This window comes from Zingiber officinale, chromosome 9B, assembly GCF_018446385.1.
Source record: "Zingiber officinale cultivar Zhangliang chromosome 9B, Zo_v1.1, whole genome shotgun sequence".
In the NCBI taxonomy this organism is placed as follows: Eukaryota; Viridiplantae; Streptophyta; class Magnoliopsida; order Zingiberales; family Zingiberaceae; genus Zingiber; species Zingiber officinale.
In genome coordinates, this window is record NC_056003.1 from 52,854,498 (window position 1) to 52,926,586 (window position 72,089).

General features: G+C 37.6%; 2 protein-coding genes across 3 annotated transcripts; both read left to right on the forward strand.

Annotated features, from left to right (window-relative positions):
• Nucleotides 1-17,942: 17,942 nt before the first annotated feature.
• On the forward strand, nucleotides 17,943-23,819 carry LOC122024486 (endonuclease 2-like). 2 transcript variants are annotated; one of them, XM_042583124.1, is made up of 9 exons: nucleotides 17,943-18,152; nucleotides 18,227-18,401; nucleotides 19,014-19,121; nucleotides 19,218-19,273; nucleotides 19,348-19,431; nucleotides 19,503-19,595; nucleotides 19,667-19,734; nucleotides 23,408-23,481; nucleotides 23,584-23,819. In XM_042583124.1, the coding sequence occupies exons 1-9, from the start codon at nucleotides 18,036-18,038 to the stop codon at nucleotides 23,676-23,678; spliced, it is 870 nt and encodes a 289-aa protein (XP_042439058.1). In that variant the 5' UTR covers nucleotides 17,943-18,035; the 3' UTR covers nucleotides 23,679-23,819. The 2 variants fall into 2 exon arrangements, with proteins under 2 accessions (XP_042439058.1, XP_042439059.1); XM_042583125.1 differs by lacking the exon at nucleotides 19,014-19,121.
• A 15,005-nt stretch (nucleotides 23,820-38,824) lies between these two features.
• On the forward strand, nucleotides 38,825-41,998 carry LOC122023011. The gene is made up of 6 exons (XM_042581112.1): nucleotides 38,825-40,163; nucleotides 40,304-40,455; nucleotides 40,545-41,176; nucleotides 41,242-41,523; nucleotides 41,612-41,876; nucleotides 41,993-41,998. The coding sequence occupies exons 1-6, from the start codon at nucleotides 38,825-38,827 to the stop codon at nucleotides 41,996-41,998; spliced, it is 2,676 nt and encodes an 891-aa protein (XP_042437046.1).
• The last annotated feature ends 30,091 nt before the right edge of the window (nucleotides 41,999-72,089 follow it).

The window sequence follows — 72,089 nt, forward strand, 5'->3', positions numbered from 1 at the left end:
TATACTAAAAGCCTAGCTTTTGGTATAAACATTTATCTAGAAATAAAAATCACATTCGTCAAATATCTACATTTATGATAAATGTAGTTGTTCAATTAATTTATATTGTAGATAACATGGTGTGTGGTGTCACACACAGAGGATCATGTTATCAGTACCTTATAAATTATAATCAGTAGCTCACGACCATAATGGAAAGGAACAAACCATTGGAAGGTCGTAGTGTAATTAGGTATTAGTTTATCTTAACTATATAATTACACTAGTACACTTAGAGTGTATTGAGTAGGACCATTAGAGGTCGTTTCTTTTATACTGACTTTATAAAGAAACAAAGACCTCAGTTATTATGGAAGTGTGTGCTCTTAATCCTAATATAATAACAAGCACATATATTTGATATTTATTTCTTTAATTTATCAATGGGTGAGATTTAGTTCGATGAATCAATAAACCCGATAAGTTGGGAAATGATACCACTTATAGTGTGTGTTGTTGACTATAGAAGGAAACTGTGTCCTAGTGATCTAGGTTGAGAATGTCCCCAAGAGGAGCTCATAAGGATTGTCATGTTAAACCCTGCAGGTGGACTTAGTCCGACATGACGATGAAGTTGAGTGGTACTACTCTTGGAGCTAGATATTAATTAAGTGAGTTGTCAGTAACTTACTTAATTAGTGGACATTCGTTATCTTAAACGCAGGGAGACTAACACACTCATAATAAGAAGGAGCCCAAAATGTAATTTGGGATTGGTGCGATAGTTCAATAATAGTTCTTTAGTGGAATGAATTATTATTGATGAAATTAAGTTGTGTGTTCGGGGCGAACACGGGATGCTTAATTTCATCGGGAGACCAAAACCAATTCCTCCTCTCGGTCCCTATCGTAGCCTCTAGTATATAGAGATTTATACCCACCGCATACCCACCTTCTTACCCATCCAATGGGGCCGGCCAAGCTAGCTTGGAACCCAAGCTAGGGCCGGCCAAGATCAAGTGGATGAGTCATGTAGGTGGCCGGCCACTAGAATATTAAAAAGGATTTTTATTAAAATTATTTCTTATGTGGATATCATGATTTCAAAGAGAGTTTAAAAATTAAAAATTTCCTTTTATAGCTTTCTACAAAAGATTAAGAGAAGAGATTAATCTCTTTCCTTATTTGTAGTTTAAAAGGATGGTTTTAATTTTTGGTAAAAACTTTCCTTATTTGTAAATCATCTACATGTTTAAAAGAGAGTTTAAAATTTGAAATCTTTCCTTATTTGTTGATTAAAGGAGGATTTTAAATTTTAAGAAAACTTTCCTTTTTAATTATGTTCATGATTTAAAAGAGAGTTTAAAATTAAATATTCTCTTTATAAGTTTCTACAAAAGATTAAGAAAAGATTTGATATCTTTCCTTATTTGTAGATTAAAAGAGATTTTAATTTATAGAGATAACTTTCTTTTTATCCACATGTTTAAAAGAAAGATTTTAATTTATTAAATTTCCTTTTTATAAACCAATCATGAAGGGATAAAATTATTGGAGAAATTTTTATAAATTTCCGGAAACAAATTAGGAAGTTTTAATTATTGTTTAATTAAAACTCTCCTTGATTTGGGGAAATAAAGTGGCCGGCCATGTTTCAATGAGAAGAAAAATTATTTTAATTAAAATAAATTTTTCCTTTTCATGGCAAAAGAATTAAGAAAATTTTTATTAAAATTTCCTTATTTGCCAAGACCAAGGATTATAAAAGAGGAGGTAGAGGAGCCTTCATGGGTGAACAACCTCTATTATTTTCTCCCTCTTTTCTTCCTTGGTGTGGCCGGCCTCCTTCCTTTCTCTTCTCTCCATCTTGTGGCCGGACCTCTCTTCCTCTTTGAAGATCAAGTGGTGGCCGGATTTTAGCTTGGAGAAGAAGGAGAGATAGCTTACATCTCTTGGAGCTTGATTGGTGGAAAAAGATCTTCATCTCTTGGAAGCATAGTGCTTGGCCGAAACTTGAAGAAAGGAGAAGAAGGTGCTTTGGTGGTTTCTCATCTCGGAAGATCGTTGCCCACACAACGTCCGAGGTTAGAAGAGGAATACGGTAGAAGATCAAGAGGTCTTTCTAAAAGATATAACTAGTAATTTTTCTTTCCGCATCATACTAGTTATTTTTGGAAATAATACCAAATACAAGAGGCATGCGATTCTAGTATTTCGAATATGTTTTTCGATGTTGTGTTCTTTTGTTTTCTTTTTCCTTGTGATTTGATTGTTCTTTTCGATTAACCTAAAGTTATTTTAGGAAATTAAATATTAGCTTTCCATAAAAGGTTTTGTCTAGTCGGTGGTGGTTGCTCCCATATCCAAGAAGGTCATGTGCCTCGCCACGTCAGTACTGGGAACCAATTATGGAAATTAATATTTAATGGAATTAATAACTTAAGGTGATTTGGGTCGAACGTGTTAAGTTCCGCAGGAGACCCAAGTCAAAACCTAAAAGAACGAATAGATTAAGTTTTGGATCAAACGTGTTAAGTTCCGCAGGCGATCCAAAATTTAATTTAAAAGAACACATGGTAGCTAGGAAAAGGTTCAGACCTTTGTACAAAATTTTTGTACAGTGGAACCTCTAGGCTTTCCGAGTAGCAACCAACAGACCTTGTATTCATCCTTGGCCGAAACCTAAGGTAAGACTCTAGGTTTTGTTTATACATCATGTAGCATGAAAACTTAACTAACAACATATAATAGATCATGTATCATGAAGGAGCATAAACAAGCATGTTTAGGTTTCAAAACTTTGCTCTAAACCTTATGTTCCATCTTGGCCGAAACCTAAAGTAAGGTTCTAGGTTTTGTTTATACAACATGTAGCATAAAAACTTAACTAACAACATGTAATAGATCATGTATCATGAAGGAGCATAAACAAGCATGTTTAGGTTTCAAAACTTTGCTATAAACCTTATGTTCCATCTTGGCCGAAACCTAAGGTAAGGTTCTAGGTTTTGTTTATACAACTTGTAGCATGAAAACTTAACTAACAACATGTAATAGATCATGTATCATGAAGGAGCATAAACAAGTATGTTTAGGTTTCAAAACTTTGCTCTAAACCTTATGTTCCATCTTGGCCGAAACCTAAGGTAAGGTTCTAGGTTTTTTTTATACAACACGTAGCATGAAAACTTAACTAACAACATGTAATAGATCATGTATCATGAAGGAGCATAAACAAGCATGTTTAGGTTTCAAAACATTGCTCTAAACCTTATGTTCCATCTTGGCCGAAACCTAAGGTAAGGTTCTAGGTTTTTGTTTATATAACATGTAGCATGAAAACTTAACTGACAACATGTAATAGATCATGTATCATGAAGGAGCATAAACAAGCATGTTTAGGTTTCAATACTTTTCTCTAAACCTTATGTTCCATCTTGGCCGAAACCTTAGGTAAGGTTCTAGGTTTTGTTTATACAACTTGTAGCATGAAAACTTAACTAACAACATGTAATAGATCATGTATCATGAAGGAACATAAACAAGCATGTTTAGGTTTCAAAACTTTGATCTAAACCTTATGTTCCATTTTGGCCGAAACCTCAAGAGTGAGGTTCTAGACTTTTTGTTACAACATGAAGCATAAATTGTAAACTTGACAACCATAAGTAACCACAACTCCTTATCTTGGCCAAAACTTGCAAGGAAATCCCTAAGTTTTTTTCAACAACCTTTAAACATAAAGCGTGCGAAAACTATTGTACTGCAGGTGAGGGGGTACTTACATCTCTCGCTTAATTCTCTAAGAGAAGTAACCTTGGTTGTGAAGCTTTTCCTAGAGAGAAGCTCCTTTGCTTGGTTCGACAATGGTGAGGAAGAAGGAGCTTGGTTTCGGTGGAGAGGAGGAGGGAGGAGGAAGAGAAGAAAATGAAATTTTCTCTTTCCTTTTCTCCTTTTATTCCAAATGAGAGGAAGAAGGAAAAATGAATTTTTCCTTCCCTTTTTCTTTTACTCATTATCTCTTTGGGGCTATGCTCTGGACACAGCAGCCTTCATACTCAACCGTGTTTCATCCAAGGCTGTGATAAAGAAATCATATAGGATATGGACTGGGAGAGATGCCCAGGTGTCTTTTATGAGGATTTGGGGTTGTGAGGCTTACATTCGACGTCAAGTCTCGGACAAACTATGACCCAAATCTAATAAGTGCTATTTTATAGGATATCCTAAGGAAACAAAGGGATATTACTTCTACATTCCCAGTCAGCACAAAATAGTTGTGGCAAAGACTGGGGTTTTTCTAGAAAGGGACTTTGTTTCTAGAAAAACTAGTGGGAGTACGTTCAATCTTGAAGAAGTTCAAGATATGGACCATAGCACTGAAACCTTGATGGAAGTTGAACTGGAACCACAAAGTGTTGTGGATGATGAGATTGTTCCACAAGGAGTTGAGGAATAACAACCAGTTCAAGTAGGCATACCTCTTCGCAGGTCTGATAGGATACGTCGTCAGCCTGAGAGATACTCATTTCTCTTGTCTGACCATGATGAAGCTATGCTCATTGAGAATGAGCCTACCTCTTATCAGGAAGCTGTGATGAGACCAGATTCTGAGAAATGGCTAGAGGCCATGAGATCCGAAATGGAATCCATGTACACCAACCAAGTATGGACTTTGGTTGATCCACCTGAAGGGATAAAATCCATTGGGTGTAAGTGGGTCTTTAAGAGAAAGACTGACATGGATGGACTGATATATAAGGGTCATCTAGTAGCTAAATTTTTCAAACTAATTCATGGTATTGACTATGATGAAACCTTTTCTCCAGTAGCGATGTTTAAGTCCATTCGGATCATGCTTGCTATTGCAGCATACCACGATTATGAGATCTGACAAATGGACGTCAAAACCACATTTCTGAATGGAAACTTGCTCGAGGATGTGTACATGACACAACCTGAGGGTTTTGTAGATCCACAGCATACTGACAGAGTATGCAAGTTGCATAAGTCCATTTATGGACTAAAGTAAGCTTCTCGGAGCTGGAATCTTTGATTCGATTATGCAATCAAACAGTTTGGTTTCATCAAGAATGAAGATGAACCCTGTGTCTACAAGAAGGTTGTAGGGAACACAGTTGTTTTCCTTGTGTTGTGTGTGGATGTCATACTACTCATTGGGAACGACATCCCTTTGCTTTAGTCTGTAAAGACTTGGCTAGGGAATTGTTTCTCAATGTAGGACTTAGGTGAAGCAACCTGTATTCTAGGCATACATATCTATAGAGATAGATCTAATAGATTGCTTGGCCTAAGTCAGAGTACATATATTGACAAGGTATTACTACGGTTTGCCATGCAGAACTCCAAGAAGGGATTTCTGCCGATGTCACATGGTGTGAGTCTTTCGAAAACTCAAAGTCCCTCTTCTAGAGAGGAGAGAGACCGCATGGATATGAACCCTTATGCCTCAGCCATAGGATCTATCATGTACGCCATGCTATGTACTCGTCCTGATGTTTCGTATGCTTTGAGCATGACGAGCAGATACTAGTCAGATACAGGTGAAAGTCACTGGATAGCAGTCAAGAATATTCTTAAGTACTTAAGAAGGACTAAAGAATATTTCTTGATATATGGAGGCGATGATGAGCTAGCTGTAAAGGGTTACAGTGATGCCAGCTTCCAAACTGACCATGATGATTATAGATCACAGTCTGGGTTCGTGTTTTGCATAAATGGTGGTGCTATGAGCTGGAAGAGTTCGAAGCAGGACACAGTTGCTGATTCTAAAACAAGGGCCGAGTATATTGCTGCATCAGAGGCAGCAAAGGAGGCAGTTTGGATCCGCAAGTTCACTACTGAGCTTGGCGTGGTTCCTAGCATAGCTGATCCGATAGAGCTCTATTGTGACAATAATGGAGCAATTACACAGGCTAAGGAACCTCGCTCACACCAGCGGACTAAACGCATACTACGGCGCTTCCATCTCATTCGAGAGATCATCGATAGAGGAGATATGAAGATTTGCAGAGTATCCACAGAGACTAACATCGCAGATCCCCTGACCAAGTCTTTGGCACAGAGAAAGCATGATGGTCACACTAGGTCATTGGGCCTTAGAGCCTACACTGATTGACACTAGTGCTAGTGGGAGATTGTTAGTTAGAGCCCTAAAGTCAGTCATATGATGATTGTTATATGAACTCATTGTATCATATTTCTATGTATATAAAGACATTTGTTTTGGTTATTATACTTACTTGTATTGGTGCCAAATAACTAAGTATAATAGCGTCCTTAAGTAGAAGGTTCTTATCTATATCAATCGATTGGTTGAATCGATAGTGAGATGATATAGAGAACACTACTCTTAATCATTCCTAGTCAAGTATTAACATTCAGGGACAATGTTAATGCGACGAGACTAGCATGTAGGTCAACTCGATGACTTGATCTCACAAGTCATGGATATAGAGATATCAAGTTGACACATGGGTATGCATTGGAGAATGTATACTGAATGATCCGCCATGAGAAAGTATCATGGATCATTATATGAGTGTCATATATTTTCTCATATGGCTATTAGTATGACTATTAGTCCTTGGACCTGAAGTCACCATGGTTCCCTATATAAGAAGTTTCATACTTTGGCTTCGTCAAACGTCACCAGTAACTGGGTGGACTATAAAGATGATTACTGGGTATGTAACAAATTATGCGGAGGGATGTGAGTGATGTAGATGGGATCTATCCCTCCTATATAACGGGAGTGACATCGTTATTCTTGATAGAGTGAGACCACTAAGTGCATGGTCATGCCCAAGTGAGTCAATATGAGATATTGAGCTCATTTGATTATAGTGAGTCTACTTGGAGTTCAAGATTTAGATTGATCAGAGGATGACACCGTCTATGCCTCAAATTGATCAACCTAGATGTCAAGGATAGAAGGACACTTGTCATATATTGTGAAGAGTCACAATTAGTAGTCACAAGGTGATGTTGGATCTCAACATTCTTGTAACTTGGGTAGTAATGATGTGTTGCTAGATACCGCTCATTACTTATGCTTCTAAATGGGTTTAGGAGCATTGCCAACGTTACAAGAACCTATAGGGTCACACACAAAGGACAATTAGATGGAGATTAGGTTCATTTGATATATCTAGTGGATTAGGTTCATGTGATGAACTAAATTGGATTAAGAGTAATCAAAATTAAACTAATTGAGTTGGACTCAATTTGATTCATGTGTTCAATGAATCTAATTTGGACTTGGATTCATTGAGTCAATTTAATTCAATGAATAGAGATTCATTAAATTAAAATTGACTTGAACTAATGGTTATATTTGATCAACCGTGGGAGAGAAGTGGTCAAGTTTGACTTGACTTGAGAGGGAAGATGAAAGGTCAAGTTTGACTTGACCATTGTCACCTCATTTGTGAGTTGGCATTAGGTGGGCCAATGATGATGTTCCACATCATCAAGGTTGGTTTATGTGTGTGTCACCTCATGAGGGAAATCAAGAGTTGTGACTCTTGGAATTCCATGGAGTGTAAAACTCCTCATGAAGTGGCCGGCCACCATTCAAGGGTTGTGAGTTTCATTTTTGTTTTGTAACTCCATCTTCTTCCTCATCTCATCTTCTTCGCTCCCTCTCCTCCTCCTTGGCCGAACACCTTTAGACTGCTATCACACTCTAAGGATGTGTTTGGTTCAAGTTATCATGTATAACTTTGGTTATGTGATTACTTGGTAATCACATAACCAAGGTTATGGGGAATAAAACATAACCAAATGTTGTTTGGTTCAACCTAGGTAATGCAACAAAAACTTGTTTGTTTGAAGGTTTTAATGAATACCTTAGTTTAATATTTTACCGTATTACCCTCAATTACAATATCAACTATACATAATCTTATTATTATTATTATTATTTATTTTTTATGTTTTTTTTTATTTTTCTTTTTCTTGTATATTTTTTTTACTTTTTATGTGTTTTTTTTATTTTTTTAATGTTTTTTATATTTTTTATATTTATATTTTTTATTTTTTTACATTTTTTTAAATTTTAATGTTTATTTTTTTATTTTAAAATTTTTATAATTTTTTTTTATTTTTTTATTTTAAAATTTTTAAAATTTTTTAAAAAATTTAAAATTTTTAAAATTTAAAATTTTTATTTTTAAATTTTTTATTTTTTTAAATTTTTTTTATTTTTTAAAATTTTTTATTTTTTTAAATTATTTATTTTTAAAAATTTAAAAATTTTAGAATTTTTTAAACATTTTTTATTTTTTTACATTTTTAAATATTTTTTTACATTTTTTTTCTCTTTTTTCCATGTTTTTTCTTATTGGAGAATATTTTTGGTAAAAAAAATTCGTTAACCCTGGAATCAAGAAAAACCTTAGTTTTCTGAAGTTTTCCGATTCTGGGCTGCATGACCCTTTTGCTGACGTGTCGGGCATGAAACATTACTCGGGAATCATCGAATACCTAAACCAAATAAGGTTTTTGTTGATAACAATGGATGGATAACCAAGGTTATCAAGAATAACCCCGAACCAAACGCACCCTAAGTGTTTTCTCCATCTCTATTGTTCGTGTGGATACACATAGAGGGGTGTCCACTTGACACCCTTGAGATCCGGCGAACCTTGGACGAGTGGGATAAGCGAAGGGCTTCGCATCAAAGGTATAAACTCCTAAACATGTAGATCTAAAGTAGATCTAGAATTAGAAAAATTTGTACATGTAAAATTTTAATATTCGCACGGATCCGGTGACATGGGATTTCGGGGTTTCCGCAACGCAAAAGCGATTTTTGCGGCTCAAAAATCCCAACAATAGAGGGGGGGGAATACTGCACTCTTAAAAAAACTTTTCTTTTCGTATTTTAAAGACAATCAGAATATGTAGTGGAAAGTAAAAGACTCAGTTCGGTTACTTGGTTCGAAGCTTAGGTTGACTCCTACTCTAAGGCCCGCGATCCTTGACCGCACCGATGGACAATCCACTCAAACCCTTCTTTCCGAAATCCTCGGAAAGAAGCAGGTCGTACAAATGCAAATCAAATATAATGCAAGCTTTAAATAATTATACTGACAAGAGTAGAAGATGAAGCTCGGTCAGACAGATGGAGTTGCTTTCTTGAAGATGTGCAGAAGACTTGTAGCACAAGTAGCTTGTGTAGAGATGAGATTTTTATCAATCAGAATTCGTATCTCAGCATCGGACCTCGAGCTCTCTTTTATAAGAATCGTTGATGTTCAGTCGACCGATCCCCAGGTTCGATCAACTGAACCAGCTCCCTTCCATCTTCGCTGAGGTATGATGCTGATTCGATCTTCGACATTTATTGTCATTAAAGTGTTCGGTCGATCGATCACCTTTTTTGATCGACCGAACAGATAATTTCCCTATTCATCGAGATTAGCACTTAATGCTACATTGATGAGGTATCATTCGGTCGATTGATCTGCTGGTTCAGTCGACTGATCAACTTAGCTTCCTTCTTTACTTCTGACCGAGCTGATCTGTGTCATATCATCAGGGTTCGGTGGATCGATCTTTTGGTTCGGTCGATCGATCAAGCTCTGATCAGATTCGCTCTGGTTTAGTCTGAACTTGTGTTTATTCTGAGTTAGTTTGGTTCGGTCGACCGATCCTCCTGTTCGGTCGACGAATCAGGTCAAACCTATAAAATAGTGTTAAATAGTATTTTCCTACAAAACAAAGATTATCACAGTAATATATAAAATGCATGAGTAATGATAATTGACAGTTCAACTGTCTTGATCTTAACTTGGAAACCGTCCCAATTTCTTCAGTTAGATCAGCAACCTTAGGTTGTTCCCTTAAGGAACACGACCTCACTGTCGCTCCTTGAGTTATTTACCTCAACGTACCTACCAAACATTGGTCTTCTAAACTTGTTTGGACTTTCTCTGGCCAGTGTCTGATCACCTGATCCACTAAGGCCTTTCATGCAATACTATATTAGCCAGCAACAATAATAGTAATACAGAATGCTATGGTAAAACAAAACTTAGAATCATCAAAATCCGCTGGTCCAGTCGACCGCACGCGATCGATCGGAAACCATCCGATCAACCTTGCTTGGATTTTACTCCTCCAAGATTTCCAAAACTTCTCGCTACCTAATGTTATCTCCACTTAGGATTTTCACCATCTGGCTTCACTTACCAGAACCTAAGGTTACCACCCCCTAGGGTTTTCTCCACCTAGCTTCACTCACCAAGACTCAGTATTCGGCTACCTAGGGATCAGGTACTCCAGACCTATCCACCTGACTTCTATGATCTACCGAGATTTCCCTTGCCTCAGTATTTGACTACCCAGGGATTAGGTCCTCCAGACCTATTGAATCCACCTGGCTTCCATGATATACCAAGATTTCTCTTGCATAGCCTACAACTAGGACTTCCCTTGACTAACCATAGTTAGGACTAGTCACTCGATTGACTTCCCACCCTTGTCTAGCCACGACTAGGACTTCCCATGATCAAACTCTATTAAACTTACTTAAACATATTTGTCAGACATTAAAACCTTGGAGGTCGATTACACCAACATCTAACTCTAAGGTCGAAAAGATATATGTCAAAATATGACAATAGGGCATGTGGACCTCAAGTCTAGTAACAAGACCGGATGCATGTATGATGTTATGAAATATATGCAATGCTATATCTATATCTAAATGATGACAAAGGGCATACAAAAAGAAGGAGTAAGAAGGATGCATCATCGAAACGTTCCGAGATGTGATCGGCAAAATGCAGGTAGTCAGGACCAGATACATGATATAGTCCTAGACCCTAAGAGAGAGTGACCTGAAGTCTGTCACCACAGGTGGTCTCTCCTCCCAAAAAAAATACATATAGATAGTATATAATGTAATATGGGAGTAGAGTTCACCAAATGCCAAGTCCCTACTAGGGTAACACAAAAATGAACATGTAGATGGCCTAAGTCCTAGGCTAGTACGTAAGAAGGTGGGAGAAAACTAAAAATCCTTTCCACTAACTCTGGTGGAGTAAGTCAGATCATCTATTTTATCTAGGTTGTTATAAAACTGAGCACACAAGTCGTGATTAACTGCATGGTTGTAGTAAACTAGTTTATCTAGCTGGTAATGCTAAATCATCTAGGTAATAGGAATACAATATTTAGCAAAAAAGGATCTGCTCAAATATCTACACTTTACTAGAGAAAAGGTATGCCTAATGAACTCTAGCCTATGCCGCTCAATAAGAAATCTAGAATCGGTGGATGGGGCACTACTAGGAGTAGGGACTATATTCCGTCTTTCCTATTTTTATACATGCACATAAAAAAATGCACAGAAAATACATATAAAAATAATATAATGAAATGGGGTATACCTAGGAGGCATCTTGAGTTGTTTATGGGGTTGAAGGGGAGAAAATCATGCTGAAAGGACGCCTCAGTGTGACTTTAGTCATGAAAAAAAACATGGACAGAGGAATCTCTGTTCGCTGGAAAAACTAGTGTTGAGGGTGCCTTCTATCTCGATGGAGGACACCCACAACGCATTATGGGAGGTGCCTCCTATCAGTGGGAGGCGCCCTCCATCGCTTTGGCTGGAATTTTCCCGCCACTCCCGAGGGCGCCTCTTTTCATTGTTAGAAGCCCCTTTGGGAGGTGCCCTACATTTTTTTTAAGTTTAGTTTTAAGTTTTTAATTAAAATTTATGTTAGTTTTAATTAGGATTAAGTTGAGTTAATTTTAAGTTTGTATTGATTTGATTAAGTTAAATTAATTAAGAAATTAAATTAAATAAATTTAAGCAAGTTTAGTTAAGTTTAATTAAGTTTAAGTCTAATCAAAAGTTAGATTAATTAGTTTTAATAAGATTTATTAATTGATTAGGTTAATTAATTAGGTTAATTAATTGATTAGGTTAATTAATTAATTAGGTTAATTAATTTGTTAGATTAACTGATTAGGTTAATTAATTAATTAGTTAGGTTAATTGATTATATTAAATAATTAGATCTAAATTTTACCTAAGTCTATCTCACCCTTTTCCAAATGTTCAATCAGGAAACTTTATAGGTTTTTGTGAGATGATTAATTTAATTTTTGATTTAGGTTATCATCTAAGGATTAATTTACATTTGAGTTAGACTCAAGTTTTTTAATTAGTCAATTAAATATTTATTTCAATGATTGGCTTTCAAGCTGTGGCGAGGCACTAGACCTTCTTGGGTATGGGATCATCCACCGCTTCTAGACAAAACCTTTCAAAGAAATTAGATATTTAATTTTCTTTTTGAAACCCCTAGGTCTGACTAGTCAAGTGTAAATCACGCCTAAATCCTTATCTAACCTAGTTTAAGCTTGCATAATGAAAGTAGTAAGATAAGCATCAAACAATTCTATTTATATATAAAAATGGCTTTTCTATTGGCTCCCCCTGGATCATAGCCTCGATAAGGTCTATCAAGGTAATAGATTTGATCCTTGGGGACCAAATATTATCCAAGTCCAACTTGATTAACCAAGTTTGACTTGGGAACCCATGCTTGGACTATTTTTCTATTAGCTCTATTTACAAGTGATACATAAGATCTATACTTTTGTTTAGCCTTAAATCCAAGTCCGGATCAGTTGTAAACAACTCTTTATTTTCCAAGAATAAGGTCTAGGTTCTTGGAACCTAAAGTGAACCGTTCCAACATATTTTTAAGTTCTTTGACTTGAGTTTTCAAATTAGAATTTTCTTCCTCAAGTTGTTGGACTTGAGTTGAACTTTTAATTTGAATTGGCTCAGTCAAAGGACTCAATTTAGTCTCCTCTTTAAGGATCATTACTTCCTTTTGGGGTGACTTGACTCGGAGGTTGGATTTGGCTAACTTACGCATAAGATAATTGACTAAATTATGTAGTTTAGTTAATTGAGAATTTCTTGCAGTGGGGTTAGGCCCTTCGGAAATGGATACGGATCCGTGACTTTGCTCGGACTCAGTTTCTGATTCGTTCTCGATTTCTAATTCTTCGAGTTGTTCCTGGGCCGTAAGCACGAGGAAGCTCGTCTGTTCGAGCTCTTCATTAGAGTCTTCTGAAGAAGACTCATCCCATGTTGCTTGCAGTGCTTTCTTCTTCCTTTACTTATTTGCTTCCTTTTGATTTGGACAGTTGGCTTTGTTGTGTCCCTTTTAGTTGCAGCCGTAATAGGTTACATTGAACTTCACTTTTGGACTTGATTGTACCTTCTTGAACTGAATCACTTTTTTGATGTCCTTCTTGGTGAATCCTTTATCCTTTCTTCTTTTTGTAAAGTTTGCATACTAGGTTGATGATCTCGACTGTGATCTTATCATCGTCATCTTTTGAGTCTGATTCGTCTTCGCACTCGGGTTCGATTCTGCGCTTTGCTTTTGGTTCCTGGGTTCTGCTCGTACTTGCAATCAAAGCAATACCTTTCTCTGCTGGACGTGCATTAGTCTGTTCGTGCAATTCAAATTCGGAAAATAATTCATCTAACTTAATTGATTAAAGATCCTTAGATACTTTGTAAGCATCTACTATGGATGCCCATAAAGTATTCCTTAGAAAGACATTGAGTATATACCTGATTATGTCACGATTTTCTACCTTTTGACCGATTCGATGGAGACCGTTCAGTAGATCTTGAATCCATTCATGAAGTTGGCTCGTCGTCTCACCTTCCTGCATTTTTATGTTATATAGTTTATTTAAGATCAAATCACGCTTGCTTACCTTAGTATTGAAAGTGCCCTCTACAGCTCAATCAGTTTTTCCCATAACTCTTTCGCACTTCAGAATGGGCCGGCTCGGTTAAGCTCTTCTTTAGTTAGGCCGCATTGAAGGGTGCAAGTTGATTTGGTGTTGGCTTCAATTTTCTTCATTAAGCTAGCATCCTAATTCACATATGATACTAGTTTTCCAGTGTCATCTCATGGAAGCTCGAAACCAGTTTGGATAATTATCCATATCTTGACTTGCGTCTTGAGGTGATTCCATCCGACTCTTCCAATAGCCAAAGTCCTCGCCGGAGAAAAGAGGCAAGCGGGCTGTGATGTAGCCTTCTTGGTGGGTCATTAAGGATCTAGCACACAAAAAAAATAAGAAAACTTTGTTCCAAGACCTGGTCTTGGATTAGTAGTACGGGATTAAAATAAATACGCAAACTCGAGTGGTGTTGCACCAGTTTCGAGGGAAAATTTCGATTACGATAAAAACAGATCGGAAGGCAGCAATTTTATCGATTCCGATCGACTCTGAAAATTAAAAATTACCATGAAAAAGAAATGTTTGAATGGTGGTTTCACTTATTCGAAGCGACCCCGCGCTAATACCAATTGTAGGATCGAAAGCGCTAGAGGGGGGTGAATAGCGCTCGTGGCTTTCACGTTCGTTTTAAAACAATCGAGTAATACGTAGCGAAAAAAAATAAAATCAATATACTAACACCAAGGTTTTTACTTGGTTCGAAGCCTGTGGCGACTCCTACTCTAAGGCCCACACTTGTTGAGTGTTTGCTTTAGGCAATCACTATCAATTTGAAATATTACAGCTTTAGGTACAGTTAATTAAATACAGTAAAATATACCAACGACTAAGATCAGTAAACTTGGAGCTTCTGGTCGTCGGAGTCGAGTTACAACTTTGTCAGATCGTTCTTTGAGCAGCACACGGAAGAAGGATCGCAAGTTATGACTTCTTCTTGGTTGCTGCTCGAACTAGGCTTAAATAGCCTATTGAGGGCACCTCCAACTGCATGGAGGGAGCCTCCAGCCTCATCATAATTACAGCATCGATAAGCTCCTGTATCTTCGCTTCTTATCTACCTGAGGGTGCCTCCAAGCTCCATGGAGGGCACCCTCCATCCAGCGTCTAGGGCGCCTCCAAACTCCATGGAGGGCGGCCTCATGCCTTGCTATGAGGCGGTCGACCAAGTCACCCGAGGTGCCTCCAAGCTCCATGAAGGGCGCCTCGGGACGGTTCATCCAAAGCTTTTTTGTGCCATTTTCGTTCTGCAAGGCATGTCAGTCTACAACAAGGTATACCCTACAAAACAAATTTAGTACAATAAAATAAAATAAATAGAAAGTTATTTTAACAGTCTCTGGACTGTCCGGTTCTGACTTCAGATTTCACTTCCAGAAACCTAGGTCGAACCGACACCTACTGTTCCCTCACCGGGGAGCGCGCCCTCACCTACTCCACTTAGGAGAGTTTACCTGTTTGCCAGATTGATCCTCCAGACAACTAGACTCTTGCTCAGTGTCTGAATCTCCAGGACTTTCTGTTGGATGTTCGCTCCACGACCCATCCAATCTTCCACTCAGTTCGCGACACCAGGATTTCAACCTAGAGTCCCTGACTCTAGGGTTTCTGCCTGAAGCCTTCGACCCACCAAGACTTTTTGCTTAAGGTTATCACCCTAGGACCTAGGGTTACCGCCCTTTAGAGTTTTCCACCTGCCTAATCGTAGTTAGGACTTTTGCCTAAGTACACTAAGGACTTTCCTGCAATCTCATTCAAACTCGTTAGACCACAAATAACCTTAACTTTGAACTCTTTACCATTATCAAAACTCAAGTTCGATCGTCGGATGCTTCCTGCACTAACACTTATACCCTTCATTTCATCAAAAATCTTGTCTAAAGTTGTAATTGAAACTACACCTCGCAAAAACTTGAACACAAATGGTTTGTATCGATGTTGGACTACATTAATACTCTTTTCAAATGAATCTTTGTCTGCGGTGTGACATAACTTAACTCAAGTAAAAAGTGAATTTTAGTCCAACACATCTCAAAGTTACCCTGGCTTGATCCAAATTGTCTCTTCAATTGCATGTGCACTCTCGACCCTATTTGTTGTTGTGTTAACAAAATGCATGACATTATTTGTCTAATAAGACACAAATCTTTCTTTGAAAGGATGAATCCACTGATTTGTTATATACTGAACAACATCTGAATGGTCTGAATAATCTTGTTGGAATCTCCTCAGCAACTCATAAAATGTAGCTTCATTTTCAGCTAACATCAATACATTCTACGAAGATATAAAAGAATCTCATTTCTCCTTGGAGAGAAATTCCTTTTTGCAATTTGCCAATATATTCCTATTAATATGCCACCGACACAATAAATTCTTTGAAGTGGGGAAAGTACTTTCGATCACGTTCATCAATACAATCTCTCGATCAGTTATAATTACGTTGGGTAAAGATGAGTCATCCATCAACGACCTCAAGATATGCAATAACCATAAGTAGTTATCTTCACACTCAGACTCCAAATACACACAAGCAACGGAAAATGTCAAGTCTGTTGACGTCACACCAACTTTTCAAATAGCAATAACCTATATCAATATGTCTTATACGTACAATCCATCAACAATACACTTGGAGAAGCAAGCAATAGGTCACTACTCTTCGAGTGAGTAAAGAAAATATCCTTCACCGTGTTAGTTTTCCTGTACCGCCTGTGATGGTAGACATAGTTATACTTCTTCAACTTTGCCATAAGGTATTGCATTTGTGATCGACCTCTATGCTCGATTATTTTATGCTTTTGTCATGCATTGTAAATAGTCTTCATTATCGACTTATTTTCAGAAAATCTCTTCTTTAACACACTCAATATGTCTTTTGGTCGAATGTGGCTCTTTGACAAGTCAACCACCAACTCCTCCTCAGCAAGTGATAAGCGTCCAGCAAATGAGTGACCTTCTAAATACAACATGCAAGGATGATTATGCACAACACAAACAACATTCAAAACTCATGTCCCGTCAATGGATATTTGCATAGCTTTAATTAAAAATGGACAACCACACTTCTTTGTTCTAGTAAGTCTCTCCTTACTCACTTTTCGGATCACATTCTTTTCAACTTTCACATTCTCACATCTTTCTTTAGACAATTTCTCTTTGGGATGATGATATTGGCCACTTCGTTCACGTGCCAAAAACAACCGAGTCCGTCTCCCACTATCTCCACTATCTAACCTTTTTACTACTACAACCATTCTATTCGCCTTTGCCACTTTATGTGCCCAAGCAACTAGTGCATCATGAGATTTAAAACATTCATTCGTAGTGAACACCATTGTATAATCCATCACTATCTCATTATTCATAGGATTAATGACACTACCCTATGTAGAACGTGTATTTGATTCCTAATAAAAATAAAAAAAAATATTATAGTATTACAAATATAACTTTACAAAATAAAAAAACATGCATTAGTATTGTTCACCCAATGTTCGGCTACAAATGGACGAACATGACTCACATGTTCGGACTTAAGATACCGAACATATTCAGCTATGTTCGGAAACAATCAACCGAATATATTTCATTATGTTTGGTTTCCAAAAGCCGAACATTGCTCAAATGTTTGGCTTGGTATGACCAAGCACTAAGCGTTTGAATAACTTTTAGACTGCTACCGTTCAAATCGCAATGATACAAATATACAATCATACTGCACGAAAAAAATAGGAAAAAAACTTACATTATTCGTGGGAATTGGATCTTCATGGTCCATCGTGTTTTATTTGTTACAAAAATGAAATTTTGGGAGATATTAGATTGTTAGGGTTTAGGTAAATAGAGAAAAAAAGAGCAAAAGAGAGCGGTGGCGGAGGAAGGAGAAAGAGGGGCGGAGGAAGAAGAAAGAAGGGAGGGAGATATAAAATTTATAAAAAGATATTTTAGATTTTCTATCTAAGGATATTTTTAATAAAGAAAAATTAAGGTGTGTTTAATTATTCATAGGGTGTGGATAGCCGGCTCTCTAATAATAATAATAATAATTATTATTATTATTATTATTGTCCCTTCTTATTTTTGCCCTCTAATTAAAACCTAATATTTTGGCTCGCTTACTTGTCTTGTTCGAGCTTCCCTTTCATTTGTTTGCTACAATCTGCTACAATGACAAAGATTGAGCCAAAAGTGCAGAGCAATATAACAGAAAAATAAATCCTCCTCTTTCTTTTGTCTAGAAAATGGGCTCCAACTTCAAGTCCTACAGTCTTCCCTCTTTCTTCCTGCTCTTATCACTCCCAGCCTTCGCCTACGGATGGGGATTCGATGGCCACCAGATCATTTGCAAGATTGCACAAGTATCCTCTTCTACCTTTTTCCTCCTTCTACTTCTCTATTTACTGTGTTTATTGTTCCATTTGGTTGGCCTCAGGATCGTTTAAGTGAGTCTGCAGCGGCAGCAGTTAAAGAGCTACTCCCTGCCTATGCAGGAGACGACCTCAGCACACTTTGCCCATGGGCAGACAGAATCAAGTTCCGATACCGCTGGTCGTCGGAGCTTCACTACATCGACACTCCTGATGATCTTTGCACTTATAATTACAACAGTGAGTGCTTTCATTCTCAGAATTTATTAAAAGAGCGTCCAATTATCTATAGTGTTAAAAAAATATTTCACCTATAATTTGATACCTGAATATCTGTTTGTGTTCCACTTTATAACAGCTTTGACTAAAGTTACACTATCTTAGAGCAGTTTGGATTTTTTTTTTTTTTTAAAAGATCACTTTAAAACAATTTTGGTCAAACTTAGAGCAGCATAGGTCAATTATGACTTATCTTGGTTAAAACCACTCCAACTCAAAGCTGCTCCAAGGTGCTAAAGTTGGACTTAGTTTAGGTTAAATTTGCTTTACTTTGGAGGAACTTTGGTCAGTTTTCCTTGCTGTAGGTTTGGCAAAAGTTGCTTCAAGGAGGTGCAATTTTGACCCAACTTTAATTAAAACTACTCAATCAAACATGCTCCATCTTATTAAAACCTGTTCCAAGATGGTATAGTTTTGGTCAAACTATAAAGAATATTTCAAGAATCCAATTATAGGCGAAGCACTACGATGATAGATTTTATAAAAGTGATACTCTTTTAACGATATGAATTAAAAATGGTACCTTTTTATTCGAGTTTATAATGCTAACAATGATATGTTGGTTATTAACAGGGGACTGCAAAGATGAAGGGGGTGTGAGAGGGAGGTGTGTCTCAGGTGCCATCACTAACTATACTAATCAGCTTCTCACCTATGGAAGCTCAGCTGATGAACCCCAATGTAATTCATCAAAAATGTTTTCCCACTCTTGTTGTTAGACCATATCATTGATGCTCACTTCATTGCCTATATAGTGATTGTTCACTTGTAATCCAGATAATCTCACAAAGGCACTTCTATTCCTATCCCACTTCATGGGCGACATCCATCAGGTACAAAATAGCATTTCTAAGATGCTTTCTTTGGGTATTTGAGCGAACTAATAGTGACTTTGAGCGATTTTCAGCCTCTACATGTTGGATTTACTTCCGATAGGGGAGGAAATACAATCGATGTTCGTTGGTTCAGACGGAAATCAGTGCTCCACAGTGTAGGAATTTCTTGTGCTTGTCAGTCTCTGTACTCGACTATTTTTCTATGTTGATGTGCGTTGTGATTCAGGTGTGGGATAAAGAGATCATTGAGACAGCCGAAGATCGATTTTACGACAATGTTATGGAGGAATTTGTCGACACACTCAAACAGAATATCACGGTAAGATAATTTGCCATGAACTTGTCCATGTTTCTGTGTTGGTTTTGGCTAAAGCTTCGTTTGAACAACAGGGCGACTGGTCTGATCAAGTTGTGAAATGGGAGAAATGCAACAATAATGATGTTACTTGCCCTGATATGTAAGTGCCATATGCAGTTTGTGTTTATTTGAGACTTCTTCTGCTTAAAACTTTTTGGTAGAAATTAAAAGCACTCTTTTTTATCCATATCATCTATAGGACATTCTTTTAAAAATTATCAAAACAACGCCCACCCATTATCTAATTTCCGAAATACCTCTTTACGCTCCATCTTAGAGCTACTTTGTATAAAACATCACCATCTTAGAGTTGTTTTGTATAAAGTAGCACTGTACAAAGCAACTTTAAACAGTTTGAATTAAAACAAGGTCAAAATAGTTGTTTTGACAATTATTGGATTTCCAAAATATGCTTTTACGCTCCATTTTGGAGCTATTTTCTATACAGCAACACTACCTTAGAGCTACTTTATACAAAGTAACACCACTTTGGAACTACTTTGTATAAAATAATATAACCTTGAAACTGCTTTATACAAAGCAACTCTAAGGTGGAGCAATTTTAATCGAAATTGAGTCAAAACAGTTGTTATGACCACCTTTAATCAAAATTACTCTAAGGTAGCTTCATCTCAAAGTTTTTTTAATCTCACTTTGGTCAAAAGAGTATCATCTTGGAGCTACCTTGTATAAAATAACTCTAAGGAGGTGTTATTTTATATAATTTCTGAAATACCCTTTTACGCTCCATCCTTTTGTGCTCCATCTTAAAGTAGCTTTGTATAAAACAAGCACCGCTTGTACAAAATACACCACCTTGGAGCTGCTATGCATAAAACTATACAACTTTGAAAATGCTTTATATAAAGAAACTCTAAAGTGGAGCAATTTTAATCAAAGTTGAGTTAAAACAGTTGTTTTGACCACCTTTAGTCAAAATTACTCCAAGGTAACGTCATCTCGAAGCTATTTTACCCCATTTTGGTCAAAACAGTATCATCTTGGAGCTACTTTATATAAAATAACTCCAAGGAGGTATTATTTTATATAATTTTTGAAATACTCTTTTGCGCTCCATCTTAAAGCTGCTTTGTATAAAATAATACTACCTTAGAGCTACTTTGTACTTGCTTTATATAAAACTACACCACCTTGACATTATTTTAATTAAAGCAACTCTAAAATGGAACAATTTTAATCAAAATTGAGTCAAAACAGTTGTTTTGACCACCTTTAGTCAAAATTACTCCAAGGTAGCTTCATCTCGAAGCCATTTTACCCCACGTTGGTTAAAACAATATCATCTTGGAGTTACTTTATATAAAATGACTCCAAGGAGGTACTATTTTATATAATTTCTGAAATACCCTTTTGCGCTCCATCTTAAAGCTGCTTTGTCAAAAGTAACACTACGTTAGGGATACTTTGTATAATAACACCACTTTAGAGATACTTTGTATAAAAATATGTCACCTTGAAATTTCTTTATATAAAGCAACTCTAAAGTGGAGCAATTTTAATCAAAGTTGAGTTAAAACAATTGTTTTGACCACTTTTAGTCAAAATTACTCCAAGGTATCTTCATCTCGAAGCTATTTTAACCCCACTTTGATCAAAATAGAATCATCTCGGAGCTACTTTATATAAAACTATTCCAAGGTAATACTATTTTATATAATTCTGAAATACCCTTTTGCACTCCGTCTTAAATTTGCTTTGTAAAAAGCAACACTATCTTAGAGCTACTTTGTACTTGCTTTATATAAAATTATACCTTGGAATTGAATTATTTAAAGCAACTTTAAAGTGGAGCAATTTTAATCAAAGTTGAGTCAAAGTTGCTGTTTTGACCACCTTTAGTCAAAATTACTCCAAGGTAACTTCATCTCCAAGCTATTTTACCCTACTTTGGTCAAAATAGTGTCATCTTGGAGCTACTTTATATAAAACAACTCCAAGGAGATATTATTTTATATAATTTTCAAAATACCCTTTTGCGCTCCATCCTAAAGTTGCTTTGTATAAAACAACACTACCTTAGAGCTACTTTGTACTGGCTTTATATAAAACTACACCACCATGAAATTGTTTTATTTAAAGCAATTCTGAAGTGGAGCAATTTTAATCAAAGTTGAGTCAAAACAGTTGTTTTGAACCTTTAATCAAAATTACTCCAAGGTAGCTTCATCTCGAAGCCATTTTACCCCACTTTGGTCAAAACAATATCATCTTGGAGCTACTTTGTATAAAATGACTCCAAGAAGGTACTATTTTATATAATTTCTGAAATATCCTTTTATGCTTCATCTTAAAGCTGCTTTGTCAAAAGTAACACTACCTTAGAGCTACTTTGTATAAAATAGCACCATTTAGAGCTGCTTTGGATAAAACTACATCACCTTGAAATTGCTTTATCTAAAGAAACTCTATAGTGGAGCAATTTTAATCAAAGTTGAGTCAAAACAATTGTTTTGACCACTTTTAGTCAAAATTACTCCAAGGTGGCTTCATCTCGAAGCTATTTTAACCCCACTTTGGTTAAAATAGTATCATCTCAGAGCTACTTTATATAAAACGATTCTAAGGTGGTACTATTTTATATAATTTCTAAAATACCCTTTTGTCCTCCATCTTAAATTTGCTTTGTAAAAAGCAACACTATCTTAGGGATACTTTGTACAAAATAGTACCACTTTGGAGTTGCTTTGTATAAACGACATCACCTTGAAATTACTCTCTATATATAACAACTCTAAATTGGAGCAATTTTAATCATAGTTGAGTAAAAACTGTTTTGACCACCTTTAGTCAAAATTACTCCAAGGTAGCTTAATCTCGAATTTATTTTACCCCACTTTGGTCAAAACTGTATCATCTTGGAGCTATTTTATATTAAACAACTCCAAGGGGATATTATTTTATATAATTTTTGAAATAGCCTTTTGCGCTCTATCTTAAAGTTGCTTTGTATAAAACAATACTATCTTAGAGCTACTTTGTATAAAATAGTACCACTTTGGAGTTGCTTTGTATAAAACTACGTCACCTTGAAATTGCTTTATATAAGGCAACACTAAAGTGGAGCAATTTTAATCGAAGTTGAGTCAAAATAGTTTGGACCACTTTTCGTCAAAATTCTCCAAGATAGTTTTATCTCTGAACTATTTTTATCCCATTTTAGTCAAAATAGTATCATCTTAGAGCTACTTTATGTAAAACGTCTTTAAGGAGATACTATTTTATATAAGTTCCGAAATACTCTTTTGTGCTCCATTTTAAAGCTGCTTTGTATAAAGCAACACTGTCTTAGAGCTACTTTGAAATTACTTTATATAAAGCAACTTTAAAGTGGAACAATTTTAATCAAAGTTAAGTCAAAACAGTTGTTTTGACCACCTTTAGTCAAAATTATTCCAAGGTAGCTCATCTCCGAGCTATTTTAACTCTACTTTGGTCAAAACAGTATCATCTTGGAACTACTTTATATAAAATAACTCTAAGAAAGTACTATTTTATACCAAGCAGCTCTAATGTGCTATTATTTTGCACAAAATAATTCTAAGATAGAGTGCATAGGATTATTTTGGGTTGAAAATTATAGATAGATTATTGTTTTGATAATTTTTAAAAGAGAGAGGCCCTTTTAACCATGCCAATAAAGAAACAGTTTGTTTTTCAGTGTGAAACTTGGACGTATAGGAATTCAATAAGCTTTTATTTTTCAGCATCAGTACCAATTCATGCATTAACACTAACTGTTATAATTTTCACAGATATGCATCTGAGAGCATAAAGGCGGCATGCAATTGGGCTTACAAGGACGTCAAAAACAACACAGCATTGGAAGGTTAGTTGAAAACATAGAATCAAATCGAACATATTTACATGCTGCACAAGTATAAACATACAATGTTTAAGAGGTTAATCGTCATCGAAATCGTGCTTGCAGATGATTATTTCTTAAGCAGACTGCCTATTGTTAATCTAAGGCTTGCTGAGAGTGCAGTAAGGTTAGCTGTGACGCTGAATCGCATATTCAAGTGATCAACATGAAGACATGTTTCCTTTGCTTTGCTTATTATTAATCTATTGTCAATTGGATATTTGAGTAAGGTTTCCTATTGTTACGCCTTTGAACACCTTTGAGCAATGTAAGAACTTGATAAAAGGAATATCAACAATAGTTTGTCGAGCCTTTCAAACTCAAAACTCTCCAAAAGCTTATATAAGAAGACCTTTAACAACCACTTTTTGTGCGCCTTCAATCTACTAGAATAACCCCTAGTTGATTGATAAAGCACAAGTTATTGTTAGAGAACCAACAACTATATTACTAATCAATAAGAAATCCTAAACAATTCAATTGTCTATTGCTTGAACAAAACTATTATCTTCATTGACCCCTTGAATTAGGGTTGTAAATAAGCTAAGTTAAGCCAAACTTAGGAATGTTCAATTTAATTGATAAGGTAATCGAGTCAAGTCAAGCCGAGTTTAAAATGAATCAAGTCATTGAAATAATTATTTAAACTTAGCTTGATTTATTTTTTATGAGTTTGAGCATAATTCAAATTTAACTTGAACTTAGTTCATTTAGATATTATTAAGTTCTCAATTCAAGTTTATTTAATTGTCTAAAATTTTTATTTGTTTGATTGATTATTGAGTTTGATAATTCAAACTTATTTGTTCATTTTAAAATATTTTTTTGTTTATTTAGTATGTTGATAAAAATTTTATTAATGAGCATAGTCTGTGAATATTATTCATGAATGTTGTTCACAAATATTGTTCACAAACATTGTTCACAAATATTAACGAGCTAAATACACATATATTTAGTTGAACGAGTTGTTTATTTAGTTCATCTTGTATATATTGAATGGGCATAAATAAACTCTTATCAAGTTGAATATCAACTTTATTCACAAATGTTCAATTCATTTATAATCCTACCTTAAATTAAGTCGACCCCCTAGTCAATTGAACTACTCTAGGCAACCAAATCCCCTTGTAATTGGCTTACACTTGGTTTACCTCCACATAAGCATATGCAAAGTCTCACGAGACCAAGCTAAGTTATAGACTAGAACTTGAACCAATAGTCCATGGTCGAAGGCTTCAAATTGATCCACTTAAGTAGTCTACTCCTACCTAGCAAAAAATCATCTCGACGCCTTCGAGCCAAACTAGCTCCGTGAGCTCTAAGTCCTTGTACAGTAGATACACTTCACAAACATCAATTAAACTTAATTTAAACTCTTTGTCAACCACATTAAAATAACTTAATCCAACTTAGCCACTTAGAAATATCGTTTCTCCGTGTAGATGACCGAAAGGTCGAGTTCAGATAATATAATAAAAACCTAGAACTTATTATTAAATAAAGTTTTCTTTTTTATAATACCTAGAACGATAATTTTTTTTTTTTTTTTATCTCTTTTCTTGTTCTCTCCCAAAATTCTCTTTTTCAGTTCACAAGATAATAATTACTATTCAGTCTGATATTATATGTTGGGACTTTTGAACTACAAAAATCGTTTTTTGTGTTACAGAAACCTCAAAGTCTTGCCACAGATATGTGCGAAGATAAATAAAATTCATGTACATGTTTGTTTATCCTAGATCTACCTTAGATCTATATGATAAGAGTGTTACCCTTGTCGCGATGCCCTTCGCTTATCCCGCTCGTCCAAACGATTGCCGGATTTCGTAGAGTGTCAAGTGTATATTCCTCTACACGTATCCACACGGATAAAAGATGGAGAAAACCCACTTAGAGTGTGCTAGGACCCTTGAATGGTTTCGGCAATGGAGGAGAGGGAGAGAACAAGAGAAGAGAAGAGGAAGAAGAAGAAGTTACAACAAGCACAAAATGCTTGCACTAATGTGGCCGGCCACATAAAGGAGGGTTTTAAACCTCCATGTAATACCAAGAGTCATGACCCTTGGTCTTCCTTATGAGGTGGCACACTATGATGTAGCCTTGATGATGTGGAACACCATCATTGGCCGGCCCCATGCCAAGTCACAATGAGGTGGCATTTGGTCAAGTCAAACTTGACTCTTCATCTTCTCTCTCAAGTCAAGTCAAACTTGACATTTTTATCTACCATGGTTGATCAAATCTAACCATTTATTCAAGTCAATTTAATCTAATGAATCTCTATTCATTGGTTTAAATTGACTCAATGAATCATAATTTAAATTAGACTCATTCTACACATGAATCAAATTGAGTCCAACTCAATTAGTCTAATTTGGATTACTCCTAATTCAATTTGGTTCATCACATGAACCTAATCCTCTTGGTCCATCATATGAACCTAATCTCCATCAATTGCCCTTTGTGTGTGACCCTATAGGTTCTTGTAACATTGGTAATGCCCCTAAACTCATTTAAAAACATAAGAAATGAGTGGTATCTAGCAACACATCATTATTACCCAAGTTACAAGAATGTTGAGATCCAACATCACCTTTGTGACTACTAATTATGACTCTCACAATATATGATAATGTCATTCTATCCTTGACATCTAAATTGATCAACTGAGGCATAGACCGTGTCATCCTCTAATCAATTTATGTTTTGAACTCCAAGTAGACTCACTCTAATCAAATGAGCTCAATATCTCATATTGACTCATTTGGGCATGGCCATGCACTTAGTGATCTCACTCTATCAAGAATCATGATGTCACTCCTGTCATATAGGAGGGATAGTGTAAAATACCGAAAAATGGCGAATAATAATAAGGGAATTTTCCGGAATTTATGAAAATTTTCTGGGAATTTTTTGGAGTTTGTATGGACGAGTTAACGGGGATAAAAACGAGGCCCGGGAAAGTCTGTTTAGGCTACCCCGTTTTAACGAGGAAAAGATTTATTTCTTTTTCTTTTATTTTTTCTTTTTCCTTCATTTTCCCTCACCCGTGTGGCTTCCTCCCGAGCCCTGCGACGCAGATCCTTGCCCTAACCGACGTCGCATGCGGCGGTTTTTCTTCTCCCTGAGCGATAAAAACCCAAGCCAATCCCCTCCTCTTCTCTTTCCCCTTCTTCCTTACTCCTCTGCCCGTCGCCCTCGCTATGGAGACTTCCACAGCCGACGTCGTTCTTTCCCCTCTTGCGCCGAGTGGCCAGTATCGACCAACGCCGACGCCGAGCCCTAGTTCTTCCTACGCGTGCCACTGCAGAGTGTGAGTTTTCTTCTCCCCTCTGTTCTCAGCGTTTCACAGCCATGCCCTAGCTTTCCTGCTCGTTGTGATCTCGCCGGCCGAACCTTTCTTCCCTTCTGTTTTTCTTCCTCCGCTCGGCCGAGCAGTGCCTTACATAGGGTCTCCTTGCTGCCACATTTGAGAGAGAGATCAGCGACTCCACTGTGGATCCAAGCATCACTGGTTAAGGATGACCCATAGCTTCGGCCACAAGTTCCAGCAGCAAGATCTGTGGTTGTGAGTTGGCAGGAAGATACTTAGTTTTAGGTAAGTTGTGGTTTGGTTCATATATCAATTTAATTCAGATTGGTGGGTGACATGTTTGGTTCGGATACTTAGGTTGTAAGGGGAATTGCTGATTGGGGTACTCGTGTGGAGGTTAGCGGCTCCATCTAGCTCCAACCAACATTTTCGGCAGCAACTTCTTCGGCTGCGAATCAACAAAGGAGGGCTAAATTGGGTAAGTTGTGCTTGGATTTGTTTGTTTAGGTTTATGTGTAAATGGATTAAGTTTGGAGTTGATCTAATGGTATGATTAGGGTTAAGGTAAATTAACCCTAATTAATCGTTGGATTTATGTTAGCTTCTCGAGGATTTGATTTAGCTAATTTATTTATATGTAATTAGCTAAATCTAGATTTCATGTACTACAGGACTTTGACGCGAGACGAGTATCTCGACGTCGTATTCGGACCAGATTGGACTTTTCGATTAGAGGCGGGTACTTTGACTTTATGTCATTTGATATGCATAGTAATGTTTTTAACAAATAGCAATGATTGTGTTTCTTATCTGCTTCGGTTGGTCACTACCTGATCTGTTACATGCTTGTTTGTTTACTTGTTATGCACTTCATATTAGTACCTACTTGATTATACATGCTTATAGGGATAATGACACGACCATGTGTTTATTGTGTTCAGGACCTAGGGTTTTTGATACCTTATCTGATCTATGTACCTTAGATCTTCAGATTGATCCATTGATGCTAGGGTACACATTTTATATCTGTGGATAGGTTCAGGATTTTTGCCATGCTTAGTGTCATGCATCATCTCGCATGATTGCATGTTGTGTGATAGTCTGCTCTATTATTATCGAGCACATCGCCAGTTACATGGATCTGCACACACCACCACTCATGGGTTAGTGGTATATCAGACAGGTGTGAGGCAGTTCTGCTGTTTGGCTCCGTTGGTCCGGTGACTCAGCGTGGTAGCCGGCAGACAGTTCTGCTCTGTTAGGCTCCGCTGGTTTAGTGTAGCAGCGTGGTAGCCGACAGGCGGTTGGACTCTGTTTGGCTCCGTTGGTCCACTCATGGGTAGTGTGACGCAGCGTGGTAGCCGACAAAGATTCCTCCCCGTCATCGTGTACCGGGAGATGAGAGCATTGTGCTCCCCCACTTATGATTTGGGGTAGGAGGATAGGTGTACTCCGACAGCATCCCGTCCACTCGGTCACTCATCAGGAGCAGTGATAGCAGAGTACACGGTTGTCACAGCCCTACCCACTCGGTCTCACCATCGTGTGTGAGATGGCTGACTTGCGTCAGGGGTGACCATGTCATTGGCATCATATGCATTGATGCATTTACTGATTGTGTTTGTTGCACTTATATGCTGCATTTGGATGGATGCATATGTTTGACATGCATACAGGATTTATGATACTCTCGGTCTGACGACCCTGTTATACTTATACCCTGGTCCTGGTTAGTACAGTTTTCTCATGCTTATTTCAGTTGCATTTATCCTTCTTGTATCAGGAGATTGTACACATGATTAGTGCTGGTTGTTATTTTCTTTATTATGCATATCAGTTGTTACCAGCTGAGTGTTGGACTCACACCCTCCTCTGTTGCTATTTTTTTTCAAGTTGATGATGTCCGGAGAGTTCCAGTCGCTAGTCCCCTGCAGTCCACGAGGACGTTTGTTGGTCTTTTGGTTCTTCTTTATTAGACTGTGTTTAGACTTATTCTGCTTTTGACATATGGACTTGTATTAGTTTACTTTATGGATATTGTCTATGATTTTTATTTGGATCTGTTTTACTACATGCCTGCTTAGACGGCAGAAAAGGTGAATTGATTTTATCGTCGGATTTGAGCTTTATGGGTGTAGTGGAGTAGGACATCGGTTTTGTGCTTTACAGGTGTAGTTGAGTAGGGTTATTTTTTAGTCCTCTTATCACTTTTCTAGTTTATTAACTATTAAATGTGTGGGTGATTACCTTATATTATTGTTATTGTTTCGGCCGTGTTGGCCGAGGTATATGTTGCCTAGAGGGCATTGTAGACAATTTCAGATTGTCAGCCGTACAGGGGAGATGTTGTCGAAATTTCTTCGGACAGGGACTCCCTCGGGGCGTGACAGATAGATCTCATCTACATCACTCACATCCCTTCGCATAATTTGTTACATACCCAGTAGTCGCCTTTATAGTCCACCCATTTACGGGTGACGTTTGACGAAGCCAAAGTATGCAACTCCTTATGTAGGGAACCATGGTGACTTCAGGTCCAAGGATTGATAGTCATGCTAATAGTCACATGAGAAAGTATATGACACTCATATAACGATCTATGATACTTTCTCATGGCGAGTCATTCAGTATACATTCTCCAATACATACCCATGTGTCAACTTGATATCTCTATATCAATGACTTGTGAGATCAAGTCATCGAGTTGACCTACATGTTAGTCTCAACGCATTAACATTGTCCCTGAATGTTAATACTTGACTAGGAATGATTAAGAGTAGTGTTCTCTATATCATCTCACTATCAATTCAACCAATCTATTGATATAAATAAGAACCTTCCACTCAAGGACGCTATTATACTTAGTTATTTGGCACCAATACAAGTAAGTATAATAACCATAAAGAAATGTCTTTATATATATATAGGAATATGATACATCGAGTCCATACAACAATCATTACATGATTGGCTCTAGGGCTCTCACTAACAATCTCTCACTAGCACTAGTGCCAATCAGTGTAGGTTCTAAGTCTCAATGACCTAGTGTGACCATCATGCTTTCTCTGTGCCAAAGCCTTGGTCAAGGGTGTTGGTGCAACCTTAGGTCAAGGTTGACCTGGTTGACCCGACTCGAGTTGACCTGACTCGAGTTGTATTTTGATGTTTGATGAAAACAGAAGAATTGTATTTTGATGGAAGATTGTTAGTGCAACCTTGGTCAAGGTTGACCTGGTTGACCCGAGGTGAGTTGACCTGACTCGGAAAAGTCCAAGCAGGGAGCTTGGCACGGGAAAAGTCTAAGCAGGGAGCTTGGCACGGGAAAAGTCCAAGTATGGAGACTTGGCACGGAGAAGTCCAAGTATAGAAACTTAGCATGGGGAAGTCGGAGAGGGCTCGGTAGCTCGTTCTCCAGACTGAGGTCAGAGAGGGCTCGGGAGCTCGTTCTCTGGACCGGATGGAAGTCGGAGATGGCTCGGTAGCTCGTTGTCCGGACTGAGGTCAGAGAGGGCTCGGGAGCTCGTTCTCTGGACCGGATGGAAGTCGGAGAGGGCTCGGTAGCTCGTTCTCCGAACTGTGGTCAGAGAGGGCTCGGTAGCTCGTTCTCTGGACCGGATGTGAAAGTGAAAGTCCTGGTGAGTGAAGTCAGGCAGTTGGAAAGTCCTGGTGAGTGAAGCCGAGCAGATTGGAAATCCTGGTGAGTGAAGCCAGGTGAAAATCCTAGTGAGTGAAGCTAGGTGAAAGTCTTGGTGAGTGAAGCCGGGAAAGGGAAAATCCAGATGGATCAAGGGTGATCGGACATCTGGTGTTGAGAGGATCAAGTAGGTCAAGGGAGTGACCAGATACTTGACATGAAGAGAAAAGTCCAAGTGGGTCAAAGGGATTGACCGGACACTTGGTGGGGAGTCTTAGCAGGTCAAGGGAGTGACCTGATGCTAAGCATGAGATACCAATAGGTCAAGGTTGACTGGATATTGGTTTGGAAGGCGTGGAACTTGGTTTGGGCGAAAACCAAGAGCTGGATCGATCAGTGGATCGATCCAGTGATACACTGGGTTATCTGATCGGTCTGGTGACCGATCAGTAACCAAACAGTAGCCTACTGAGTGTTATCTGATCGGTCTCCAGATCGATCAGGAAACAACGATCAAAAGGGAAGAAGTTCGGGAGAAAAGGGTGCTGATCGGACCCTGGACCGATCAGAGGGAGCTCTGATCGGTCCCCGGGACCGATCAGGATACGCACAGAGAGTTGGGCAACTCTCTGTAAGCGTTCTGATCGGTCTGGGGACCGATCAGCATAGAGCCTGATCGGTCCCATGACCGATCAGAAGAACCCTGGACCGATCAGGATGAAGCCTGATCGGTCCACGTCCTAGCCGTTGCGTAGCAACGGTTAGTTTCTTCTGTGTCTTCTTCGCAGGTTATAAAAGGGATTGAGGAGCTACTGTTCTCATCTCTTCTTCCTCTTCTTTCTACTGAGCTGCTGCTGTGCTTTTGAGCTTTGTTGAGTTCCGAAGCTTCGTGTGAGCTTCTTCAACTGGGTTCCTGCTGTTGTAGGCGTCTCGTGAAGTTGCTGCTTCAACCAGTCGACGAGAAGGCAAGCGTGTTTGTTTTACATTCATATTGTCTTGTGCTTCTTTGTATTTTGTGTACTTCTATCTTGCTGTTGCAAGAGTTATTGTGGCGAGGTTTCTCCACCCACAAGGAGTATATATTAGCCGGTTCTCCGGGGACTCATCCACCGACGGATTGATAGGCTTCGTCCACCTTACGGACACGCCGAGGAGTAGGAGTTTCATCTCCGAACCTCGTTACATCGACGCGTATTGAGGTTTGATTTCTTGTCTTCGTTTCTTGTTTTTATTTCCGCTGCGCTAACCCTAGTTTGTAGAAAGAAACGCGAAGATTTGGGGTCGGCTATTCACACCCCCCCTCTCTAGCCGCGATCATCGATCCTAACAAGTAGTATCAGAGCCAGGTCGCTCTTCGCCGGATTAACACCCGAGGGAGCACAAGCTAGAGATGGATCAACTCGGAGAAGACATCACCATTCCACCTTTCTACGATCGCGACGACTTCGCGTATTGGAAGGTAAGGATGAAGTATTTCCTTATGACTAACATTGAAAATTGGAGTTGTGTACAATTAGGTTTCACTCCTCCGATAGATAAAGAAGGAAAACCTCTTGATAAGAAGAAGTGGACGAAGGAGCAAATCCACCAATCCACAATCAACAACGAGGTAATGAAAATATTTGAATTCTCATTACCTAACGATATATTGTGTAAGATAGGTGGTTACAACAATGCCAAGGAATTGTGGAACAACTTGGCCAAGTTCCATGAGGGGAGCTCCACTTCAAGCCATGAAGAGGAGTCAAGTGAGCTAAGTAGCTCACACCATGGAGATGTGGAATTAGAAGTTGAGGGTTACTCAACATCTAAGGAAGAAGAGGAGGAGAGTTCTTCCTCAAGATCGGAGCAAGAAGAAGAAGCTTCTATCTCCGGAAGGGATGAAGGAGAAAGCATACAACCATCCTCAATCCTAGGTAACTCAAGCATTTTAATTTCGAATAAATTACACATAATGTGCTTTGAGTGTAGGGAATATGGACATTACAAGAGTAAATGTCCAAAGAGGATAAGGAAGACTCCACCGACGCCAAAGGTCAAGGAAGCCGGAGTCCCGATACGCAAGTGCAAGGAGCACGTGGTGTGCTTCCAATACAAGCGAAGGGGACATTATCGGAGCCAATGTCCGAGGGGGAGGCAACCTCACAAGGACAAGAGATCAAGCACATGTATAGGGGGAGCTAGGGCAAACCCTAAGGTAATCTCTAAGGCACATTCTTGCAATTCTAGTAGGATGCATGCTAGTAGCCTTATTGCTATTGTCAAGAATGATAAGCATGTTAGTTATAGGAATCAATACACATGTGAGCCTAGATAAGGATAACACTAGGAAAGCCAACCCTAGGATCAACTCATCTAAGGTTAAGGAAAACCTAGGTAGGAATCCCAAAACAACTAGACACATGCCTAGGAATACCTCAAAGAAAAATGAAAAATTAAAGCTTGAGGTATTAGAGAAAGAAAATCAAGTCTTGAGGTCAAGACTTGACTCTTTAGAAAAGGCTCTTGAGGATTTGACTCTAGGGTCTAGGGGTCAAAAACCCAAGTCCAAGGACATGAAAGGTTTGGGTCACAAACCTAAGTCCCAAATGGTCAAGCCCACTTATCACAATTTTCCATTCGATTATGGAACAAAATCTAGGGCTAGGAAGACCATCACCAAGGTCACAAGGGGAGTCACCCCTAGAGTGGATCTTGATGAGTCCCAAATGACCAAGGCTTCAAAGCCTAGGAGGGTCATTAGAAGGGTTGCTAGGGAAGTCATCCCTAGTGAATACTTAGTGAACCCAATGAGCTCCAATAGGTATTGGGTTCCTAGGAGCGTGATTTCATCACGCTAGATGAGTTAGGGTATGTTAACCTTACTTGAATAGGTAGTTAACCTAATCATGGCAAAAGGTGGCACTTTGGGAATTTTCAAGGTGCAATCAAGCCTTGAAAATGAATTTGAAAATTATTCCTAAGGTGATTAGGATGTGCCAATCACATTTGAGGAGTTCTCTTAAGTCAATTTAATTGGCACATAGTGATCTAAACATCCTTGGTATGTGATTTTAGGTCTATTACACTTAGGAATATAGAATTTATGGCAAAATGATCAAAATATCAAAAATGGCAACTAAGACTAGAATTAGGTATTTTCTATACCTTGACATGTTATTTGCCATATATTGTTTGTCATATGTCATGTCATGACATCATATTTATTTTATGATCATTTAAAATGTCATGATAATGCTTAGGTTATTTATATGTCATGTTTTATTTAAGTTTCATACTTTATGCCATGACATCATGACATTGGCACATGTTATTATGTATGATATCATTTTATGCCATGTCATCATTTCTTGCATTTATAATCAATGAAATTGATCTAAGGATAAGAAACACAATTTGATATGGAGATCAAATTGTTGTTTAGAAAATGCATGAGAACTTAGCCTAAGATGACCTAAACCCATATATCACATCAAAATTGACTTGAATGTGTTTGATACACCTTAGATGTGTGTGAGATATTAGGATGATGAGTTAGGATCAAGGTGCATAGTTCTTGTACCTAGATGAGCCTAATTCGAAATTGGGGATCATAGGGAAAGCTTATGTACAATTCATGTACATTTAGCCCAAAGATTGTGGTCCTAAATTAAATGGTTTAAAATCATTTCAAAATTGATTTGAAAAACCTTGATGAAGCTTTTCTAGTGATAGCATTCATCATTGAGCAAAGTGATACAAAGATGAGTTAACTTTGAACTATTTCAAAGACTTTTGAAATTTGTATCAAGTTTTGAAAATGGAAGTTATTTTCTTAGAAAATTATTTTTCCATGATAGTATATGTTATGAGGAATGTATCCTCAAAATTTTATAATTTTTGAAATTTTCTGTGATTTTCTAGAGGTTTCTGAATTTCGGGAGAAGGAAATTTCAGAAATCAGAAATCAGAGGTCGTGGACCGATCAGGAGGTTCCCTGATCGGTCCAGGTCTGTGTGGATCGGTCACTGGACCGATCCAGAGGAAGCCTGATCGGTCCGGTGACCGATCAGGGCGTGCCAACTTGCTGAAATTCGACTGGTTGTCTGAAATTTCAGCTCAGGAATTGGTGTTTTAGGTCTCTAAAGGTTTGGAACTCTCCAAGACATTGTTGGTGCAATGATCAAAGGGGAGTTGACCTTTAGGGGGAGTTTTACCTATTAGTCAAGGGAAGTTGACTTTTAGGGGGAGTTTTTACTCCTAAAGACTTGAGTGATATGAGATTATCACTAAGTTAATTGTTGACCTTAGTATCAAGGGGGAAATTAAGAGTTTCAATGAAAGGTATGGGACTTTCATTAGGAAGAAACTCTTGACCTTGATTCACTCTTTTTGATGTGTGTCAAAAAGGGGGAGAGTGTAGGTTTGGGGAGAATGTTCAAGAAAGAACATTAGAAAACCTAAGTTAGGTTATGGTGTTGTTAAACATCAAAAAGGGGGAGATTGTTGGTGCAACCTTAGGTCAAGGTTGACCTGGTTGACCCGACTCGAGTTGACCTGACTCGAGTTGTATTTTGATGTTTGACGAAAACAGAAGAGTTGTATTTTGATGGAAGATTGTTAGTGCAACCTTGGTCAAGGTTGACCTGGTTGACCCGAGGTGAGTTGACCTGACTCGGAAAAGTCCAAGCAGGGAGCTTGGCACGGGAAAAGTCTAAGCAGGGAGCTTGGCACGGGAAAAGTCCAAGTATGGAGACTTGGCACGGAGAAGTCCAAGTATGGAAACTTGGCATGGGGAAGTCGGAGAGGGCTCGGTAGCTCGTTCTCCGGACTGAGGTCAGAGAGGGCTCGGGAGCTCGTTCTCTGGACCGGATGGAAGTCGGAGAGGGCTCGGTAGCTCGTTCTCCGGACTGAGGTCAGAGAGGGCTCGGGAGCTCGTTCTCTGGACCGGATGGAAGTCGGAGAGGGCTCGGTAGCTCGTTCTCCGGACTGAGGTCAGAGAGGGCTCGGGAGCTCGTTCTCTGGACCGGATGGAAGTCGGAGAGGGCTCGGTAGCTCATTCTCCGAACTGTGGTCAGAGAGGGCTCGGTAGCTCGTTCTCTGGACCGGATGTGGAAAGCCCCGGTGAGTGAAGTCAGGCAGATGGAAGTGGGGCAGATTGGAAATCCTGGTGAGTGAAGCCAGGTGAAAATCCTAGTGAGTGAAGCTAGGTGAAAGTCCTGGTGAGTGAAGCCGGGCAAGGGAAAATCCAGATGGATCAAGGGTGATCGGACATCTGGTGTTGAGAGGATCAAGTAGGTCAAGGGAGTGACCGGATACTTGACACGAAGAGAAAAGTCCAAGTGGGTCAAAGGGATTGACCGGACACTTGGTGGGGAGTCTTAGCAGGTTAAGGGAGTGACCAGATGCTAAGCATGAGATACCAATAGGTCAAGGTTGACCGGATATTAGTTTGGAAGGCGTGAGACTTGGTTTGGGCGAAAACCAAGAGCTGGATCGATCAGTGGATCGATCCAGTGATACACTGGGTTATCTGATCGGTCTGGTGACCGATCAGTAACCAAACAGTAGCCTACTGAGTGTTATCTGATCGGTCTCCAGACCGATCAGGAAACAACGATCAGAAGGGAAGAAGTTCGGGAGAAAAGGGTGCTGATCGGACCCTGGACCGATCACAGGGAGCTCTGATCGGTCCCCGGGACCGATCAGGATACGCACAGAGAGTTGGGCAACTCTCTGTAAGCGTTCTGATCGGTCTGGGGACCGATCAGCATAGAGCCTGATCGGTCCCATGACCGATCAGAAGAACCCTGGACCGATCAGGATGAAGCCTGATCGGTCCACGTCCTAGCCGTTGGGTAGCAACGGCTAGTTTCTTCTGTGTCTTCTTCGCAGGTTATAAAAGGGATTGAGGAGCTACTGTTCTCATCTATTCTTCCTCTTCTTTCTACTGAGCTGCTGCTGGGCTTTTGAGCTTTGTTGAGTTCCGAAGCTTCGTGTGAGCTTCTTCAACTGGGTTCCTGCTGTTGTAGGCGTCTCGTGAAGTTGCTGCTTCAACCAGTCGACGAGAAGGCAAGCGTGTTTGTTTTACATTCATATTGTCTTGTGCTTCTTTGTATTTTGTGTACTTCTATCTTGCTGTTACAAGAGTTATTGTGGCGAGGTTTCTCCACCCACAAGGAGTATATATTAGCCGGTTCTCCGGGGACTCATCCACCGACGGATTGATAGGCTTCGTCCACCTTACGGACACGCCGAGGAGTAGGAGTTTCATCTCCAAACCTCGTTACATCGACGCGTATTGAGGTTTGATTTCTTGTCTTCGTTTCTTGTTTTTATTTCCGCTGCGCTAACCCTAGTTTGTAGAAAGAAACGCGAAGATTTGGGGTCGGCTATTCACACCCCCCCTCTCTAGCCGCGATATCGATCCTAACAAAGGGATCAGCGATGTTAGCCTCTGTGGGTACTCTGTAAATTTTCACATCTCCTCTATCGATGATCTCTCGAATGAGATGGAAGCGCCGTAGTATGTGTTTGATCCGCTGGTGTGAGCGAGGTTCCTTAGCCTGTGTAATTGCTCCATTGTTGTCACAATAAACACTACAACAAAAATGACTTTCCGCAACGCATCATCAACAGCGTGCAATTAAAGCATGCCGTTAATAATAGTTTTTACGGCGTGCCTAATTATGTGTGCTGCGGATAATATAATATATATATAAATGACAGCGTGCAGAAAAAGTATGCTGTTAATACACCTTTCTACGGCGTACAAAGTGCGCTGTTATAACATAATTATTAACAGCGCGTGGAGCGCGCTGTTAATAATTATTATAGATATAAATAATGGCGTAAAAAAAAATGCTTTGAATAGATATTATTTACGATGTTAATAAACTTTTTTCTACAACGTGCAAAGTGCGCTGTTAAAATTTAATATTAACAGCGCGCGGAGCGCGCTATTAATAATTATTTTATATATAAATAACAGCGTACAAAAAATGTATGCTGTGAATAAATATTATAAAATATTAGCAGCATGCAATATGCGCTGTTAATAATTTTCAAAATTTTCTAAATATTTAACCAAAAATTTATCGCTGAAACAAACCTCCCGCGAATATTTTTCCGCACATCCTATCTGCCCGCGAAACATCTTCTCACGCCCGAAACATATCTCACGCCCGAACTCCCCCGAACTGCCGAAAGCCTAAAATCGCGACTACCTCTTCACTCGTTGGTCGGAACCTCCCTGCCGCAGCTCCTCTCAGCCAACATCTTCGCCCATCTTCTCTCCGTGGAAGCCTTCTCCGGCGAAGCCCTCCTCCTCAACCGAAGCCCTCCTCCTCAGCCGAAGCCCTCCTCCTCAATCGAAGCCCTAGCCGAAACCCTCCATCTCAGCCGAAGCCCTAGCCGAAGCCCTCCTCCTCAGCCGAAGCCCTCCTCCTCAACCGAAGCCCTAGCCGAAGCCCTCCTCCTCAGCTGAAGCCCTCTTCCTCACGCGAACTATCTCCGCCAAAACCTCTCTGCCGCAACCCTAAATCCTCTCTATCGAACATCTCGGCCCATCTTCTCTCAGACGAAGAGCTCTCCGGCGAAGCCCTCTCATCCGAAGCCCTTTCGTCCGAAGCTCTCCACTGAATCAAACATCTTCTTCGATCCTTCCGTTTCTCAGGTTGAAATTTCTTTTTGTTTTTCTTGTTTTATGTTGAACATCTACAACTTGTGTTGCTGAGGATTCTTGTTTGTTGATTGATTTCAATCATAAGAGTTTGGATTTGAGGAAATTTTAGGTTTCTCAAGTAGGCTGGGAGATTGTGAACAGATTTGGGAGATTGTAAGGGTCCCTATATTGCTCGTGTTGCTGTGATGCTCCGATTTGTTTTTGGAACAGATTTGGGGGGTTTTGTGGAATTAATTTTGTTGCGTTGTGCATTGTCTTCAAGAGGGTTAATTGATTCATGACAACTTTTATTTTGATGACTACGATTTCGATAAATTTATAAATGATGTTGTAGTTTAGTTTTCTGTTTTTGCCTGGTTCTGTTATGGTGAGAGCAGTAAGGGTGGTGATGTGGTATTTTTTTCCTTAATGGGTAGATCTGCTCTATGTTCCATGCCAGTTTCAATTCTTGTGATCTGTCCTCTATTTCATTATGCATGATTTATAATTTGACCCACTTAGTTGGTATATGTCTTACCTTGGCAAATGACCCACTTAATATGCCTTTTTTCACCTTCAATATTGCAATTTGCACTCTCCCCATTTTATTTTCTTTCAACTTTCATTTTCTTTTATGTATATTAAATAAATATATAAATCTTATTTTGTATTAAACATGAAATATTTGTATGTTAGGGTTTGGGTCATTTACGAAATGGATAAGGAATGGATACATTTGCCTTCAAGGCTTGTACCTGAGTATGAAGAAGGTGTACAAAAATTTCTTACACAAGCTAAGAAATATGCCAAAACACGTGAAGTAATCTTATGCCCTTGCAAGCATTGTAAAAACAAAAAGTATATGAAATTTGACCAAGTGTACGATCACTTAATTATTAAGGGGTTTGATCCTTCTTACACTATTTGGGTCTTCCATGGAGAAACTTATAACCGACAATATCAAGGTGAAGGTAGTTCAGGAGAAATTCAGAAAGATGATGAAAGTAGAGAGGCATATCACTTATATAAGGATGCCTTTGTGCCAGAAGAAGAGGTTGGATACACTATGTCTGAGGCAAAAGATAACGACTTTGCTAGTTTATTAGAAGATGCAGAAACTCCCCTCTTCCCTGGTTGCACATCTTACACAAAGTTATCAGCAGTCGTCACATTATACAATTACAAGTCTACTAATGGTCACACAGACAATAGTTTCAATGAGCTCCTTAAGATCTTAGGTGACATGCTTCCAGAAAAAAACACACTTCCAGAAACTGTTTACTCGATGAGAAAATTGTTAAAACCATTTGATTTAGGATATGAGAAGATTCATGCTTGCCCAAATGATTGTTGTCTATTTCGAAAGGAGCTTAAAAATCTGGATACGTGTCCAAAGTGTGGTTCATCAAGATGGAAGGTGGACAAAATCACCACCAAAGTTTTTAAAAGGGTTCCAGAAAAGGTGCTACGGTATTTTCCGGTGATACCAAGATTTAAAAGGATGTTTAAATCAAAAGAAAAAGCTGAAGAGTTGATTTGGCACTCCAACCACAAAAGTCAAGATCACATGATGCGTCATCCAGTTGATTCAGTAGCTTGGGATACAATAAATCACAAATGGCCAGATTTTGCATCAAATCCTAGAAATCTGCGCCTTGGCCTTGTAACCGATGGATTCAACCCTTTTGGCGACCTTAGTTCTAGATATAGTTGTTGGCCCGTTATTTTGGTAAATTATAACCTTCCTCCATTGATGTGCATGATGAAAGAAAATCTTATGTTGACATTACTAATTCCAGGTCCAAAGCAACCGGGAAATGATATAGATGTATACTTGGAACCCCTTATCGAGGATTTAAATGAGTTGTGGGAGACAGGTGTAGAGACGTATGATGCATTCAGCAAGTCAATGTTCAATCTAAAGGCTATTTTGATGTGGACAATCAATGATTTTCCAGCTTATGGAAACCTAGCTGGATGTGCCACAAAAGGGAAACTTGGTTGCCAATATGTGGGGAAGACGTATGTTCTATGTGGCTTAAGTATAGCAGGAAGTTTGCATATATGGGCCACAGAAGATTTCTTTCTCCTAATCACCCATTTCGTCAGAAAAAGAAGTGGTTTAATGGAAAAAAAGAAAGAAAAGGGAAACCTAGACCTTTGAATGGGTTAGAAATTCTCAATGCAATGATAGATATTGAAAAGGACTGGGGTAAAAATAAAAAGGATGTGAATGTCAATACTTCGGGGAAAAAGAGGAAGAAACAAAATAGTTCAAAAGAAATGCAAAAATCTATTCAACAGTGGAAGAAAAAGTCAATCTTTTTCAATTTGCCATATTGGAGTGTAAGTTATTTTGCACTCTATTCATTAGTTTTTTTCCATTTTAAATTTTCATAACTAACATTATGAAACATGTTGATGGTTACTTGTAGGGGCTCCTATTACGTCATAACTTAGATGTGATGCATGTTGAAAAGAACGTTTGCGAGAATATCATAGGCACACTATTAAATCTAAAGAAAAAATCCAAAGATGGTGTGAATGCTCGCAAAGATTTGATGCACTTAAACATTAGAAAAGAATTACATCCTCAAGAAAAAGGAGAAAATAAATATCACTTGCCTGCTGCACCGTACATGTTGTCTAAAAAAGAAATGGATGTATTTTGCTCCAGGTTGAAGAAAATAAAGTTACCCGATGGCTATAGCTCAAATATTGGTAACTGTATTTCTTTAGAAGAGCGTAAGCTTAATGGGCTGAAATCTCATGATTGTCATGTTCTAATGCAACAATTGCTATCAGTAGCATTGAGAAATCTTCTACCGAAAGGTCCACGTAATGCTATATTTCTGCTTGGTTCATTTTTCAATGAATTATGTCAAAGAGTGTTAGACAGGAATCGTTTAGAAGCACTAGAGGAGAATATTGCTGAAACTTTATGCATGTTGGAAAGATATTTTCCACCTGCCTTCTTTACCATCTCGGTTCATTTGACAATTCATTTAGCAAGAGAGGCTCGCTTGTGTGGGCCAGTCCAATTCCGTTGGATGTATCCATTTGAAAGGTAATAAATAATAATTTAGTTTTTCTATCAATGGTTCTTTCATGTAATTTTTTTTTATGATTTAGATTTATGAAAACACTAAAAGGGTATGTGAAGAATCGAGCAAGGCCAGAAGGTTGCATAGCTGAGTGTTACCTCACAGAAGAACGAATGATATTTTGTAGCGCTTATATAAAAAAGGCTTCTAATATTGGTGTTCGTTTAAATCGGAATGATGATTTGGATAATGGATTAGTGGAGGGTCGTCCAATTTCTCAAGGAAAAGAAAAGATTTTAGAAGATGACATGCTGCAAATCGCACATCGATATGTGTTGTTTAATACTGCAGAAGTTGAACCTTACTTGCAGTGAGTGTAATTAATTGCATACTATATTAGTCTTGATGTATTACATATTTTGTATATTCTAATATCTACATTCAATGATTTTCAATAGGATGCACATCGAGGAGCTTAAACAAACAGATAGTCGTTTCTCAAGTAATGAAACATTGTTACAAAAGCAACATATGGAAACATTTGCTGAATGGTTATCAAAACATGTTCCTTTTAACTCTTCAGGCCGAATTCAATGGCTAGCATATGGTCCAAGAAAGCATGTTACATCTTATACGGGTTATATTATAAATGGACATCGGTTCCACACAATTGATGTTGAAAGGTCGACACAAGATAGTGGAGTTTCGATTGAAGCCGATACTGTTTGTCAATCCAATGCTAATGATTATTCACATACAGTAAAAAGACTATCATACTATGGAGTTATACGAGACATTATTTTACTAGACTACTATTCTTTCAAAGTACCTATTTTTAGGTGTGATTGGGCCAATCATGGAAATGGTATCAAAATGGAAGATGGCTTTACACTGGTTAACTTACACCAAGGACTAAAAACTTTTGAAAATGATCCTTTCATTTTAGCATCACAAGCCAAGCAAGTATTCTATTCTAGGGACAATGATGAATCAAATTGGTATGTGTTGCTAAAAGCACCGCCTCGAGGTATTTATAACATGAATGTGGTTGAAGCAGATGCCTATACATCATCAACACCTCTTGACGTGTCCCAACTTGAAATTAACATTACCGAGAAAGAACCATATGCAAGGAATGAGTGTGAGGGAATTGATGTGACTGAGACATGACTGAAATTTTGAGATGTAGATTTTATAGTTATTTATTTCAATTGATAAATGTTCTTCTCAATTTATATAATTCTATATTACTGTTGCAATATATTTGTCTACATAATTACTGTGTTTGTTTATATTCATTATGTCATATTATATGTTTGATCAATTCATTATATAGCATTCAAAAAGATGGGCAAAAAGAGCAAAAAGCATAGCTTAGCATCTCCAAATGAAATTCAGGTGATATTTTACTCTTTCAAAAATCTTAGTTTTAGTAAATAAACTACACTTGTACATTTCAATATATATTTTTGTTATTTTACAGGAAACTATAGCATCACATGATTTGCATGGTGAAGAACAAATTAATGATGACAAACCTCATAAGAAAAAGGGAAGGGGTCCGTCCAAACTCAAAATGGTTAGTGGCCAAGACAAGTGCAAAGAGTTGGAGCGTAATGAGTTAGGACAACCGATTGGAGATAATTCGGTAAAGTATGCTTCTTTTCTAGGGTGCATGATTAAGGAATTTGTTCCATATACATTGGATGGATGGAATGAAATAGGTGAAGAAGTAAAGGATAGGATGTGGAGTTGTCTTCAGGTAATATCTTCAGACACTACATTTTTCATTTCCATTTTCTATAACAAAATGTATATATATTTTCATGTTTATTAATGTACAGCTGAATTATAAAGTTGAAGATTGGGAAAAGAAAGTAATTTTTCAAAAGTTAGCTAAATTGTGGCGTGATAGAAAATCCAAATTGCAAATACTTGTATGAGAAGTTAATACAGGTCGAGCGGCTTCACGAGATCTCAATCTTTTGAAGCCTGAATTTATGGAGCAAAATCAATGGGACTTGTTTGTGAAGAAGACACTATCAACTACCTTTCAAGTAAGTATTTATTAACTTTAATTAGTTTTTTGAAGGAGATGTATAAGCTTAAATCAATGGGCTATTCTTGTATGATTTGTTTTGTTTTGTGTGATCTGAGTGGATTTTGAGGTGGATACCAGGGGTGTGAGGTCTTCGCACACTATACCAGTGCATTTGTCAAGTATAGTGTGCCATTTATTTTAATGCATAGATGTTTATTATTAAATGAAGTATGCTCACCATTTGTTATATGTACCAATGACGTGGTTGCAACACTAAGAAATGGACCTAGCTTTTGTCATGACTAAGAAATCTACCCAGCATATTGTAATTATTTATATGGTTCTACTGCATATTGTAATTAAATTGCATATTGCAATCCTATTATTTCTTCATTGACGTGATTACAATGAATTCTTTATGTGGTTCTACTGCATATTGACGTAATTCTACTGCATATTGCAATCTTGTTAATTGCAATTTAGAATTCTACTGCATATTGTAATTCTACTGCATATTGCAATCCTATTATTTCTTCATTGACGTGATCATTTTGTCCTGTTCACATATATTGAGGATAAAAGGGGGTTTTCTCTTTTTGAGTTCATGTCTGGTTTCTTTGGAATGCTATGATTTAATGCTATGATTTTTAGACAACATGAATGAGCAGTAGCTATGATTTATGATGACTAAAAATACTTGTAATAAATGTCTTATTAATGCTAAATGTAAAATAAATGTCTTGATTTGTTTGGTAAATGTCAGGAAAAGAGTGCGAGATTTAGAGCAATGCGAGAAAAACAAGATCACAATCACACGATGAGCCGGAGAGGTTATGCTCGTTTGGCTCACATTATGGTAAATATTATTTTTAATACTTTTAAATTAATTATTGAATATTGTTTCTAACTTTTTTTTCTAATATTTCTATATCTAAGGAAAAAACAAGTCCGCCAGATACACAAATTACAAGATCACAAGTTTGGATTTCAGGTCACAAGAAAAAAAATGGGGAACCTAGTACTCAATCAGTTGGAGAGAAAATGGTAATAAATTTATGTCTTTTTTATTTGAAGAAGCTCATAAGAAAAAAATTGGGTAACTTAAATTTGTTATTTTCTTAAAATTTAACTTTTTTATTTGTAGAAAGAAATACAAGAATGTCCACCAGAATCTCAAAAGACTACTAACATTGCTGATGATGCAATTAGCATTGTGTTTGGCAAGGAAACAAGAGGTAGAGTGCGTGGATTGGGCTTTGGAGTTACACCATCAAAAGTTGGAGCTTCTGTGCAACAAAATCAAACTGTTAAACAACTCCAAGCTATGGTACATAACCTTCAACAAGAAATGCAAGAAATGAAGTCTATGTTTTACAAAGTATGAGGCAACAGAATCAACAAGAACAGGTTAGTAATTAAACAACATACATAAAATAAGTTAATTTGGAATCTACACTTATATGTTGCCATTGTTTGACACAATTTATTTGTAAAATTAGGTTGGCAGTGGTGGCATTGGTAGTGGTATTGGGAACGAAGTTGGTAGCAATTGTGATATCAATGATGCTGCAAAAAAAATTGGTGATTTTCATAATGTTAATAAACATTTAGCTACTGCTCAGGTAAATATCTTCACAATATGCATTTTTAAATTACAAAATTATTACAAAAATTGGCATGATAGAATTAATAACTTGTATTGTTTTTTTACAGTCAAATTTGAAGAATGTGAGTCGTGGAGATATCCGTGCTAATACTAAATGCAAGTTGCTTCATTGGTGTGTTGATGGATTATTTGTTGCAGAAGGTCGAATTGCGTCCACAGATCCAAACACAAAAGTGCATCATGTTGTTCTTGGTGGATCTTGTTGGAAAGTTTGGGTTGACAAGATTTTGGTGGAGAAGGTTGATCTAATTCGACCAAATGAGGAAATGCAGTTTCTTGATGATGCAATAGGAAGCACAGTCGCATGGTTATCTAAATTTATAGTATTGTGTGATTGATATAGATTATACTAAATTGTGGATTGAAAGTTTTTAGCTAGTTTGTGAGAGATTATGCATCTTGTTTTTGTATTGAATCTTTCTATTTGGATGATAAAAACTAGTGACTTTTATTCTATTTTATCTTTAGCCATTTTTTCTGTTTAGTTTTATTTATTAATTTCACATTTTGGGTTTGAGTTTATTTTGTTGAAGTATTTGTTAAATTGGAATTCAAGATTGTTTGATATGGAGCTATAGCATTTTTCAACTGCAAAGCATGCTGCTGATGATTGTTTTTGCGGCGTGCATTGCACAATGTTGAAACATGTATCCACAGCGTGCAATGCATGCTGTGGATAGTTGTTTTTATTAGTTTTCGCAGCGTACATCGCTTGCTGTGGATAGTTGTGTTTGATAGTTTTCGCAGCGTGCATTGAAAGCTGTGGATAGTTGTTTTTGATAGTTTTCGCAGCGTGCATCGCATGCTATGGATAATTATTCTTGATAATATTCGCAGCGTGTATTGCTTGCTGTGGCTAGTTTGTTTTCACGGCGTGCAATGCACGCCGTCGATAGTTATTTCCGCGGCATACATAGTATGCTGTCGATAGTTATTTCCGCGGCGTGCAATGCACGCCGCCAATACTAATGACTTTCAACAGCTTTAAACTATGCAGCGTGCATTGCGCGCCGCGGAAGGTGATTTTGCATGCCGCGAAAAATCATTTTTATTGTAGTGAAAGCTCTATAGGATCGGCTATGCTAGGAACCACCCCAAGCTCAATAATGAACTTGCAGATCCAAACTGCCTCCTTTGCTGCTTCCGATGCAGCAATATACTCAGCCTCTGTTGTAGAATTAGCAATTGTGTCCTGCTTCGAACTCTTCCAGCTCACAGCACCACCATTCAAACAAAACACGAACCCAGACTACAATCGATAATCATCCTGGTCAGTTTGGAAGCTGGCATCACTGTAACCCTTTACAGCTAGCTCGCCATCGCCTCTAAATATCAAGAAATATTCCTTAGTCCTTCTCAACTACTTAAGGATATTCTTGACTGCTATCTAGTGATGCTCACCTGGATCTGACTGGTATTTGCTCGTCATGCTCAAAGCATAGGAAACATCTGGACGAGTACATATCATGACGTATATGATAGATCCTATGGCTGAAGCATAAGGGATCTTATCCATGCGGTCTCTCTCCTCTCTAGAAGAGGGACTTTGAGTCTTCAAAAGACTCACACCATGTGACATCGACAGAAATCCTTTCTAGAAATTTTGCATGGCAAACCGTAGTAATACCGTGTCAATATATGTACTTTGACTTAGGCCAAGCAATCTCTTAGATCTATCTCTATAGATCTTTATGCCTAGAATATAGGCTGCTTCACCTAAGTCCTTCATTGAGAAATAATTCCCCAGCCAAGTCTTTACAGATTGCAACAAAGGGATATCATTTCCAATGAGTAGTATGTCATCCACATACAATACAAGGAAGACAATTGTGTTCCCAACAACCTTCTTGTAGACACATGGTTCATCTTCATTCTTGATGAAACCAAACTGTTTGATCACATCATCGAATCAAAGATTCCAGCTCCGAGAAGCTTGCTTTAGTCCATAAATAGACTTATGCAGCTTGCATACTCTGCCAGTATGCAGTGGATCTACAAAACCCTCATGTTGTGTCATGTACACATCTTCAAGCAAGTTTCCATTCAGAAACGCGGTTTTGACATCCATCTGCCAGATCTCATAATCGTGGTATGCTGCAATAGCAAGCATGATCCGAATGGACTTAAACATCGCTACTGGAGAAAAGGTTTCATCATAGTCAATACCATGAATTTGCTTAAAGCCTTTAGCTACCAAATGACCCTTATAGGTATGCAAATGTCCATCCATGTCAGTCTTTCTCTTAAAGACCCACTTACACCCAATGGATTTGACGCCTTCAGGTGGATCAACCAAAGTACATACTTGGTTGGTGTGCATGGATTCCATCTCAGATCTCATGGCCTCTAGCCATTTCTCAGAATTTGGTCTCATCACAGCTTCCTGATAGGAGGTAGGCTCATTCTCAACGAGCATAACGTCGTTATGGTCAGGCAAGAGAAATGAGTATCTCTCAGGCTGACGACGTACCCTATCAGACCTGCGAAGAGGTAGGTCTACTTAAACTGGTTGTTATTCCTCGACTCCTTGTGGAACAATCTCATCATCCACAACACTTTGTGGTTCCAGTTTAACTTTCATCAAGGCTTCAGTGCTATGGTCCATATTTTGAACTTCTTCAAGATCGAACGTACTCCCACTAGTTTTTCTAGAAACAAAATCCTTTTCTAGAAATACCCCAGTCTTAGCCACAAACACTTTGTGTTGACTGGGAATGTAGAAGTAATATCCCTTCGTTTCCTTGGGATATCCTATAAAATAATACTTATCGGATTTGGGTCCCAATTTGTCCGAGACTTGACGTCGAACGTAAGCCTCACAACCCCAAATCCTCATAAAAGACATCTGAGCATCTTTCCCAGTCCATATCTTATATAGTGTCTTTATCACAGCTTTGGATAGAACACGGTTAAGTGTGAAGGCTGCTGTGTCTAGAGCATATCCCCAAAAAGATATAGAAAGATCTATGTGACTCATCATAGATCGTACCATATCTAATAGGGTACGATTCCTCCTTTCGGATACACCATTCCACTGTGGTGTTCCAGGAGGAGTGAGTTGGGATAGAATCCCACACTCAGCTAGATAGTCACAAAACTCATGGCTAAGGTATTCACCACCTCGATTTGATCGAAGTATTTTAATACTCTTGCCTAGCTGGTTTTGTACTTCATTCTTGAATTCTTTAAACTTTTCAAAGGATTGTGACTTATGTGTCATCAGATACACATAACCATATCTACTGAAGTCATCAGTAAATGTAATGAAGTACTTATAACCACCTCTGGCAGTGACATTGAAAGGACTACATACATCACTATGTATAAGTCCTAACAAGTCAGTTGCTCTTTCACTGTGTCCACTAAAGGGAGTCTTGGTCATCTTGCTTAGTAGGCATGACTCGCATGTCTCATATGATTCAAAATCAAATGAGTCCAGCAAACCATCTTTATGCAGCTGGGATAAGTGATTCTCATTTATATGACCTAAGTGGCAATATCAGAGATAGGTTCGGTTTATTTCATTTGACTTGAACCTTTTGGTACTTATGTTATAGATTGGGTTCTCTAAGTCTAGAATGTAGAGTCCATTCATCAGAGGTGCAGTACAATAGAACAAATCGTTTAAATAAATGAAACAACATTTGCTCTTTATTATGAATGAAAAACCTTTCTTGTCTAAACAAAAAACTGAAATGATGTTCTTTGTAAGAGCAGATACATAACAACATTCATCTAATTCTAGTACAAGCCCAGAGGGCAGAGATAGATAGTAAGTTCCTACAGCAACAGCAACAACCCGTGCTTCATTGCCTACTCGTAGGTCCACCTCGCCCTTCGTCAATGTCCTGCTATTTCTCAGTGCCTGTACATTAGTACAAATGTGAGAAGCACATCCGGTATCTAATACCCATGATGAAGAAATAGAGAGATTGACTTCTATAACATATATACCTGAAGTAGAAACCTCATTTCTCTTCTTCTTAAGATCTTCCAGGTATACTTTGCAGTTCCTCTTCCAGTGCCCGGTCTGACCGCAGTGGAAGCAGGTAGCATCCTTGGCAACCCCTCCTTTAGGTTTCATTACCTTGCCTTTACCCTTGGCTTAGGACTTTCCTTTACCTTTAGACTTGCCCTTGACTTTATGTTTTTGCACCATCAAAATGGAGTTGGGCTTTACCTTCTTAAGGTTGAGCTCAGCAGTTCTCAACATGCTTAGCAGCTCAGGCAATGGCTTATCAATTTCGTTCATGTTGTAATTCATGAAAAATTGACTGTAGCCCTCTGGCAAGGATTGCAAGATCAAGTCAGTGGCCAGTTCTTGGCCAAGTGGGAATCCCAACCTCTGTAGGTTCTCTATGTACCTAATCATCTTGAGTACATATGGACCTACGAGAGTCCCATCTTGCATCTTGCACTGAAACAGTACCTTAGAGATCTCGAATCTCTCATGCCTTGCTTATCCTTGATATAGTTGACGAAGATGTTCAACCATATCATAAGCAGTCATCAACTCATGTTGCTTCTGAAGCTCAGAGTTCATGGTTGCGAGCATGAGGCATAACACATCTAATGCATTATCTTGATGCTTCTTATAAGCATCTCGATCAGCTTGCGTGGTAGTGGCAGGAGGTGCCTCGGGAATGGACTGCTCCAGGACATACAGTTTTCTTTCTTGTGTGAGAACGATTCTCAGATTCCTGTACCAGTCCAGGAAATTAGCTCCATTGAGCTTGTCCTTGTCAAGGACAGAACGCAGGGAGAAAGTGTTCATGTTTGTCGACATGGAAATCTACAACATAAATAAAGTAGAGAGTAAATATCATATTCTATTTATCATTTAATTAGGCCTTTAACTAAATGATGCTCCCACTGAATTATAGAACTTTTGTAGATTCAAGTCATGGATGTGATTAAACCACACTACTAGATTCATACTAATGGGCTATAATTCACGCGGGACAAGATCCACATCATACTACGCCTTGAGTTAGCTTTGGCTAAATCGCCCAAGACTTAGTATGATCGGTAGATAACTAATTATCAATTACATCTCTATGCAACTCTTGTTTATAGGATCAAGATCCTCATTTATATTAAAACTTGAGTTAGCTTTGGCTAAATCACCCAAGATTTAGTATAAATGTGATTTTTATCCTATCTTCCAACCGTTGGAAAAAATGCTTATAGTTATACCCGATCAAATTGAGTTAACTAGTTATACTCAATCTAATTGAGTTTGTACTCACCCAAGCTTTGATAGGCGGAACCAAGATTGTTCCTTCGCACCCTATCAAGATAATATGTGTTGCTCTGCTTTAGCAGATTCAACAACAACAAATGATCGAGGTAGTGATGGGTATCAAAACTTGGTAGGCATTTTGAGTTGTCTTGATTAAGATATAATCTAATCATGAATGTGTATCATATACGCATTAAGGCACTAATTACCCTACATTAGCAAGCATCACATACACACAAGCAATCATATATACTGATTAATTAAATTGTGATGAGGTCATGGCCCTACTACGATCTTCTCAAGCCAATGAAAAGATTGGACGGTTAACCTAGGGTCAACGACTTCTTCAAACGCCTCCCTTTGACCGCCATGTGTTGAAATCACCCTCCTCATAACTCCTTCTTGAGTAGACCTTCCACCGCTTCATTTTGTACATTACAAATATGAAACTCGAGTTACATTCGAGTCATTTACAACAGGAACATAAGAAAAAAGGCACGACGCGCAGCTCGCATATCATATACAGTACGCACAACACAAAAAATGGTGTGCAGGCCATATTATAAATTACAATACAATTTTATCCAATCAAATTTGGGGGTTTTGGGCCATGACCATCATAATATCATACATAATTCTAAATTATGTATTTTATATAAATTTCTATAATTTTACTACTATTTTTATCAATTTTATGAGTCACAACATCCCGGCGGTCTCGATTAGCGATTTTCGGGCGCGATCGCGGGACAATGACCCTTGCGGGGTTAGGGGCAGCGCCCCTACTCACGAAATGAATATCACGAGTGTCCCATCTTGATCTAACAGCACCTTAAGCCACTGTCCCAAAACAATTTGGGCAAGATCTTGCCATTTCGGAAGATTTTTCTCGGTAGTTGAAGCCTACAAGTGTCCAAGCACTTGTTGCTTCGCCTCTACGAGAAAATTACTCACAAAATCCATAAAAATAGTAAACTTACAGAAACTTACAGATCTGAAATATTTTCAAAAAAAACAAATACAAAATATGTACACGCTTTGCACGTGGCTCTGATACCACTGTTGGGACTTTCGAGTCGCAAAAATCGCTTTTTGCATTGCGGAAACCTCGAAGTCTTGCCACGGATCCGTGCGAAGATAAATAAAATTCATGTACATGTTTGTTTATCCTAGATCTACCTTAGATCTACATGATAAGAGTGTTACCCTTGTCGCGATGCCCTTCGCTTATCCCGCTCATCCAAACGGTTGCCGGATCTCGTAGAGTGTCAAGTGTACACTCCTCTAAATGTATCCACACAGACAAAAGGTGAAGAAAAACCACTTAGAGTGTGCTAGCACCCTTGAATGGTTTCGGCAATGGAGGAGAGGGAGAGAACAAGAGAAGAGAAGAGGAAGAAGAAGAAGTTATAACAAGCACAAAATGCTTGCACTAATGTGGCCGACCACATAAAGGAGGGTTTTAAACCTCCATGTAATACCAAGAGTCATGGCTCTTGGTCTTCCTCATGAGGTGGCACACTATGATGTAGCCTTGATGATGTAGAACACCATCATTGGCCGGTCCCATGCCAAGTCACAATGAGGTGGCATTTGGTCAAGTCAAACTTGACTCTTCATCTTCCCTCTCAAGTCAAGTCAAACTTGACATTTTTATCTCCCATGTTTGATTAAATCTAACCATTGATTCAAGTCAATTTAATCTAATAAATCTCTATTCATTGGTTTAAATTAACTCAATGAATCATAATCTAAATTAGACTCATTCTACACATGAATCAAATTGAATCCAACTCAATTAGTCTAATTTGGATTACTCTTAATCTAATTTGGTTCATCACATGAACCTAATCCTCTTGGTTCATCATATGAACCTAATCTCCATCTAATTGCCCTTTGTGTGTGACCTTATAGGTTCTTGTAACGTTGGCAATGCTCCTAAACTCATTTAGAAATATAAGTAATGAGCGGTATCTGGCAACACATCATTACTACCCAAGTTACAAGAATGTTGAGATCCAACATCACCTTTGTGACTACTAATTGTGACTCTCACAATATATGATAATGTCCTTCTATCCTTGACATCTAAATTGATCAACTGAGGCATAAACCATATCATCCTCTAATCAATTTATGTCTTGAACTCCAAGTAGACTCACTCTAATCAAATGAGCTCAATATCTCATATTGACTCATTTGGGCATGGACATGCACTTAGTGGTCTCACTCTATCAAGAATCATGATGTCACGCTCATCATATAGGAGGGATAAATCTTATCTACATCACTCACATCCCTCCGTATAATTTATTACATACCCAGTAGTCGCCTTTATAGTCCACCCATTTACGGGTGACGTTTGACGATGCCAAAGTATGCAACTCCTTATGTAGGGAACCATGGTGACTTCAAGTCCAAGGACTGATAGTCATACTAATAGTCGCATGAGAAAGTATATGACACTCATATAACGATCAATGATACTTTCTCATGGCGGGTCATTCAGTATACATTCTCTAATGCATACCCATGTATCAACTTGATATCTCTATATCCATGACTTGTGAAATCAAGTCATCGAGTTGACCTACATGTTAGTCTCAGCGCATTAACATTGTCCCTGAATGTTAATACTTGACTAGAAATGATTAAGAGTAGTGTTCTCTATATCATCTCACTATCAATTCAACCAATCGTTAATATAGATAAGAACCTTCCACTCAAAGACGCTATTATACTTAGTTATTTGGCACCAATACAAGTAAGTATAATAACCATAAAGAAATGTCTTTATATATATATAGGAATATGATACATCGAGTCCATACAACAATCATCACATGATTGGCTCTAGGGCTCTCACTAACATTATATTCATGATGGAAACTATAGGACCCTTGGTGGCCGATTTGGGGGGGAGGGGGGGATAGCCTGCACAATAAAACGAATCTTCCTTGAACTTTTATGGCTAAACTTTTACGGCTTATGATTGCTCCCTTTTCCATATTCTCCTTAAAAATTCTTCCTAGAGGTTAGAGGCGGTTTAGTAGAAGTATCCATTTTGGCCTGTGGAAATATGCAATGACAAAGAAAGAACACACCTCCCACATGCATGTGGGGTAAGAAAGAAATGGAATATAATCAATATTCACACAAAATGTATCAAGAAATGCATCACATCCAATAAAATTAATCTTAGATACCTCCATGAGATTTTCTAAAAAATTAGAAGAAATACTGACCTTATAATGCTTGAAGGTACCTAGAGGTTCTGGAGAAATGAATATCGCCTCATTTTGATCAAGTAATGGCTCTAGATCAAGTGGTGCATAAAAAAGAAATGACTTTTTGGGCTCTACCTCCATAGTAAAAGCCCCTACACTCTCATCACTAGCATCTGGTTCAGGTGATGGTATAATTAAAAGAGGTGATTCTTGGGGAATTGCTTCTATTGTGCAAGTCTTTATACTTTCATCATCAATAACACATGCATCATTTACAATATCTACAACAACAATATTAGAAAAGTTAGGATCAACAACCACTACATCATCACAACATAAAATACTAGAGGAGTCCTATAGAGCAGCAACATCAAAATTAGGGTTGTGACAATCTCTACAATCCATCTCCTCAGGCATGTCAATCACATCAGGAATGGTCTCTGAGTGGAATTGATTGGAGCTTTGTGCTAGCATCTAGTTGATGGATGACATCATTTAATGCACGTAGATCAAATAATACTATAATGATGCTTCAATTTCCTACTGAGACTGGATATAGGCCTCTTGTTGTTGTTGCATCTGTTGCATTAACTCCTTTAGCTCTTGAAATTTTGATTGACTGGAGGCATGAACTTCTTCACCAAGCCGAGTCAAAATACTGGACTGAATGTGACCATGTAGGTATAGGATCATCATGAAATCCTTGTGGGCTCTGATATACTGGATATGGCTCAGTGAATTGACTTTGTGCACCCTCATACCTAAAATGTGAATTATCCACCTAACTAGAATTATAGATACTTGAAATTGACTCATACCTATTCTATTGTTCCATAGGAGGGTAGTATTGAGGTTTAGGCTGATAATAATGAGTCAGAAACTGATAATAATGAGGTCAAGATGGTAGTATTGAGGTTGATTAAGCTGATGGTACTAACTCTCCATCCTACCTCTAAAATGCTGATAATATGAATTCATGGTCAAAGAAATTTCATGTTCTTATACTGAAAATTAGCAAATAAAATCAAAAGATATAGGAAATATATAAAATCAAACATATGGATATATGAACATGAAAGTAATTGAAATAATTTTTTTCAAATTTTTATGTAAAAATAGAAATTAAACCTAAAATTATCAGAAACTACTGATATTCCCTGACAACGGTGCCAAATTTGATCAACCTGATTTCATCGTGAAATGGGTACAAATAAAATACCGAAACCCTTGTAGGATCGAAAAGAATTTAGATATCTCCACAATAGCATGATATTGTCCACTTTGGGCATAGGCCCTCATGGCTTTGCTCTTGGGCTCTCCCGAAAAGGCCTCATGCCAATGGAGATATCTTTTCTCGTATAAACCCATGATCTTTCCCATGTGTTTCCAATATGGGACTATGTTTGCAACCTTGCAACCCCAACAATCCCCCCCTCAAACAAAGGACCATAGGCTTCCCACGTCCGATCGTCGACCCACCAGGTCTTCCTGCCTCTCGGTCCACCCGACCTACTAGGACTTCCTGCCTGGTGTCTGGTCCTCTTGATCCGAACATAGGAGCCCCCACTTTCTTTGTTCGAGGTCAATATTATACCCACATGGCTCAATCAGACCATAACTCTTTTGCACAGTCAGCGGTTAAACCTTCTGGCAGTCCGGGCTCTGATACCAATTGTAGGATCGAAAAGAATTTAGATATCTCCACAATAGCATGATATTATCCACTTTGGGCCTAGGCCCTCATGGCTTTGCTCTTGGGCTCTCCCCAAAAGGCCTCATGCCAATGGAAATATCTTTTCTCTTATAAACCCATGATCTTTCTCATGTGTTTCCAATATGGGACTATGTTTGTAACCTTACAACCCTAACAACCCTTTCCTACACTAATGTAGTATAGGGTAACTCAAATAATCTCTCTCAAGGAATTCAACGACAGGATGTTAATCTTAGGATTGTATGTTATTGCTTAGATTTTTCAGATGTAAATGGAGTTTTGGATTTTGGAACTAAACCTAATAAATAGAAGACAAAGCAAATAATGAAAACCTAATCTAACCTAAACTACAATTGCAAGGGAATTGAAAGCAACATGAAATTAATGAAACTAAAGCAATTAACAAAAACTATACTATACAAACAATCTAACTCATGCAGTTGAAACACAATCAATATCATAAGACCTAATCTACTACAACATAGAAATCAAATGTGAACAATAACATTAACATCAAGATCAAAATCAACAAACTACAAATCAAACTATAAAGATCAAATACATAAGGAATTAAACCAACAATTCATCACATGAAAATGATGTACATATCACATAAACGAATCTAAGGGTCTAATCATGCTTACGAACCAAACTAGGGCAACTCAGATCAGATCGAGATCTGAGGAAAATAACTCGGCGATGACTAAGGACTGATCGAAAATGTAGAGATGGCATTGATGGTCATCAAAGCTATGAAGATGTGAAGTTAGGGTTACGACGATCTAGAAAATCCTAAGGAATCGCCCAATCTGGATTATTGTTCTTCCTCTCTATTCTATGAATGGAAAACGTCGATCACTAGTGGATGGATGCAGATGAGAAGGATGATAACCGAAACTTCTAATGGAGATGAAGATGGATGAGGAAGGGCAATCCCCTTGACCTCGGTAGAAGAAGTTGTCGTGGTGGCTGGCGAAGTGGAGCGCGGGAGGAAGATGATCGTCGCGCCCCTCCTCTACTTCTACCCTGTAGAAATTTGATTAACCCCATGGAAAGCACTATAGTTTCTCATTTTGAATCAAATTTGATCTCGGTCAATGGCTAAGAATGCTTCAGATCTCATCTAACAACTAGATCACTTTAGCTCTGGATCAAAAGCTCCAGATCTTGATCAATGGTTATGATCTACTCTCCTTTGACTTGGATGGATGGCTTGATATCTCAAATCTTGAATAAATTGTCCAGATTAAACCAGATTGGATCTCTTTCTTTTACCCTAGATTTGACTCTAAATTTGATCTGACTCGAGTCCATGTTCCCTTTGTTGCCTACAAAGAAGATCACATTCAGATAGTTAGCCAAAACATCACAAATAGGATATAATATGCATCAAAATCCAAAATTAATCCAAACTCTTAACATGTGATATAAATGTGGATTTAACACACAATCAACTCAAAAAATCAAGTATAAGATCCTAAATAATATGACAAAATGATGGTTATCATCCCCCTAGAGATCATATAAACAACCCCCTTTGGTGGATCCTTGACTTTTTCCTTGCCTTTGTCCTTACTTCCTATGGGAGGCGTTGATGCTTCTCACTGTCGCTCAGGAGAAACTCTGTCTGGCTGATCTGGCCTGCAAGCTTTATTATCACGATGGCTCGACCAAGAAGGGGGAGGGGAGGATAGGGGTGGTGAAAGGAAGGGTTTCCCTTAAATGCTTATCGATCCGCTATTCTTCTTAGGTAGTTAAGATAACCATAACATTCCTTCGTTGAATGACTCCTTCACTGGTGATGAAAATAAAATCACTGCCCACTCTTGGGGAGCCATTGTAGAGAGCCCTAATTGAATTGAACTTCTGCTTCTACCAGCTAAATCGCTTTTTCTTGGTGATTTCTTGGGCGATGATAATTCGAATGAGCTTCTTTGTCACATAAAGGGAGGGAGGCGCCTTCCACTTTGAGGGGAGTGTTAGGCCCTCCAATATCCATTTGCCAAGCAAATTGGACCTCTTCTAAAGGGAGGGGGTTTGAGGGGAGTGCTGGGCCAACCGATCATCAAAACTTTTGGAAGGTTTTCTTACGAGGGATTAGAAGAAGTCTCCCTCTGTCAATCCTTGTGAGAATGCACTTGTAAATATCTATGAAGTCGTTGAATGAACATCTTGAGTCGTCCGATTAAAATATTAAATGTAATCTTTCAAAGTCTTCTTAGGCTTCTGCTTAAGAGCAAATAAATTCAAAGGTGTTTTGTGATACCTCCGACTACTAGCGAAATGATGCAAAAATACTATTTTAAAACGCCAAATGATCGAATGGAAATCATGAGGTGGCAACTGAACCATCTCTGAACCAAACCCGAAAGTGTTGTTAGGAACACCAGACATTTCACCCCATTAGAATATTGATGTAGCAGGGCAATATTTTTAAATTTGCACACATAGCCTTCAGGATTAGTTGTGCCACTATACTCGCCAATCATGGACGGCTAATAATGGTGAGGTAGCAAATCTTCAAGAATGCTAGCACAGAACAAAGAGTTATTCTGACTCTCTTGCCAACTGGAGGATGGCTCTACACCCCAAGCTATGGCGCAGGGTGGCATATTTCCCATGGAAGATTCGGAATGAGCATCTCGAGCATGGGCTCCAGTGGGATTCCCGACCAGGACTTGTACTTGGTCGGTTGGCTGTGCTAGTGTCAGTTCAGAAATTGAAGGTATTCCAATTGAAGCGAAGGTTCCCCGGGAAGTTAGTCGATGAGCTTGCTTCTGTTCCAATATGCCTCTCACCGCAACAGCCACGATTTGATCCATTTCTCCTTACATCATAGTGAGGGTGGTGATCCTTCCAGTGTTATCCATTTGAGTGTCTTGGTTTAGGTATATAAGTTTCTTACAGACGGTATCAATTTGATCCTGCTCTAAAAACGATCAGAGGGAGATCCACCGGCGACGAGTCGAGGGTGTTGACTGCTACCATTGAAGTTTGCCGAAGGGAGGAGGCCGAGTTGAGGGACCACAGTCTTCTCGAGTGCCAGGAGAGTTACAGAAACTTGGAAAGGGTTAGAATGATGCTGGGATACCCTAGCATTGCCACTCCAACGCCCAAGCCAAAATCAACAGGGATGTAGAAGAAGAATATAGATAATAAGTGATAGAGTTCTTGAAATGAGCATACCCTTACTTTCCTGCTGACCCCTTTTTATATTCTTCATTGATGGTCTTTTACCTTATATGTATTAATGCATTATATTTATGATTCCAATGGCTCTTGGCCTTCCTATATTAATGATCAATCATTTGATGGATTTTGACCTTTTCTTGCATTAATGGTCAATAATTATCTGATGGCTCTTGACCTTCTCTTGTATTAATAAATTTTCTTCACTGGTATTCACACATTCCTGTGTTATGGTAATGGTTTGTTATCTTTAATGATGATAGGTGTTCCGAGGTATATTAATTATGCATGACTTTGGGGCCTTTTGGTTATTTTGGTTCCAGGTCAGGAATAAAGGGTCTCATATAACCGATCCGGAAATCATGTATAGGTCCTTGGTGTTTACTGCTTGGGTGATCCAAAGACTGCACCCTTGCCCTATCTGACTGAGTGAAATTGCGCTTGGCTGGTCCAACTCAAGTGATGCTCACGAGGGCACGGTCGGACCAGAATGACATTAGCTCCTGGTATCTAGCTCAAATGACGCCCAGGCCGGCATGGTCGGTTGGGAGTGTTAGCCCAAGTAACTTTACAAACTTAGCCTTGGTCGACAGGATTCAGGTCAATCTTACCCCCACTGAACCATCTTTAACTTAATTTTTATTTTCTACGTAAGCAGATATCTTGATCCTTATAGAGATACGTGGAGGCCTTACCATCCCCACATCAAAAACTAATCAAAATTGTTCTTAAATGGGTGCAGTTTTGGTCAAAATTATTAGAAGAGTTTTAATTAAAACTAATCAAAGTTGTTCTACGATGGTGCAGTTTTGGTCAAAATTATTCTAAAGTGGTGTAACTTTAGTAAAATTATTGAATGATATTAATTTATAATATTGATTCATTTATCAAAATCTAGTTTGATAATAATATTCTAGAATTGCATTGAAAGAATTGTTAAGGCTTGGGAAATAAGTAATTGCTTTGAGAAATTATTAAGAATTTAATATTATTGACGGATCTTAATAGTGAAAAAGCAATAAAATTAAAATTAAAAGACCAAAAGGAGTGTGTTGGGGCAACTCTTTCATTTCAATAAAATTCTCATTTTCTTAAAAATGTATATATGTCTCTTTTAAAAATTAGTAAAACAACACTCCATCAATAATTTAACAGCTAACATACTGTTTAGTATTCCACTTTAAAGAAATTTTAATCAAATTACACCACCTTAGAGCAATTTTAATTAAAGCGAATTAAAGCTAGTCAAAGTTGTTCTTAGGTGATTCAGTTATGGTCAAAACTATTCTAAAGTGGAGTAACTTTAGTTAAAGTATTGAATAATATTAATTTATAATATTGACTCACTTATCAAAATATAGTTTTACTATAAATTTCTAGATTTCATTGAAAGAATAGTTAAGGCTCGAGAAATGAGTAATTGCTTTGAGAAATTATTAAGAGTTTAATATTGTTGACAGGTCTTAATAGCGCGAAAAAGCAAAAAAATTTAAAATAAAAGAGCAAAAGGAGTGTGTTATGACAACTCTTCCATTTCAATAAAATTATCATTTTATTAAACATGCATGTCTTTTTCAAAAATTAGTAAAAAAAATATTGATGCAATCATACATAATCATACATAAGAAATATAATTTTAATATTAATACTATTTAAGTTAAGGTTTACTTGTGCTATAAGTATGCAAGAATAAGTCCTTCTAGGTTGGAGACTATAAGGAAATTTTAAGAAGGTTGGCGATTAGATTCTTGGTAAGAGGAAATTTGTATAAGTTAGACGACCGGATGTAAGACATGAAAAGTCCAAAAACCTTAAGGATAGGATTCTTGGTAAAAAGGAAAACCCAAGTAGATCCCGGATCAAATGCAAAGGTGGATGAAGACCCGTAGATGAGAAAACTATTGGTGTTAGAAGTACCAACTAATTGAACCTAATTTTGATAATGGCAAAAGGTTCAAAATTAAGCTGTGTTATTTTCTAATGAACTTATTTGAGTGTGCAAGCAAGTCCTAGTTGAAGTTAGGCAAAGAAGTCTTGGTCAAGGGATTGGGCACGAAGTCCTGGTCAAGGGATTGGACATGAAGTCCTAGTTGAGTAGATTGGGTAGAACACTTAACAGATTGAGGGCATTGGGCGGAAGTCTTGGGGATTGCAAACACCAGGCAGAAGTCTAGGTGGGTCAAGGATCGGACATCTAGTGGAAGTTCTAGAGGTCAAAATTAGATACTAAGAAAAAGTCCAAACAGCTATTTGGAAAAAGGTAAACTTTCCTAAAAGAAGTAGGTGAGGATGTGCTCCCTATTGAGGGAACAGTAGACATCAGTCCGACTTAAGGTTTCACAAAAAAATCCAAAAGTCTGGATTGGACAGTCTGAGACTGTCGAATAATATTATTTATTATACTATGTTTTTCTATGTTAACTTTGTGATGCAGAAAATATTGAACCTGGAAAAGATGATCTAGGCGCCTGGAGGGATCTAGGCGCCTGGAGGGATCCAGGCATCTCAAGTCGATACAGATAGAAAAACATAGATAATATTATTCGAGGGAGGTGAGGTGAGGTAGCACAGAAAAACATAGTATAATAAAGTTAGCATCTAACTTTAGATATAGGCGCCTAAAGGGATTGAGGTTCCTGAGACGAGATAGAGTCAACCAGGAGGAGCTCAACTTAGCGCTCACCACGTCAACAACCGAGTGCCTCAAAGGGATAGAGGCTCCTGGAAGTGGATAAGCTATGACGAGCTCTGATAAGATCAGTTTAATTAAGATACCTCAAAGGCATAGAGGCACCTGGTTCATTCTTTATAAGGAGAGTTCAAACAGTAGTTGAAGAACAACTTTTACACTCAATCCGAACGACTTCAAAAGATCACACAAGCTTCGCGCTGCTCTAAACTTCTACTACTACGCTACAACGCTGCTCCAATAACTACGCTTTACATAGAATGTTTCTATTTGTTAGTATATTTTATTTTAAACCAAAAGTTATATTTTCATATTAAGATTTAGATTTTGTAATCTTCAAATTATTAGTGGATTGTCTAACGAAAATAATCAACGGTCGTGGGCCTTGGAGTAGGAGTTGTCAGAGGTTCAAAACTAAGTAAAAGAAACTTGTGTTAGCTTTGTTTTTAATTTCGTTGCTTTAATTCTCAATTTTATGAAAAATGTGAAAAATATAGGATCAATGCGTAAAGGGGGGGGGGGGGGGGAATCACGTGTATTTTAAAATTGGTTCTTTTCGATTTTATAAAAATCAAGTGCACAGTGAAATTAAAGACAATAAAGCAAGAAAAAACATAAATGAAAAGTGAAAGAAACATGCCCGGTTTACTTAGTTTGGAGTCTTCGATGACTCCTACTCCAAGACCTTGGTCCCTTGGACTTATCAATAGATAATTTACTATTATCCTCTACCAGTAAACTCCCAGTAGAGTAATCGAGTATAAATAGAGAAATAGGAAAGTATAATAACCCTATACTTTCCTTAGCAATAAAGTAAATGACTTTTAAAATAAATGTTACTCAACACAATGATGTCAAAGTGTGGAAGCTCAGGTGTTGGCGTTGGTTTGCGAGCAGCGTTCGGACGTTGATAACTAGTAGAACAGCAGTGGCGCGAGAACATAGTAGCATAACAGTTGAGGGTTTGTGTAGAAGATGTAGGATCGAAAAGAATTTAGATATATCCACAATGGTATGATATTGTCCACTTTGGGCCTAAACCCTCATGGTTTTGCTCTTAGGCTCTCCCCAAAAGGCCTCATTCCAATAGAGATATCATCCATCTTTTTAACCCCATGATCTTTCCCATGTGTTTTCAATCTGGGACTATGTTTGCAACCTTGCAACCCCAACAGAAGAAGTAGTGTATCTTGACTGCTGGTCGAACCCATCTTATAAACAGTGTCAGAGGAGCCTCCAACAGCTTTAGGGCGCCTTCGACACCTCTTATCCATGCGTGAACTCCGCATTTTATTAGCACAAAGGGTGCCTCCAACAGCTCCAGGGTTCCTCCATGCTAAGAAAGTTTATCCGCAAACTTTATCTCTGTGATGGTGCCTCTGTCCTCTCTAGGGTGCCTCTTCCCAACTCCAAGGCACCTCTACGCAGCTCCGAGGCATCTCGGACATTGTTCATCTGAAGCTGATTTTTTATACTTTAACCCTACAAAATGCGTTAGTCCAAAAAATAAATATACCCTACAAAATAGAGTTAGTGCATGAATAACATAAATAAATTTATAGCTTAAATCCTATCTTCCCAAGACCAGGATCTAGTCATGTGTTAGCCATAAATTTATGGCTTAAATATACTAGCTTCTCGGACACTTAGACTTTCAAAATAGATCTAAGTTGGACTAACACCTACTGTTCCCTTAATAGGGAATGCGTCCTCACTATATCTCTCTCCTCTAATGCTTACCTCCACTTACCTGCTAAACATCTAGTCCTCTAAACCTATTTGGACTTTCTCTGGTTCTGCTTAGTATTTAATCAATTTAATCTATAAAGACTTACCTGCAACACTAAGTTAGCAATAGATATAAAACAGTAAAGTAAAACAATATTCGCAGTATTAAGAATTTATATGTCTGGTTGACTATGCATGGTTGACCAAAAACCAATCGGTCACACATGCTTGGAACTTACTCTTCTAAAACTTCTCATTACCTAGGGTTACCTCCCCTTAGGGTTATCCAGCTTCACTCACTAGGACTTTCATTACCTAATTTCATTTACTACGACTTCCATCACCTAGTTTCACTCACCAGGACCTAGCTTTACTCACTAGGACTTCCATATCCTAACTTCACTCACCAAGACTTTCATCACCTAGCTTGACTGACTGGGGCCTAGCTTCACTCACTAAGACTTCAACTACCCAACTTCACTCACTAGGACTTCAACCACCCAACTTTACTTACTAGGGCCTAGCTTTACTCATTAGGACTTCTTCTTACCTAACATCCAATTAAGACTAGTCACTCAGTAGACTTCTCGCCTACCTAACCTCCAGTTAGGACTTACCCTTGCCTAACCTCTAGTTAGAACTTACCCTTGCCTAACCTCTAGTTAGAACTAGTCACTTAGTAGACTTCTCACCTGTTTAACCTTCGGTTAGGACTTACCCTTACTAGTCATCTAATCTGACTAGACTTCACTCTTCTAAACATCAAGTTATGTTTGGATTAACCCTTAGTCAACCTAACTTGATATTGGTATATTGTCAAACATCAAAACCCTAGAGGTTGATTGCACCAACAAAAAAGTCATGAGAGCTATTCAACCCCCCCCCCCCTTCTAGCATACTTTTCAATCCTTCAATTGATATTAGAGTAGAGTCGTTCTAAATTGGTGTAACCACCATAAGACCTTTTTTTTTCATAATTAATCAGAATCAGTGCAATCCCCCCTTATGATATTTTTTTCTCTTCGTTTAATTATTTTCGTACTCAAAATTGGTGCAACTCCACTGGAGCTAATTTTTTTTTTCTTATCTTCCCACACTACTAAACCCAAGACTAAGTCTTGGAATATTTCAACTTTTGTGTGTGTGCAAGATTTTAAATGGCACATCAAGAAGGCTACAACACCGCATGTCTGCCTCTTTTCTCCGACGAGGACTTTGGCTATTAGAAGGGATGAATGGAGTACCATGAAGAGAATCTGGTGAAAATATGAATCATAATCCAAACTGGATTCACATTGTTAGTATAGTTGGCACTAATAATTGAACTTTAGTTTTGATGAACGATAAATAGTTAAAGTTAGCTTTTGTGTGATCTGATATCTTTACCAAGTGTGTAGAAATTAATGGGTCTAAGGGACCTAACATCAGGCTAAAGCCCAATTAGGTTTGAGGACTTGATAATTGGCACAAAGTCTAGATAGGTCAAGGTGTGACCTGATATCTAGCAGAAAGTCTAGTTGGGTCTGCGAGACCTAACAACTGGATGAAATTCAGTTAGATTTGTCGACCTAACAACTGACAGGAAAACATGGTGGGTTAAGAGACAAGTTAAGTGACTGTAAATGGTAAGTAAAGATAAGTTACTAGATGAGAGATCTAGTGAGAACACATTCCTGGTTGAGGGAACAGTAGGTGTCGGTCTGACCTAGGGTTTCACTGAAATTCAAAGACAAGATTAGACAGTCCAAAGACTATCAAATATATTACTACTCTTTTCCCATATTATTGCTTGTTATGCTAACCTTGTAATGTAGAAAATCAACAAGCTGGAAAAAGTAGGAGTCACCGAAGGCTCCAAACCAAGTAAAATGAACTTGTATTAGCGCTTGATTCTTTCTTTTTTTAACTGCACACTCAATTTCAAAAGAAAAGAAACATTTTTAAATCACATGATTTACCCACCCCTCTCACATGCTCACAATCCAACAAGTGGTATCAGAGTGAGATACACTTTGAATTGTTGCAACCACTAATTGAGCAGGGTTTTTTTTTTTTTACTTTTGTCTTGCTTTTTGTTGTTTTAGTTTTTTTGAATATATCTGAATTGGTACAATTATTTCTTCAGATAAGTTTTTCACTGTGAATTCTTCAGATTGCTCGAAATTAGTACAATACCACTAGAGTCTTATTTTTTTTTCTCCCACATTACTTATCTGAAGACATAGTCTTGGAATCTTTGTGAGTTTTTTTTTTCAGATTAAATGACCCGAAATGAAGGTTATAACACTGCTTGCCCTCCACTTTTTAGCAAGGATGATTTCCCTTACTGGAAGAAAAAAATGGAGGCATATCTAAAGACATATATCGATCAGTGGATCACCATCTAATAAGGATATAAGGAACCAATAGATGAAGCAACAAGAGTACCTCTCGACCTAGAGAAATGGAATCCAGAAGATAAGAAGAAGGCCCAAATTCATTTAAAGGCACTGAATACTCTTCATTGTGGACTAACTTAGGAAGAACTCAACTAGGTTAGACCATTTGAGAACGCAAAGGAACTCTGGTACAACCTGATTGAGCTGCACGAAAGTACAAGCGATGCAAAGGTAACAAAACGTGACTTATTGTTAAATAATTTGATTAATATTAAAATACAAGACTGAGAAATAGCAACTTAACTACATGCAAGGATCAAAGACATCTTGAATGGACTTCATCTGATCGGTCATCAATTGGAAAATAGAGATATCAAAAGGCATATCTTAAACTCTTTTCCGTAAAATGCATTGTGGGCATCTATAATAGATACCTATAAAGTTTTAAGGAATTTAAAAAAACTAAAATTAAATGAGTTATTTTGTGAACTTAAATTACATGAACAAACTAACTCCTTAAAGATCGAGAGAGGTATAGGTTTCCTTGTAGGTTCAACCAAGGAGATAAAGACAAGAATCTGAACCCAACCTGAGTCAAAAGATGAGTCGGATAGAAGATGAGTCGAATTTAGAATTAGATAAAGAGGAGCAACTAGTGAACATAGTCAGAAGAATATTCACTAAAAAGAAGAAGGGCTTCACAAAAAAGGATCTACAAAAGGTAATCAACTAATCAAGTTAACCTCTAATGGTGGAAAAGCCAACATCACCTACTTTGGATGTAACAAAAAGGGACATTTCAAGTACAAGTGCCCAAATCAAAAGGAAGATAAGACTAAGGAGATGAAAAAGAAGAAGGCACTCCACACCACCTGGGAAAAATCTTCCTCAGAAGAATCAAATGTAGAAAATCGAAAGCAAGTCAGCTACCTTACACTCATGGCAACTAGACCTGAGATGGAAAGCTATTCTAATCGAGAAAGTGAGTCTGAGTACAAGTTAAGTCAAGAGTCTGTACTCATTTTTGAAGGTTCCAACAAGGTAACATTTAACTTAAATACAAAATTTTTTAGATTAATTGCATGCATGAATAGGAAATTATCTAGATATGAAAAACAAATTGAAACACTCCTAAAGAAAAATCAACACCTTAAGAAATGACTAAACTCCCAAACTAAAAACACTAACTCAATTCAAGTTGAAAGACTTGAGGAAGAAAACTCTAATCTAAAAACTAAAGCAACCAATCTAAAAGAATTATTAGAAAATTCACCACCGAATCCAAGTATCTAAATATGATATTTAGATGCCAATGAGCTATGTACAATAAATACAGACTCGGATATAAATCCAGCACAATAAATAAAACCTTTATTTTCATTAATAACTCAAAATATGAAATCAAGTAAAGTCTAGGTCTCGAAAGCTCATCTAACCAAGCAAGTAGGACCAAATCAATAATATGTACCTAAAAACAAAGTTTATTATATTAAAACAAAACATAGAATATATGATTCAAGGGGAGACACCAAATTAGTTGGCACCTCCAAAACATAGCCTACCTGTTTGTGTAATTAGGACTATACTAAAAGATAATTCGATTCTTGTCCAACATAGTACCAGGGTGGGGTGAGATGATAGTACATTAGAAAAACTTGGTCTAAAAAGTCAGGTAGGGTAAGACATATCTTACTTGGTCTACTTAGCTAAGTGGAACTAACTGAAGCTACTTCGCCACATCTTAGACTAGTTAGACCAAGGGTTATCAATAGAAAGATTAAATGTCTAATTTCTTAAAAAGACTTTATCTAGAAGTAGTCGTTGCTCCGATACCCAAGAAGGTCCCTATACCTCATCACAACCAAGAAGATGATTTTTGAAATGTACATTTAATTAATTGACGGTTAAATTTAAATCTAACATAAAGTCAAATTATCTTTAAATTAAAATTTTTAACATAATTCATCTCACAACCCTATAGAAATACTTGGTTAAACAATTAGACCGAGTGAAATGATTAAAGTAAATTAAAATTAAATTTAAATTTAAATTAATTCAAATTTCAACTTAATTAAATTTAATTAAAATTTACACTTAATTAAACTTAGTAAAGGTTTAAACCTAGAAATGAATTAAACTTTTAAAAATAAATTAAACCCTCTAAAATGAATCAACTTTTTAAAATAAACCTTCTAAAATTGAACATTTTAAAATTAATTAAACAATTAATTTAAACTTTAACTTAATTAAACTTAAACTCTTACTTAATAAATTATTTTTTTTAAAAAAAAAGTTATTTTAAAAACCTTTTTCGAAATCATTTATTTTTTTAAAAAATATTTTAAAAACCTTTTTAAAATTACTTTAAAATCTTTTTAAACCCCCTTTTTAAAATCATTTCAAGAATCTTTTTAAAAAATTATGTTAAAAAATCTTTTTAAAAATTATTTCAAAAATATTTTAAAAAGTATCTTAAAAACTTAGTTAAAATTTAAACACTTAATTAAAACTTTAACACTTAGCTAAAAATTAAAAACTTAATTTAAAACCTAAAATCATAAAATTAATTAATTAAGAATTATTCAATTCCATCAACTCAATTCAAAATTAAATAATAATCATAATAAACTTAAACTTAACTATTGATTAATTAAACTTAAACGTAACCGAACTTGAAATCTCACTAAACCACTACCAGAATCTGAGTTTAATAATTTACAAAGAAAATTAGAAATGTACATGATAAACTAGAACTTGTCTTATTTTATTATCATTTTTATGTTTCAAAACATATGTTTTCTAAAACCTATTTTTGGTTAAAGCTATGTTTTTAGATTTAAACTTTTATGAACTTAGCCTAGGTTTTCCCCTAGAAAACATTAACTATAGCTTTAGACAACCAATATCTCATAAGCACAGTAGGACTACCTTACTTGTGTATTTAAAAATTTAGAATGGTATGTGAGATGCATAGGATTTTACCTGAACTTTAGATACTTATATCAGTGCATCAATATAAGTATTGGCGAAAAATACTACAGTACATTAATTAAGTTAAGTAATCCTTCTTAATAAACAATTAGCTGGACAAATATATTTAACTTGACTAACTAAATGAATACTATTATCTTCTGGTATCTAGTTAGTAAATAGTGGTTAGAAATTTAACTAAGGACAATTTTTTTAGATGGTTATTTTTACCTTAAGTTTTTTTTAAAATCTTAATTTAAACTTTAAAATAACTTAACCTAAAACTTTCTTTAACTTAAAACTTTAAATTAAAATTTTAATCTAATTAAAACTAAATTAATTGAAATTAAAATAACTAATTAAAACTTTAATGTAACAACCCAAATTTCCTCATTATGAGTCCTAATAGTACTTAAAAATATTTAGAAATGCTTTAGAAATATTCTAGGGATTTTTAAGAATTTTTAGAGTATTTTTATGTAATTTTTGGAGTTCGTTTGGTATTTTTACCAAAAAAAAAAAGTTTCAAAAAATAAAGAGGTTCGGACCCGCGACCTCCGACCCGATCCAAGACTTAAGCGAACCGCAATAGCCAAGCGTTCAACAGGTGTTTCATGAACAAATCAATAACGAATTGGTCTTAAGCCATAACAGAATCGGAAAATACCTAAGTATAAAAAGGGTTATGTAAAGGAGAAGAGGGTCGTGCTAATCAAAATAGATAGCGAAATATGTTTATGTGGTAGATAGTTAACAGAATATTGGAGTTATAAAGGGAGAACTTAGGGATTAATTTATCGTGACCTAATTTCTTCTCCTCTTCTCTTCTGCGTGCGACGGCGGGCTCGGGCGGAAAACAAAGGGAAGCTAGGGTTGTCTCCGGTGGCTGGCCAAAGACCGAATTTGAGAGGTTTCTTCACACGGTTGTGATCCTCTCGGCAAGGTGAACGCGTAGGCACAAGAAGAGGCCGGAAACTCGAGCTAACTGAAACCCTAGAAGCCTTTCTTGTTCGGTTGTGAGTCCAAGAAGCAAGGTAAGTGCTCCTCACCTGCGGTAAGAGTAGCTTTAGAGTTGTTTCTTCTCGTTTTTCCGAAGCATGTTGTAGGGAGCAATGTATTGATGTTGCTGTCGTGTATCTCAAAGAAAGGAAATAGGGTTTGTTTGTTTGTTTAGCATGTGGTTGTTTGCTTCGGATTTTGTAGTTAGGAATTCGGAATTTGGATTTCTTCAGATTTCGGAATATGTTGTTATGGACTGGTAATTGCAGATTTTGGTTTAGTTTTCCTCTTGGCTTCAAAATATGTTGTAAAGAATTGAGATTTGTTGTGGGCTAAGAGAAATTCTGAGATTTGTCATCTCTTTTCAGCCCTGCAGTAGTTAGTTTAAGGGATTTCGTGCTCTATAATAAAGAAACCTAGAGTTTACTCATATGTGGAATATAGGTACCCTATTAAACTCTTTAGGGGTGTATGAATAGCTCTTTAGAGCTGATGTGCAGTGCAGGTTGTGCTCTGAAAGGGGTAAGAACAGGTTCTTTAGCATGCAATCAGAATTTCCTTTGTTTTGTTATCAGTAATTAGGCATGAACAACTCGTATTAGAGGTGTAGAGTTATTCTTTTGCTGAATTGATAAGCATGTATAGTTCCTCTTTAGTATGTAGTTCAGGTTCTTTTTTCCGGTTTAAGATTTTCTACATGTTAGTTAACATTTACATGATCGGATCATTTAGATGAGCATATTCAGTATGCTTTACTGTTATTGATATCAGTTCTTCTCTTAACCATTTACATGACCGGATCATTTTGAATTTCTGTCCAGTTTCGAATTTGGTGGTTAGGCAGTGAATATAAAATGGATAGTTTAGTGTTCGGATTTGGTGTTTTAGTATCCATTTTAATTGCTGAGGCATTTTTTATTAGAAGTATTAACAAGTATAACTATTTTACTTTAGAAGGCTAGTACCTAACTTCCGAGGTTGTCGTTAAACAAATCCATGTGATCATTTCCGAGGTCTTGGCCCTGGTAAGACCAAGGTCTTTACCCTTGTAGGACTGGTGGCTCGATACCTCAGTTTCTATTAGGGAGCGCGCAATGATACTAAGCCTGGACCCAAGAAAAGATTATTATTTTCAAGTATAAAAGTATAAGATTTTAAACAAGTGAAATATACTTCACATAAGTTTAAAATTCAACAAGTTTAGTTTCTGTTATGCTAGCATGTTATTTAGAATTTCATACTGTTGTTAAATGAGCATAAGCAGCTTTACATGTTTAGCATTTTAGTATGTTTGATTCTTTTACTATTAGATGAGCATGTGTAGTATTTCCTTTAAAGCATTCAGTTTTAGATTTATTCTTATTCACAAGCATATTCGAGTTTTGTGAGTTAGATAGCGCTTACTAAGTAATTTTGCTTATAGTTGCATTTCCTCTTACTGCAGATAAAGGAAAGGAAAAGTTATAGCGAAGGAAGGCAACAAGGAGGTGCAGATGGATGTGTGATGTTTGGACTATAGAAGCCTTGAGACTTAGTTTAGAAATTTATTAAGATTTTGTATTCAGAATGTTAGAATTATTTTTTCCATTGATGTTAGATTCGCTTATGGAATAATTATGTTTTAGAATTTTTTTGTGGTGCACATTAGTTCTATTTATTTGAGTTGTAGTATTATTGCATGTATGTTCAGATTAATAGATATGTGTTTAGCATGTTCAGATTGATACGTAGTGTTAGATGTGAACATATGTTTGAGTAGTATGATAGGATGAGTTATTTATGTTTTCCGCTGCCATTAAATGCATGATTAGAGAGTTTTATGTATTGATATTTACATGTGAACAACTCTAATTAAGTAAAGTTAGTAGTCCAGTAGCGCTCCACTCTCACAGACTAGTAGTGAGGAGGGTGGGGTGTTACAAGTTGGTATCAGAGTAGTTCCTATTCTCCAGCATCACACATCAGTACCAGCCTTGCCGTGTTCAAGTAAGAATGTATTTATACTTTCTTTTATGCTTTTCCTTTATTATTTATGTGTAGTATAGAGAAATGTTTAGAAGTACTGCTCACCTATAGTAAGAGGTGTTTTCCGTTGATTTCTCGTCGTAGAAATATTGTATGTGCAGATTTCTTTTGTGTTATATGCATGATTATGTGTTACCTAGTTAGTTTCACTTATAGATGCATATGGAAAAATACCCTATCAGAATTTTGAATTTAAGAAAAGTATAAGAAAGAAAAAGAAAAGAAAGAAAAAGGCCAAGGCCTTAAGTAGATCCCAAAGTCAAGACTTTAGGGATTTTGGCACACAAGGTATTTATCAAAATGCCAAGGCATTTAAAGAAGAAGTAATTAATATATTTTACTTTGAAAGACCAGAAATAGCACTTAATGTGAGTAATGGAACTCACCGACTGGTGAAGAGCTGGTCAGCAGGGCATTAGTCATTGAGCACTATTTGAATAGCATCAAGGCACAACAAACGCAGCTCAAGCCGGTCAAGATAGAAGACATGACAGCAGGGAGTCAGAAACCCCAGGCAAGCAAGCAGCTCTGGAAGAGTAAAGATAACAAGAGGAAGTGATGGAATACAGGAGGAAACCAAAAAGGGAGGTTCTACAGACAAGCAGGCCAAATGCCCTCCCTGTCCTAAATGTGGGAGAGTACATCCAAGAGCCTGTCTTTTGGGTATGACTGGATGTTATTCGTGTGGTCAAGAAGGACATCTAGCTAAGGCATGTCCTAACAAGCTCAAAGCACCTCAGCAACAAGCAACACAATACGGGAACAACCCTCAGCTATATTACATGCCTGCAACTCTGGACGGACCTTAGCTCAGTCAAGGGAGGTTGGAAGCCCCACCAGTTCTAGCCAGTGCCAAAGTATTCTCCCTCACTAAAGAGGAGGCTGCTAGTGCTTCTACGGTCATAACAGAGAGCATGAACTCCAAGTTCTTGACAACCCTACCTTCTGAGGAAGTCATGGAGTCCAACCAGTGGCTTCGGGATGTACCAGTCAGAATATCAGACCGAGAGCTATATGTTGATCTAGTAGTCCTTGCGATGCAAGACTTCGATGTCATTCTGGGTATGG

Coding starts and splice junctions, on each gene's coding strand:
- LOC122024486 (XM_042583124.1), top strand. CDS start 18,036: ATGGGCTCCAACTTCAAGTCCTACAGTCTTCCCTCTTTCTTCCTGCTC. Junction 19,122..19,217: donor CTCAGCTGATGAACCCCAAT/GTAATTCATCAA, acceptor CTTGTAATCCAG/ATAATCTCACAAAGGCACTT. Junction 23,482..23,583: donor AAACAACACAGCATTGGAAG/GTTAGTTGAAAA, acceptor TCGTGCTTGCAG/ATGATTATTTCTTAAGCAGA.
- LOC122023011 (XM_042581112.1), top strand. CDS start 38,825: ATGGATAAGGAATGGATACATTTGCCTTCAAGGCTTGTACCTGAGTAT. Junction 40,164..40,303: donor TGGCTTAAGTATAGCAGGAA/GTTTGCATATAT, acceptor ATGCAATGATAG/ATATTGAAAAGGACTGGGGT. Junction 41,524..41,611: donor GAAGTTGAACCTTACTTGCA/GTGAGTGTAATT, acceptor GATTTTCAATAG/GATGCACATCGAGGAGCTTA.